The 68,919-nt window shown below is 46.9% G+C and overlaps 7 protein-coding genes, 1 long non-coding RNA gene and 1 pseudogene across 14 annotated transcripts; 5 read left to right on the top strand and 4 right to left on the bottom strand.

Moving 5' to 3' along the window:
* Positions 1-739: 739 nt before the first annotated feature.
* On the top strand, positions 740-4,820 carry LOC100837411 (cysteine-rich receptor-like protein kinase 19). The gene is made up of 9 exons (XM_024455397.1): positions 740-948; positions 1,437-1,967; positions 2,483-2,537; positions 2,749-2,846; positions 3,029-3,094; positions 3,322-3,535; positions 3,617-3,845; positions 3,924-4,071; positions 4,249-4,820. Exons 2-9 carry the CDS (start codon positions 1,503-1,505, stop codon positions 4,486-4,488), a joined length of 1,515 nt encoding a protein of 504 aa, XP_024311165.1. The 5' UTR covers positions 740-948; positions 1,437-1,502; the 3' UTR covers positions 4,489-4,820.
* A 3,028-nt stretch (positions 4,821-7,848) lies between these two features.
* LOC100837716 (putative receptor-like protein kinase At4g00960) lies at positions 7,849-11,387 on the top strand. 2 transcript variants are annotated; one of them, XR_001407625.2, is made up of 8 exons: positions 7,849-8,130; positions 8,232-8,738; positions 9,219-9,273; positions 9,451-9,548; positions 10,004-10,217; positions 10,312-10,537; positions 10,682-10,785; positions 10,900-10,938. XR_001407625.2 is itself a non-coding variant. In XM_010239141.3 (8 exons), exons 2-8 carry the CDS (start codon positions 8,271-8,273, stop codon positions 11,131-11,133), a joined length of 1,443 nt encoding a protein of 480 aa, XP_010237443.1. In that variant the 5' UTR covers positions 7,853-8,130; positions 8,232-8,270; the 3' UTR covers positions 11,134-11,387. The 2 variants fall into 2 exon arrangements, 1 of the variants encoding a protein (XP_010237443.1); XM_010239141.3 differs by having other exon boundaries at positions 7,853-8,130; positions 10,638-10,785; positions 10,900-11,387.
* Positions 11,388-11,625: 238 nt separating this feature from the next.
* On the bottom strand, positions 11,626-14,261 carry LOC100831077 (putative serine/threonine-protein kinase-like protein CCR3). Of its 3 annotated transcripts, none has more exons than XM_024455396.1 (3): positions 13,975-14,261; positions 13,253-13,889; positions 11,626-13,143 (listed from the first exon to the last, which is right to left on the bottom strand). In XM_024455396.1, the coding sequence occupies exons 2-3, from the start codon at positions 13,727-13,729 to the stop codon at positions 12,010-12,012; spliced, it is 1,611 nt and encodes a 536-aa protein (XP_024311164.1). In that variant the 5' UTR covers positions 13,730-13,889; positions 13,975-14,261; the 3' UTR covers positions 11,626-12,009. The 3 variants fall into 3 exon arrangements, with proteins under 3 accessions (XP_024311164.1, XP_003577260.1, XP_024311163.1); XM_003577212.4 differs by having other exon boundaries at positions 13,969-14,261; XM_024455395.1 differs by having other exon boundaries at positions 13,253-14,261.
* Positions 14,262-15,772: 1,511 nt separating this feature from the next.
* LOC100838024 lies at positions 15,773-18,103 on the bottom strand (annotated as a pseudogene).
* Positions 18,104-20,575: 2,472 nt separating this feature from the next.
* Positions 20,576-24,031, bottom strand: LOC100838323 (probable serine/threonine-protein kinase PBL23). Of its 2 annotated transcripts, XM_024462987.1 has the most exons (4): positions 23,636-24,031; positions 22,394-22,875; positions 21,316-22,287; positions 20,576-20,788 (listed from the first exon to the last, which is right to left on the bottom strand). In XM_024462987.1, exons 1-3 carry the CDS (start codon positions 23,646-23,648, stop codon positions 21,325-21,327), a joined length of 1,458 nt encoding a protein of 485 aa, XP_024318755.1. In that variant the 5' UTR covers positions 23,649-24,031; the 3' UTR covers positions 20,576-20,788; positions 21,316-21,324. The 2 variants fall into 2 exon arrangements, with proteins under 2 accessions (XP_024318755.1, XP_014757777.2); XM_014902291.2 differs by lacking the exon at positions 20,576-20,788 and having other exon boundaries at positions 21,030-22,287.
* A 3,137-nt stretch (positions 24,032-27,168) lies between these two features.
* Positions 27,169-29,657, top strand: LOC100839120 (disease resistance protein RPP13-like). Its single transcript, XM_024462766.1, has 2 exons — positions 27,169-28,059; positions 28,700-29,657. The coding sequence occupies exons 1-2, from the start codon at positions 27,239-27,241 to the stop codon at positions 29,628-29,630; spliced, it is 1,752 nt and encodes a 583-aa protein (XP_024318534.1). The 5' UTR covers positions 27,169-27,238; the 3' UTR covers positions 29,631-29,657.
* Positions 29,631-31,305, top strand: LOC112268581 (probable disease resistance protein At1g58390; the record flags this gene model as incomplete). The annotated part of the gene is made up of 2 exons (XM_024454532.1): positions 29,631-30,645; positions 30,778-31,305. Coding segments are annotated over 2 exons (1,041 nt in total), but the record flags the coding sequence as incomplete, so codon positions are not given.
* A 13,896-nt stretch (positions 31,306-45,201) lies between these two features.
* LOC112268883 lies at positions 45,202-46,581 on the bottom strand. Its single transcript, XM_024455125.1, has 2 exons — positions 46,078-46,581; positions 45,202-45,576 (listed from the first exon to the last, which is right to left on the bottom strand). Exons 1-2 carry the CDS (start codon positions 46,474-46,476, stop codon positions 45,295-45,297), a joined length of 681 nt encoding a protein of 226 aa, XP_024310893.1. The 5' UTR covers positions 46,477-46,581; the 3' UTR covers positions 45,202-45,294.
* Positions 46,582-47,173: 592 nt separating this feature from the next.
* On the top strand, positions 47,174-49,060 carry LOC100831586. Of its 3 annotated transcripts, none has more exons than XR_002960409.1 (4): positions 47,174-47,491; positions 47,616-48,123; positions 48,553-48,658; positions 48,751-49,060. It is a non-coding gene; the product is annotated as an uncharacterized LOC100831586 (long non-coding RNA). The 3 variants fall into 3 exon arrangements; XR_002960410.1 differs by having other exon boundaries at positions 47,175-47,461; XR_732154.3 differs by having other exon boundaries at positions 47,176-47,487.
* The last annotated feature ends 19,859 nt before the right edge of the window (positions 49,061-68,919 follow it).

The raw sequence follows: 68,919 nt of genomic DNA on the forward strand, positions 1-68,919 counted from the left end.
GACTTAATTCACAGGTGACGAACAGCATCCAGATAAGCCGAGTCACTTATCACGCACCGTCCATATACCCGGTTCCCCCGCGTGGCCTTTTTCTCCTGCCGCCGCATGATACGGGCGCGCGATAATTTGTCTTGTAGCTGCCCGGCAGGCGTGGACTTATCAGTTGACGGAGAAAACGGCTGCGTACGTACTCTAGTCTGGTTGATTGGGCGGTTGGGTTAATGCTTTTATAACTCCATCCGGAGTATTTTGACGAAGAACCGGCTCGGTTGGTTGCTTTCGTAGGAAGGTCACCACCGGGCCGTACGCACACAAGCTAGCATTATCTTTTCTTCAAATAATTACTCTGTTACTTGAAAAAAAAAAACTCTCTCGATCCACCTTCTGATGATGACCGAGATACGGCCTCCAGCGTTTGATCAGGGTAATTAGCCAGTTTTATATCGCACATGAATAAAAGGAAATGGTATGGAATTTAATGAACGAGCAGCGTCAACTCCGTACTTGCGTGATTCTGGAATGTTCGGACGGAGCACTGTATGCACGGCGCGCGTCCATGTGGAGTCAGGCGAAATCGGCCGCTTCCCCCCAGAAAGCAGCGAGACTGACCGTGCAGCATCACGGAATGAAACCAGCCCACGCACCCACAACCGTCAGTCGGTTGCTGCGCTTGTGGACGGCCGAAGCGAAGGAACTCGAGGCCGTTTCCCCATACTATACGCCGCGTGTACCACCCACATTGACTCTAGACTCGTCGCCTGCCCACGACCGGATATCTCAATTCTTTCTTCTCTTCTTTCTGCGCGCATATATAAAGCCCAGAAAAGCCAAACGAAAACCACCTGCGATTACTTCATCCTCTCCTTCCAGGAAAGAAAGGGAAAAAAGTTCAGGAAAGGGTTCTTCTGCTCGATCTTCGAGGCGACGCACGCACGCCCAAAGCCAAAGGTATTCGTGGATTTGGTTCCGTTTTGTTCCGCGGATTTCTGCCTTTTTCGAGTCTCTCTCGATCGGTAGCGAGTTTCAGAAAAAAGAGTTCCTCCGAAAAAGAAATTGAGAACACATCCACCCTACCTTACCCAATACGACCTCCGCATGTGCCGCCGCCGCCGCCGTCGCTACACGCCCACACGCGCGCTCGCCGGCGGCGGACCACCACTCTATGCAACTCGCTGCGCGCGCCGTCGCATCCGCTTGCCAAGCTCTCGAGCGGCCCCTCTGAACTAAAGCCCGGGTCCCGGAGATGAGGTCTCCCGTCCCGCCGCGGGCGGGATTGAGGAGGGTTTGAGGAGGATTGAAGGGAATTTGATCTATGGATTACGGGGATTTCGGCAATCCCGTTTATCCCCTCGGGGATGGGATGAATCTTACGGAGTAGTAGCTAGATGGAATCGCATGTTAATTGATTGATTCATTCTCCCTGTTTGTTATTGCAGGCAGGGCGCGCGCGCACAGGGAGGATCCAATTGAATCCGACTGAACTTAGTCGACCGGCAATCGACATGGTGGTCGCCGATGTGGCCGTGACTCTGGTGAAGCTCATCTTCAACCTCGTCGTCGCCATCAGGGGCGCGTCGAGGAAGGCGAAGCGCAACAAGAAGGAGTGCGGGGACATCGCGGAGCAAGCCTCCTCGCTCGAGGCCTCCCTGTCCTCGCTCATCGACGACGACGGCGTCGCGGCGCCGAGGCACCCGGCGGTGATCTCCGCGCTCAATAAGCTCCGCGACACGCTCCAGCAGGCACTCCAGGCTGTGACGAAGCTCGAGGTGGACGGCGACAACGCCAGCCGCGTCAAGGCCGGCAACGTGTCGCACGATCTTGCTAAGTTGAGCCAGAGTATCCGGGACCGGAAACAGGACTTGATCCTTGCCACGAATATGCACACCAACAGCATCTTGCTCGGTGCGCAGCAGTCGAAACGTCGTGGAGATGGAGGACTACTGCAATGCCCGCCGCCTCAAATTCAGGTACTAACAACACAAGTAATTGCCAATTAGTACTAGATTAAACTGTCAGTATGTCATGAAGTCTGAATTTTACTACTACTACTAGTATTGATTGTACTGTACTGGTTTTGGAATAAAGTGATTGAAGTCCAAATTGCAGTCAGGAGGCCATCATGGGAATCTGCATATAGGGGGCAAATTAATTGCAGTTTAATTAGGCAATGATGAATTTCCTCTCCTTACCGATCATTTATATCAGTGTGCATTCATATCTCTCCTTGATACATTAAGACCACTCTAAAACCTATGCCTTGTCGGTTTCGCTACATATCTCCTTGATACAGTACATACTAGTAATATATACTCCCTCCGTCCCGTATTAAGTGACTTTCTATTACATGTATCTAGACGCTTTTCGAACATAGATACATCCATATTTGGGTACATTCGAGAGACTTAATATGGGACGGAGGGAGTAGATGCACACTTCCTCTGTGATTAGTTTTGTTCTCTTAACCTGTACGTACTAATCTCAGGAGGGCTGTGTGGCGAACTCTTACAAGGAAGGGGAGCCTGCTGCCACATCATCAGGTATGAATATGACTGTGTATACTGTTATATGAGAGAAACAACACCCGCCCTCTTCACCATCATTGCATTATTCTCTTGTCTGTTATGGGCAGTATGATCTGCGATTCTAAAAAAAGTAGCCTTTGCACAGATGTTATATCCTTTTCCTTGAATTCTCTTATCGCTTATGTGTATGTATGGCGTTGATTACTTGTTTTTACACCGTACGCAGGTATCAAAAAGTTCAGTTTGTCTGAACTGGAGGCCGCTACAAAAAACTTTTCAGAAGAGAACTTGATTGAAGAAAGTGACTCTTGTACCGTATACAAGGTATGCTCCATTTAGTCTCATGGTTTGCTAAAGGAATTTTCTTGTAAATTTCTCTAACTGTATATCATAACTTGTGCTGTACTCATGGTTACCGTGGTTTAGAATGTTCATAAGCCTATGTTGTGTGCCCTAGTTTTAAAGCAACTTCTTGTTTAGATTGTTTTATACCGATTTCTTTTCAGGGCAGCTTATTATGTCACTTGTGCATATGTATGCTTACCGTGGTTTTGGTACGTATGGTAACCAAGGTACTAGTTAACCATGAAGTATTTGTAGTTGTTTTCTGTATGCCAAGGAAAGTCGTATTTTTCTAATCACTCTGTTGGGTCATCTTACTTTAATTATCAGTATGGCGTTCCAGTCAAGTTTACAATTTTTGTAGACTTTTGAACTATTGAATACCTTACCTTAAGTCCTTACCACAGAATACATGTATATCGTTTTAATTATAGTGCAAATGACCTTTTTGTTGCAGGGTGAATTACGTGACGGGTCTAAAGTTGCCATCAAAGCATATGGTGAGATGCAATACGAGGCTTGCAGAAAAGAATGTGAAAATGAGGAGTATATCACGGGAAAGCTTCTACACAAAAACATTTTGGAACTTGTGGGGTCTTGCTCTTCTGGTGGATTGTTTTACCAGGTCTATGAATACATGCACAACAGAAGCTTGTCTGATCACTTGCATGGTATGTTCCCCTTCCAACTAAATCTTTACAATATTCCCTATCTCTCTCTGTCTTGTGTAATCAATTAGTTCAATTTTGCAGGCAGTAAGATACAGTGGCCGAAGATCTTCAATACTATTATCCAAGGGATTGCCCGTGGCGTAGATTATCTGCATGAGCAATGTGGACTCGGCATCGTACATCTTCATTTAAAGCCGAGCAGCATACAGTTGGATCATGACTATACTCCCAAGATTTGTGATTTTGGCATCTCCAAGATGTTAGCTGATTCTGCCAAGGAAAGGATTGTTGATACCATAATCGGCACATGGTATGTAGTGATCACTTAAACAAGTATTTGGGTTTTCCTTTTGCCTGCGAAATGATTTTTGTAATTGGTCCTTTTCAGGGGTTTCATGGCTCCAGAATACATGTTGTCTCGTAGGTTCTCAATCAAAAGTGACGTCTACAGCTTTGGTGTCATCCTCCTCGAGCTCATCAGCGGATGGAGCAGACATGAGGAAGTGAAAAACAGCAAGGACCCGGTAAATGAGTTGGTAAGAACCACTCCATCCTGTTACTAGTTGGTTTCTTGCTTGTAGTAACTCTGATTTCACTGAATCAGGGAGAAATCCAGACTAGTTTTTTTTTTAAAGAATTCGGATTATAGCTGCAGATACTAACTGGTTTCCGTTCTAGCTAGATACATACTTACATGTGTCCCGTTCGTGCAGGTTTGGGGGTACTGGAAAAAGGGGGAGCTGGACGAGTGCGTTGACCCCAGGCTTTCTGGTGCCACTGGCGTAACGGAATCGCAGATTGAGGAGATGAAGCGGTGCATCCACGTGGCATTGCTCTGTGTGGAAGAGGACCCGGAGCTGCGTCCCGACATGTCCGATGTGCTCTGGATGCTCAGAGATAACAGCCCGATCGCCGGCAGGCGTTCCCCGCGGCGCCCAGCTTACACCACCTGACCTGATTAAGGATAGACGGTCGACCGCAAAGCTCTAGTGTACTGTAGCGTAGTGCAGTCTGTCTCTGTTTGGCCTTGCATTTGTCGATTTATCGAGTCGTAAATCAGATGCTGGATTGTATATAAGCCGGCCCGTGGAAATAGAAGTTTTTTGCACCCCTTTCTTCCCCAAGTATAGGTAGTGCCATTGTTTTGTTCACCATACGAATAGGTAGTGCCATTGTTTTTGTTCTCCACACGACATTGTTGTTGGAAAAGTAATGCAATCTGCGCAGACCGTTTGCTGTGTGTTCCTTCTCATGATCAATATACTTTGATGGTTATCTTTCTAAATGTATTATTATTCCTTGGTGTAATTGGTAGATGTATATTTCCCTATGAAATGTTATCGTCATATGAGAAATGCTTAGCTTCTTTACAATGGTATTTTGACACACTTCCAATCTTCCATACACGATATTACTGAACGACAGTCGGTTTGACATCATATTTACTTCGTACGTACATACCTGTGCTAGTACTGTCATAGAGCACGGCTGTTAATTTTACGAAGAACCATGTCTCAGAATATAATCCATCGATGCGGGGCCTTCCTATTCGAGATGGTGTGGGATACTTTCATGGATAGAGAGTTTATACCCTCCTCGCATGGCCCATTCTGTACTATCTTCCACATTCGAACCTGGACATTTGGTGCTCAAATAATCAAGACAACATGATTGACACACAATTTGCACTCTTCACATATAAGATTAACAACAGGAACGCTAACTCAAGCATAATATGAACAAAGAAGCGCAACAATTTTGCACCAGCTGGTACACCATTACACTTAGACCTGGGCATACCCCCGGGCTAGGCTTCGTAAAGCGCGACAGGAAAAAAGGGGTCGAAGAGAATATGCGCTAATTATGCCCCTAACTAATTAAATCCTGTGCGCGGCTGGACACACGTCGAGCAGCGGCCGGGCTGTACTGCTGCAGCGTCACCTCTGCGTGATACGATTCCGGAATGTTCCGTAGTACTCCGCGTCCGTGTCGACGGGTGTATCGCGCGACCCGGACGAGGCAGAGCACAACGTGCGTTTCTCCTGCCGCTCCCTCCTCCCACCGTCACTGCCAGCCCGGGCCCAGAAGCCAGCGCACCAAACCGTTCGTCGATCAGTTAATTAATCCTCAGGTAGTAGTTGCTACTCCTACTTGCTACACCTCGCTGTCCCTTGCCCTGCGAAGCAAAATGTAGTCCGACCAACCTACTCCGTACGTTTTTTTTTGTGTGCACATGAACAAATCCCAAGCAAACCAATATGCTGTCCCCGTACGCGTTTTGGGGAGGTGATCAAGTTGGCCATGGCACATTTCGGGTAAAAATAAGGAACTGCAACGAGACCAACGGGGGGACGACGGGTACAGTGGGTACGATACGTTTTCGGTGTGGCACGTGCGCTAGTTGCTCGCTCGGGCTTCCGGCCGGCTTTTCGTTGGAGCTTAAATACTGTACTCTGGATACGCTGGCGTCCCTCAAGGCGCCGATCGATTTATTATAAGCTGAGTCGCTATAAATCACGCACGTCGACAACACCCGCTCCCCACCACCTACTACCTTTTTGGGCCATGGCCCATTCCGTCTGCACATGACATGGGGGCCCGGGCCCGCATGCATTTTGTCCTGTAGCTGCCCGGCCGGCGGTGGATTGCTCGTCACTTGATGAAGAACCGCCACTCTCTAGACCTCTCTTCGTCACTCCCATGCGTACTGTTCGGTGTGATTAATTAGTCAGTTTGGTCTACTCGTAACTCTTTTTTTGGCAGCAGTGCATGGCCGCGCCCGTGAAGCTCACGGGCAAGCAAGCGAACAAAAACCAACCGCCGGGTCAACGAAGCAGCTGCACCAATTGCGTCGCTGTGAACCCAAATTCGCGACCAGGACAGCCGTATACTAGCTAGAGACCATGCATCTGTGCATGCATGGACGACACTGACAGGAAAGTGCTTGCTTACCTTTTTCTTTTCGAGGAAAAAAACAAAATGATTGCCAAATCTCGAGTAAAACCGTACCTATGTACCAAAACTTCCTCCATCCACTGATGCAAGAAGTATATCATATTGGCCTATATCTAGAAGACAGACAATAATGATCTTTTCGACGTTGTCAGTTCCAAGCTGTACGTACACCTCTGATTTGTATATACTGTCTATATCCAGGACATGTGTTCACGGTAGATGCAACTAAACTACGGAGTACTCACTCCGTGCCGAAAAGATTGGCATGACGCTCGTTTTGCAAAAACGCTCCTGACATTTGTTGAATTAACCCCACCCCCTCGTCTCTTAATCTGCCTCCCCTCCTTCTCGTCTCGCTCTCTCCCCGACTGCCCCCCTCCCGTCCTAGGCCTCGCCGATGCCGCGCTCCACCTTCCCTCCCCTGCCAGTTCGCCTCCACCGTGCTCCTTCTCGCCTCCGCCACGCTTCTTTTCACCTCCGCCTCTCCTCGTCTCCCCCTGTGATGCCCACCATCTTCCCCTCCCCTGTGTTGCACTCCCCTTAGGCGGCAGCGAGGGCAAATCGGGTGGCGGCGAGGGCCAATCTGGCGGCAGGCGACAGAGCCATGCGATGGCATCTTGCAGCGGGCAACGGAGGCGTGCAACGGCATCTTGCGATGATCGATGGCATCTGGCGGCGGGCGACCGCATGGGCCTCTTGGGAATTGATTTGAAATTGCCGATCATGCACATGCCGCCGCCGTAGCCTCCGCCTCCGATGTGATTAGTACGGCGGCCTGAGCATCAACGTTGTTAGTGCCGCTGCAAGCTCTGCGTGTGCTGTAGTAATTGGTGAGGGTGTAACCGTAATAATTTAACATTGTAGGACTTAAGTGTAAAATTTTCCTGTGAATGCGCCCGCGCCAACATTTTCGGCACGGAGGGAGTACTGGTAATTTGGTGTTGTAAACCTTGATAGCACGATTTTTGTATAAAAATTGATCAAACATTACGATAAAATTTGGTGATGTCAAACATTTTAATATAAAAGATGAGAAGTTAGAAAAACTAGAAGGTTGAAAAAAAGTTCAATTGAGGAGGATGAAAATAAAGTACTCCTAAGCAATGAAAAAAGAAGCTCTGTTTCCGAGGATCCCAAGCAAATCAAGCACGCTAGATTCGTGTTCTTCCGGTTCCAGACGCACGCACGCACGCAACAGTGATCAATCGATTCCACGAGGTACTCTCGCCCGTTCTCTCGCTCTCTCTCTCGTCGGTTCGACCCGTTTAATTTGCATTAGGATTTAGGAACGAAATTCGGTTTTTGATCTGCCATGCGTACAGAAATTCCGACGACACGCATTTGTTTACTCCCCCACCCACTATTCTTCTCCCACATGCGCGCTCCACAAACACCAGAGAGCAGAGCTAGCTGCTTCACGGGTTCGCCCGCTCATCAGGAGGCGCCCTTCCCTTCCCTTCCCTTCCCCCCCGCACGCCGCCGCCGCCGCCGCGCTCCACGTACCCTAACCCCAAACTTGCTGCGCGCCCCGCCCCACCTAGTTGCTAGCTCTAGCTACGCTACCGAAGCCCGATTAGCGGGGATGAGGTCTCCCGCACAGGCGGCCCGTGCTGTTAACCGGTGCCTGCGGCGGCTTAAAGGTTTCCGGCCATCTCCTCCCCCTTTTCCGCATCAAACTATCTTGAATTGCGGCCCGCATGGTCTCTCTAATCAATTTCTACTCGATCCCTGGGTACTGCAGGCGCAGGCGCAGACGAGACGAGAGGTTCGGACCAAATCGATGGTCCTCGTCGCGGCGGGGAGCGTGAGCGTGGTGAAGCTGATCTTCAGCCTGGCCGTCGCCATCAACGCCGCGGCCAGCAAGGCGAGGCGGAACAGGGCCGACTGCCTCGACGTCGCCACCCGCGCCAGCACGCTCGACGCGGCCCTCTCCGCGCTCCACGACTCGGCGAAGGCGAAGGCGAAGCACCCGGCGGTGGCCGCCGCGCTCGAGGGCCTCCACCTCGCGCTCCACCGGGCCCTCCAGGCCGTCACGGACTGCCAGGACGACGGCGCCGTGTCCCGCCGCTTCAACGCCGACAGGGTGTCCGCCGAGCTGCGCCGGGCGAACCAGGTCATCACGGAGCGGATGATGGACGTCATCCTCGTCGCCGGAATGCACACCAACATCGTCGTCGTGCTTGACGCGCACCAGTCGAAGCATCGTGGTGACGGCGGATCACAGCTTCGCCCGCTACCGCAGATTCAGGTAACCAATAGTAGTTATGTGTTTGCTTGCACTGTCAGTACTTGCTTGTTTTCTATCTGAGGTCCAAATTCGTGCTTAGGAGGCAATCGAAAACTGAATTGTGGGGCAAATTATGTTTCTTCTAGTATACTAATTGCAGTTTCCTTGCCTACGTTTTTACCCCAAATGCAATTATGTGAAATTAGCTTGCACTGTCGTTATAATCTGAAATCCAAGCCGTCCTAGTTTCGAGCTGAAGTCCAAGTTGTAGCCAGGAGACAATCGAAATCTGAATTTGAGGGGGGAATTATGCTTCTTCTGATATAAATTGCAGTTTAATTAGGAATTGGTGATTTTTCGCTCCTTGTGGATCATTCATGGCAGAAACTGTCCTAAGTCAGAAATACAAATTTTGGTTTCATCATCTTCTTTGATTTCGTTATATATCGGTTATACATGTAAATATGTTTCGTTTTATTAACCTGTGCATGGTCATCTCAGGAGCCCTGTTCGCCGATTTCTCGCAAGGAGGAGGAACTTCCTACCATATCATCAGGTAAGATCATGTAGATTGTTCAACATCAATAGTCTGTATGTACTGTTATTCTAAAAAGCATAGGCTCTACCTATACATACATAGATGCCATTTCCTTTCCTGTTTTCTCGTGTTTGCTTATCGGTCTCATTTCTGTATATGTATATTGTTCATGACTTGTTTCCACCACGTGCACAGGTTTCAATAGTTTTGATTTCTCTGAATTGGAGGTTGCTACAAGTAAATTCTTGGAAGAAAACTTGATTGGAAAAAGTGACTCTTGTACCGTGTACAAGGTATGCTCTATATGCCTGCATGGTTAATTTGCTAGTCTGTTTTAAGTTTTTCTGAATTGCATGCTTCTTGCATATGGTTAATTTGCTAATCCTTGATGTTTGGCCAACATGTCATGTGCACCAATGTTCATATAAACCTAAGTTGTATGGCCTCACTTTATGGATTTAGATCGAACAACTTCTCTCTTTTATATTGATCGTTTTGCTTTTCGCAACAGCTTATTCTATCGCTTATGCCCCCTATGGTTTTCATGACTATGAACCATGAAATTGACATGATATATGAATTCCAAACCATATACTTCGTCTTAATCATGGAATTGACATGTTAGATTTATTTAACTTTCTCCGACCAATTTTGGAATTTTTGTGGGACCTGAAGTTAGTAAATAGTTAACTTTGGCAACGAATATAGTAATAAGATCATATAGTGACGGTTGCTTTTTTTCTTTCAGGGTGCATTACCCAAAGGGTCTGAAGTTGCCATCAAAGAATATAGTAAGAATCAATACAAGGCTTGGAGAAATGAATGTCAGAATGAGGAAAAGTTGGCGGAAAAGCTTCTGCATAAGAATATTATAAAACTTGTGGGCCGTTGCTCTTCTGGTGGACGGTATTACCAGGTTTATGAATACATGCACAATCGAAGCTTGTCCGACCACCTACATGGCATGTTCCCCTTCCCAACTAAATCTAAATCTCTCTAAATAAGATGCCCCTCTATCTCGTGTGATAACTAGTTATCCATTTATTGCTTTTCCAGGCAATGGGCTACAGTGGCCAAAGCTCTTGAATATTATCCGAGGGATTGCCCAAGGTGCAGATTATCTGCATGAGCAATGTGGACTAGGCATCATCCATCTCCATTTAAAGCCCAGCAGCATCCTCTTGGATTATGACTATACTCCAAAGATTTGTTATTTTGGAAGCTCCAAGGTGTTACCTACTTCTGCCAAGGAGGGTGTAGTTGATTTCGTAGTATGCCCATGGTATGTACCTAAGCACAGTGTCATTTCAATAGACTAATCGCTGCTCAATTACTTCCTTTGTGTCCTCATACGACCGATATCTTTGTTTTTTTTTTTCAAGTGGTTTCACGGCTTCATTATACACCAACTCTCTTGTATTCTCAGCAAAGAGTGACGTCTACAGTTTTGGTGTCCTCCTCCTCGATGTTGTCACTGGATGGAGCCGCCATCGGAAAGGGGATGACAGGAAGGAACTTCTCATTGTGTTTGTAAGTATCTTCGTAGTCAGCATCTCTTCATATATGTACTATGCATATGCACACATGCTCAATTATCTGCTCTTATTTTCGTTTCGAGTCGTCATTAATCCCGTGTTTTTGCAGGTGTGGGAGTTTTGGCAGAACGGAAGGGAGGATGACTGTGTTGACCCGATGCTATCCCGTGCCACCGGTGCAACGGCATCACAGTTCCAGGAGATGAAGAGGTGTGTCCACATAGCGTTGCTCTGCCTGGAAGAGGACCCGGTGCTGCGCCCAGACATGGCTGGCATCCTCCGGATGCTGGCCGACAATAATAGCCCGACGCCACGCCCGCAGCACCCAGCTTACACCACCTGATCTTTGTAGATGACCTGATCATAAGACAGATAAAGCTCTAGTGTAGTGTGTCCCTGTTTAGGTTGGTACTCGTTGATCCATCAAACTGTAAACCAAACGCCGGATTGTATATATGCCGGCCTGTGGAAACGTAGCTTTTTTACCTGTTTCTGCCACACGAATAGATAGATAGTGCCATTGTTTTGTTCTCCACATGACATCGTTGTTGGAAATAGTAATGCAATCTGTTAAAGATCGATCGTACATTTGATATCTGGACCATTTGAGGTTGGCCGTCAGAGTTACGTAGCTAGTACCTTTGGATATCTTAAGGATGACTCTGTTCGCTTTAATTTATTTTATAATCTGTAGCTAGTACCTTTGGATATCTTAAACTAAAAATACCATTCCGTAGAAAACTGAATCAATTACACGTGATGACTTGTTATAGATTGAGATGAGTACTTAAAACATTTGAATTTTGGAAGTCGTTGACTGAAGTGCAGCATCACATAATCCAAGAGATTAGGTATGATTATCAAGACTTCAACATCGAAGCATGCCGAAGTATGTATACACATGATTATAAAGACTTTTTAAGATTGAAGAGATGATATACACCACATTACAGGGTTCACACACCTGTAATATTGTCTTCAAAGTTGGAATTTGGAATAGGACAGCAGGATGTATTGAGCATAACAGCCTGATGCATAGCTACTTACAGTGCACTTAGTGAGAGCTGAGGAGATTCATATTACCTCAGCATCATGACTGACCAATCTTGATGAATGACACTCATTCCTGAATGTTTTTTTTTGATTCATCACACTCACACATTTCCAACCTCCACTGATGCTCAAATAGTCGCCTTAATAAATCTTCATGTCTTTTGCACTATCTTGGTTCAGGGATGTCTGAATCTGATAGCACCCCTTCTGACGCTTCCCGTTTATCGCATTGGCTCTCAGCTGGCTCAGGACATAAACGAGGACATGGACGAGAGCTGTGGAAGTGCACAGGCAAGGAAACCACACCAGCCAAAGTGGTGGAAAGGGTGATGTACTCCAGCGCCTTCTCAAGACTGGCAGCGACGTCTGATATGGCTGGCCGGTCCTTCCCCTGCATCTGCACGCAGCATGCTGCTGTCTGCGCCACATGCTCTAGCGCCTTGAGCTGCTGCGGCGTTGGCTCTGGCACAGGGCGTCTGTCCAGCAACTCCCCAAGATCGCCGGCCTCAATGATGGGGAGCGCGAAGGACACCAAGTCCATCCAACCTTCAGTAATTACCTTCTTCCCTGTCAGTACCTCGAGAATCACAAAACCCAAGCCGTAAATGTCGCTCGCCGGCTCCAGATGGCCGTATAGAGCATACTGTGGGTCTAAATACCCTGTTGTGCCTACGACGGTGAAGACCTCATCTTCGTTCGCTGCATGCCAAGTGATGGACAAACCGAAGTCCGTCAGACATGGAACCCAGCTTGAGTCAAGAAGGATGTTTTCTGACTTGATGTCGCGATGGATGACAGGCGGCACGGCATGGCAGTGCAGGTGCTCGATGGCGCGTGACACGCCCAGGAGCACATCGATGCGCATCTTCCAGGATAGCGTCACCGGCGAGGAGGATTGGCGGTGCAGGTGGTCGTGGAGCGTGCCGTTCTCCAAGTACTCATACACGATCAGGTGCTCCTGATCCTGCTTCTTTCTTCGGAACGATAGCAGGTGCTTATCCATCTCCTTCTGTACGCACCAGCCAACGAGGTGGATGATGTGCTTGTGGCGGATACGTGAAAGAATGGCAAGCTCCGTGCGGAATACCTCCTCTATCTTGAAGAATACCTCCTTTTGGTGCTTGCCACGCTTGACAGCCACCCTCCGGCCATCTTGAAGTCTGCCCTTGTACACCACTGCAGAGCTACCTTCACCGATCTTGGTGTCTAGGGCGAAGTTATTGGTGGCCGCTACTATCTCTGGCAACCTGAACTCCTCGGCTTCATGTGGTAGTACCTCCTGGGCTACCTGTTCAGATTGCTGAGGAAAAAACCAAAAATGAGTAGTAAGCTTTCGTTCGTCACGGGAAAACAATCATGGTTCAATTTCATCATCTTCTCAGGGAGCGCTCAATCAATTTTTACTATACCTGCACCAGAGTCGACTGGAAGAGTGGAGACGGTTCACGGTGTGTGGCATGATCTGGAACAAGGACGTTGTAGATTCGGTTGAGTTGCCGGGTTACGCCGATGTAGCTGATCACGGGGAAGAGGATGAGGTAGGAGTCGATCCTGCTCTGGACCTCCCTGAACCTGTCGGCCTGCCTCCCAGACATAATAAGTTGATAAGCCACGCTCTTCCCCTGACAGGACACCACAAGCTCGTGCGCGTCCCGGAGCGTATCGCCCAACCCGGCCAGCGGTCGCACGGCCTCCGGATCCTGCAACTGCAGGTGCGGCATCAGCTCCGCGATCATGAGGACCCGGCGCGCGAGCTGCTCGCACTCCCTCTTGTTCTGGCGAGCCGTCAGCGCAGCCTGCATGATCGTGGAGATGAGCCCGCCGATGTCGGCGCCGACCAGCTGCGCCACCGTTGCCGCCTGACCCAGCCCAGTCCACAGCGCCATGGCAGACACCAGCAAGCCAGCCAGCCAGCCAGCCAGCCAGCCAGTCAAGTAGTACCTGCACAAGTTTCAGCCTTTCGGGGAGAATTGTTGCCTGTAAAATTTCCCTGATAAAGCAGAGAGCAGAGCAACGCGTGGGGATGGGGATGGGGGGCGCCCGTGCCTGCCAGAAACGCGGCAGAGCAAGGAAGGTGAGATGGTCTCCACGAAACTACACGGAAGGTGAGGGGGACTGCTCGTACCTGCACCTTGGATGCGCATGACTTCTTGGACCGAATTCTTGCGTAGTTGACCGTTGCTCCTCCGATGCTCGTCTCATAGAGTAGAGACGAGTACTCAAGTCAAGGCTACAGTGCAGAGAGGAAGAACGAATCTTCCGCCCCATGGCCTTCCATTCCATTTCCACGCCGCAGCGCGTCGGTCTGGCAATTCCGCGAACACCTCGGGCGCACTTCACACGCCGCGCTCCGTCGCCGTCTTGTCGGGGAGCAGGAAGGCGGCACTCGACGGCAAATACGCACCCCGCTCTGCTCTGTTTTATCTCCTTCGGATGAGCCAGGGCGAGAGCGATGGCTGCTTGGCTGGTGCGCGGAAGCTTCCGTCGCGGGTGCTGCGTCTCGTATGGATCGGGCGTTCAACGAACTACACCTGGGTATTGATATAGTTGGGCTACCCTTTTTGGCCCAAAGACAACGAGCTAATTCAAAACGGGCCAGAGGACGGAGGCCCATCGAGATAACTGGGTATTGCTAACAGGAACTGGGTAAAATTTTCCTCTCAAAATAAAAAGGAACTGGGTAAAAAAAATTTAGGGTAGGAACCAGGAACTGGGTATTAAACCGGCCTAAACCTGGAATAAATATTAAAGGACCACAATAACTGGGATTCAATTCTAGAAAACCACAACATACTGTTTTAAGGAGAAATAGTTATTTTGCTAGGAAACAGTCGTCTGAGAAATTTGTTTTCTCAGCCGACCGCTGAAACATGCATAGTGAAGCATGTAACCCACTGAATTAAATCAGCTATAAGTAGTTGTCTGGTGGTCTGTGTACGTTGTGCCGTCCCAGAGGCCCCAGGTTCGAACCTCACCTCGGCCTTGTTTTTTTTTTCTTTTTCTATTTTGGTTTCTAATTTATAACTCGTTTAGTTTTTGTTTTTCATTTTTATTTCTATTTGTTTTCAACTTTCAATATGTGCAATAATGCAAAATAGCAGTATAAAATAATTTGCACATTTATTTTATGTTCTTGTGTTCCGATTTTTGTTGGAAGAGTTGCATATTCCAAAATCCATAACAGCAAAAATATTATATGCGCAAAGTGTGCAACTTCATAGGTTGCAAATTTTGAAAGCCTACATCCGCAAAAAATTTCAGTTGTGCCTGTAATTTTCTATGTTGCATCGTAATTTCTCTAAAAAGGGAGGAAGGAAAAAGGCAAAAAAAGAATAATTATCAATTTTTTTAGAATTGCACGTGGAATTTTAGGTGCAATTTTAAAAATTGTAAGTGAAATTTTATGTGCAATTTAAAAATAGATGGTGAAATTTTATGCGCAATTTAAAATTGCATGTGAAATTTGTATGCAAATTTCCAGACGATTGTTCCCGAACAAAATTGTTATCCTGTTGCATGTTTCTTCCACTCTTTTGTGTTTTATGCAGGTGAAATTTATACGTCATGTACATGCATGATAGCCAGCGCTTGACGGATTAATTCTGCATAAGCATGCACAAGATGGCTCAGCGTGGAGTTTTTTCAGTCGCACGTGCATGCACATGCATGGATTGTTTTCCGTCCAAAGCTAGCTGATGGATTTCAAGCAGACGAGATAATATTTATTTACGCTAGCTAAGGGGTATCGATTGAGATTCTAAAAATCTCAGTCGCCTGATCGTAGCCACTCCCTTATTTTTAAGTCGACAATCATAACCATCCGATTAAGACTTTTTCATCCTTTGTACTCGTTGACTCAGGTGCAGTATCACATAATCCAATAGATGATTATCAAGACTAAAACATTCAAGCATGCCTGAGTATGTATAAGCATGATTATCAAGACTTTAACATTCAAGAGATGGAAGAAAGTCTACATTACAGGGTTCACACATGTATATATTGTCTTCGAAGTTGGAACAGAACATCAGGATGTATCGAGCATAACTGGCTGATGCGCATAGCTACTTACACTTGGTCAGAATTGAGGAGATTCATATTACCTCAGCATTGTGATTGAGCAAATCTTGATGCAGGGCAGAGATTCGCGGGAAAAAAAAACTCATCACACTCACACATTTCCAACCTCCAGTGATGCTCAAATAGTCACCACAATACATTACTTCATGTCTTCTGCACTATCTTGGTTCAAGGATGTCTGAATCTGATAGCACCCCTTCTGACACCTCCTGTGTATCACACCGGCTCTCAGGTGGCTTGGAAGTCGGAGCATAAACGAGGACATGGACGAGAGCCGTGGAAGTGCACAGGCAAATAACACTCACGCACCGCACCAGCCAAAGAGGTGGAAGGGGTGATGAGCTCGAGCGTCATCTCGAGGCTGGCGACGACATCTGATATGGCTGGCCAGTCCTTCTCCTTCATCTGCACGCAGCATGCTGCCGTCTGCGCCACGTGCTCCAGTGCCTTGAGCTGCTGCGGCGTTGGCTCCGGCACAGGGCGCTTGTCCAGCAACTCACCAAGATTGCCGGCCTCAATGATGGGGACTGCAAAGCACACCAAGTCTATAAAGTAACTTGCTGTCACCCACCTCAACCATAGCTGCTTTCTTCCCCGTCGGTACGTACCTCGAGCATCACCACACCCAAGTTGTACACGTCGACTGCCGGCTTCAGGCGGCCTGTGTGAGAGTACTCCGGGTCGAGGTACCCAAACGTGCCGACAACGGAGAAGAGCTCCTCCTCAATCGCTGTGTGCCAGATGATCGATTGGCCAAAGTCGGAAAAGCGCGGAACCCAACTCGAGTCAAATAGAATGTTTCGTGAGTTGATGTTGCGATGGGCCGGTGGCACAATGTGGCAGTGCAAGTGCTCGATGGCGCGCAACACGCCCAAGAGCACTTCGATGCGCTTCTTCCAGGATTGAGTCACAGGCGAGAAGGAGGGCTGGTGGTGTAAATGGTCATAGAGGGTGCCGTTCTCCATGTACTCGTACACGATCAAGTGCTCCTGCTTTTCCTCCTGCTCCTGCTTCTCTTGGGAAGGATAGCAGGCGCTTTTCGTTCTTCATGCACCAGCCAAAGAGGCGGATGACGGTCTTGTGGCGGAGACGGGAGAGGATGGCGAGTTCCGCGCGGAATTCATCCTCAATCTGGACCCTCTGGTGACGATGCTGCTCGGCGCACATGATGGCCACCTCCTGGCTGCCATGAAATCTGTCCCTGTACACCGTTCCATAGCCGCCAAAACCGATATTGGCATCAAAGGCGAAGTTATTGGTGGCCACCATGATCTCCGCCAACGTGAATTCCATTCTATTTGGTAGTATCTCCTCAACAACCTGTGCAGACTCCCGAGGAAGAGACCATAAATGACTATGAGCTTCCCTCCATCATAGAACATGCTCCTTATCAATTTCCATCATCTTTTGAGGAGTAACCGATCAATTTGTATTGTACTTATACATACCTGCAGCTGAGCTGATTGTGACAGTGGAGACGGTTCACTGTTTATGGCATCATCTGGAGCGAGGATGCTGTAGATTCGGTCAAGGCGGCGGGTTATGCCGATGTAGCTGACGACGGGGAAGATGATTAGATAGGAGTCGATTCTGCTCTGGACCTCCCTGAACCTGACTGCCTCCTAGACATAACAAGTCGGTAAGCCGCGCTCCTCCCCTGGCAGGACACGACAAGCTCATGCGCGTCCCGGAGAGTGTCTCCCAGCCCTACCAGCAGCCACACGGCCTCTGGATCATGCAGCTGCAGGTGCGGCAGAAGCTCTGCAATCATGAGGACCCGGCGTGCGAGCTGCTCGCGCTCCCTCCTGTTCTGGCGAGCCGTCAACGCAGCTGCATGATCATGGAGATAAGCCCACCGAAGTCGGCGCCGACCAGCTGCGCCACCGTCGCCGCCTGATCTAGCCCAGTCCACACCGCCATGGCAGCCAGCCCCCTAGTAACCTGCACACAAGATTCAGACTAGCTCGAAAGGATTATTGCCTGCAAAATACCACTAAGAAAGATTCAGACCGCCATGTTCTGTTATTGGTTCATGAAGCAGAGACCAGAGCAATGCGTGGGCGTGTGGGTTGGGGTGGGGGTGGGTGTGCCCTGCTGCTTGAATTTGCTTGACTTGGACCGATTTCTTGGGTAGTTGACCGTAGCACTTTGCAGTTTGCATGCTCATATATCATAGAGAGGACGATGTATTCAAGTCAAGACTCGAGTGCAGATGGGGAGAAACACATATATGGTGCTGAACTTGCCTTTCATTGCCTTCCACGTTGCCTCCCGCCGGCACTATTTCGTGGCGCGGCATTTCCACAAACACCATGCACGCTGCCCCCTTCGCCGCCGTTTTGGAAGCAGGACAGTGACAGTGACAGCGACAGGCACCTTGCTCCACCCAGCGTCGAGAGCGACGGCTGCTCGGCGCGCGGAAGCTTCTGCCGGAGGTGCATGGACGCAACATTTTGTTGGTGGTGGAGCGGAGCCCCCTTGGTCCGTGGACGCGACATTTCGACAAACACTGGTCGTGCCTGAAACGGCTGAACCCTTGAGATCGATGCACCGCTCGCTGCACAGTTCTGTGAAGAAGAAACAGCACCACACTGTAGTTGCCAAACTCTCAAACTCTCTCACGAACTGGCTCTCAACTCTCAAAGCTATCAACTGGAAGAACTCACACTCACGAAGTGGACACAGGGGAATTTTGTGCCGCGTGACCTTCTGCGACTTTTCTGGTTTCTCTCTTTATTCTCAGCCGAAGCTGTTACAACTGAAAGCGAAATAAAAGGCGAGCTTGACCGAGCAATAGCCATGCCATCCCATAGCGTCTCGGCGTGCCAGCCTAGTGCGCCACGACTCCTTCTTTCGTGCCATCCCACGGTAGAATCGGGCGCAACCATCTACTCTACCAACGGGAAGAAGAACTGGGTCAAGACGTGCACAAAACACACGCTGCATGGCCCTACTTATTCGCTAATCAGCGAACAAACTATGGATACAATCGCACCAGGATTACAACGGCTAACACACACCACATCCCGTTGCGGCATTTCTCCGAGCACTTTTGCAGCGCTCGTTTCGTCTTGGGCACAGCCGCACAGGACGCCTCCGCCTGCCTGTCCGCTACTGACGACTGTGCTTTCCGATACTCCGACGGTACCGGCCGAGAGGGTCGCAACTCAATGGCTCAGCGTGGTCATAAGATGAAGTTAACGTCAATCCTATCCATGCCACGCCGACAGCGACGGAGACGACCACCAAGGGCGGGCGGTGGCTGCGGCCGGGCTACTGCTTGGGGCGAGGGTGCCCTTTTTTTTTTGAGAGAGAGGGGGTGACGAGTGCCGTTCCTGGGTAGAGTATAGCCGTATAGGCGTGTATGAGTGGATCAGCCCGCGTTGGTCATTGGCCCAAGTAAGTGGAGTAGCAGGAAAGGAAGCCCATGTCAGGCCCAAACAAATTTGGATTTGTTAGGCTTAGCAGTTTCTAGGTGGGTTCCCCTAAAAAGAAAGTTTCTAGGTGGGTTTTCACGGTTTCTAAAAACTGCACGCCGGTCTACCTGTCATATTTTGTCAAAATTATACTCCCTTTGTCCCACGTCTAAAGATGGACATATCTATATACTAAAATATGTCTAGACATATGTAATATTACAGCATTTAATATGGGACGGTGAGAATAGAAAACATGTAGTAGCTCTATATCTTCGTCTCATTCTTTGTTTCCTTCTGTACAGAAATGTTTATGTCTACCAACCCATGGTTGTGCATATCGAGGGCTAACTCAACTAACCCACATTAGCAATGCAGGACACCTAACCATGGTTGGTAATTTGTGTTTATCAATCCATGGTTGTACAGATAAAGGTTGTGCCTACCTAGCACATTGCTCTAACTGGTTAGTCATGTCTATTATGTTACTTCTTGCTGTTACTGGGATCCAGCAACAGCGACGTTTTAGATATTAAGCAGTTCGTACTGACACTGCATGCATGCCGGCAGAAACGTGTCTTGGTCTCTCGTCGATCAGGACGCGTTTGGTGGCCAGATGATGTCGCACCAGTCATTTTCAATGGTTGAAGAGAAAGAGGAAGGAAGTGACAGATTTCATATTCCGACAAGAATTTATAACTGGGGCCAGGCTTCTTTTCTCCGGAATCACCTTAATTTGAGAGTGCCCCCGGTCATCCCAGTGATTGCTACCTTATGTAAGTAAGGTTAATTGCACCAATCATATAACTGCACTGCATGATGATGGTGATATATAGCTGGCGCTGTAATTCTTGGCCGGCAGACGGCTACTTATTAGTTCCCTAGCCACTATCTGTCCACTCCAAAGTCTTCTCCAAAACAAAATGAATAAACATACGCACTTCTTTGACAAATTCACGGGAAATCGGCCATTGGTCACCAAATTGGGACACTCAAACTTAAACACGAATAGCACGTCATATAAGTATATAGGATTTTACCTATATAGGACGAATTTTTCGTACTAGCGATGTAGTTACTCCCACGTACATGTTTCATACAGAGCAGGAAGTGTATAGCTCAACTGGGAGTACGTAAAATGTAGTTTTTCTTTTGACCAAGTAGTATATATGTTCACCCAAGACATGATCGTCTGAAGGAAAACATCAGATACCATAACGAGTCCAATTGCAAATTTGCTCATATGCCCATCTAAGAATAGCTAATTGGTACTGCAAAGACCAAGAGTTCACCCCGTACAGAGATTTTGACATACCCTGCTGACACGGCAGTAAGATGATCCCAGCTAACTGGACTGGTTCAGACTTGAGAGTCATGCTGGTGCAGTTTCACCAAACAATTACTAATTGACAGGAAATTAAATAGACATCATGAGCGAGGAGTCTCTCCCTGCACATTCAGAATCATAAGATCAAACATTTCCTGTACATTCACATTTATAAGTATTATCTGTACATTGGTACAACAAAACAGCAACTATTGATTCAAAATGATGAAGTTACAATAAAACATCAACCATTCAGTAATGAACTGGGCATCATCTAGGATTGTCCACCAATTCATCAACATAATATTGCACAACTTGTGGACTGCTCGATCCGAAAATTTGTACATCCACAAATTCAATCTGTAAACAACAAAATTGCAAGTTTGCACCGAACAATCCACAGATGTTTACAAATTCACGGCAACACAGTTCAGCAACTACAAACTGTAACTGGCTGGGAGGTTTGTTTAGTTGTTCTGTTATCTTTCAGTAAGGGAATCGGGACGTTAAGCCGCTTGGAAAAAAAAGGGGAGGTTTGTATAGCTCGATACAGTACAAGACCCTGTTACAAGCTCTACAAAGGTACCGGGATTTTAACATAACCATGCTGAGAGAGCTATGGAAAACGAAAACCAAAGTAATTAACTACCTGAGACTTCTATAAGCTGGATCTTGTCGCTATGAATGAGCACAGCGCCGTCTCCAGGTTGGCCACGACGCTTGACATGGCTGGCCGGTGCTCCTGTCTCTGCCACAGACAGCGCGCCGCCGTGTCAGCAACCAGCTGCAGCGCCTCCAGCTGCGGTGGCGTCAGCTCCGTCGCCAGGCGGCTGTCCAGTAGTACATCCTGCAGCTTCCTGTTCTCGATGATCGGGAACGCGCATTCCACCCAGGCCATGGGGTCTTCCCCCTTCTTCACCGGTGGCCACCCCGTCAAAGTCTCCAGCATCACCTTGCCGAAGCTGTAGACGTCGCTTGCAGCACTCACACGATTCGTGCGGCTGTACTCCGGGTCGACGTACCCAAACGTGCCGACAACCTCCGCGACCAGCTGGCCCTCACCCGTTGATGACGGCCCTTCTTGCCAGACTGCCGTGCCGAAGCTAGACAAACGAGGTGTCCAGAATGCGTCCAGGAGGATGCTGGAAGAGCTTACGTTGCGGTGGACGATTGGCTGCTCGGTGACGCAGTGCAGGTGGTTGATGGCACGGGCCGCGCCCAGCAGTGCCTCAATGCGCATCCTCCAGGACAACCCTCCACCACGCAGGTGGTCTCCGAGCGTACCATTGCTGACGTCCTTGTAGTCATAGACGAACATGCGCTTGTCCTCCTCCGCACACCAGCCAATGAGACACACGATGTGGTCATGGTGGAGGGGGAATAGGATCTCGAGCTCAGCCACAAACGCACCCTCCATGCCTTGCCACCCGTTCTCGAGGCGCTTGACAACCACCTCCTGGCCATCGTGAAGACGGCCTTTGTAGTACACTGTTCCGGAACCACGGTCTTCACTGACAATGAGCACATGAGCGAAGTTGTCTGTCACCATTGCGATCTCCGCTGCTGTGAACATCTCGGCAGCTACATGCGATGAACTCACAACAGGTACCTGCGCAGACTCCTGGGGAGGAGGACAAGTAAGCTGGTAAAGACACAGCAAGATGAAACCCCCACTGCTATATTCTGCTCTGCACCAAACCATTATATGCTTACTTTATGTTACTTACCAGCTGCAGGGAGCTGGAGCCTGGCGATGGCACCACCACCGCCGTGACAACTGTTGTTGTCGGTACTCCGACATGGTTGGGAGAAATGATTCGGTCAAGGCGGGCCATGAATGAGATGTGGGTAAGCAAGGCGATGGGGATGAGGCTAGAGTCAATCTTGCGGTTGACTTCCTTGAACTGCTCGGCGCGGCGTCGGGCCCCGAAGAACTGGCGGACAGTCTCCCGTTTCCCCTGACTCTTTGGGCCGCAGGTGACAACAAGGTCGTGTGCCTCATTGAGCGCGTCTCTCAGTCCAACCAGCGATTGCGCCACCTCCGGGTCCTGCTGCTGTAGGCGATGCAGCACCGGGGCAATCACGGAGACACGGCTCGCAAGGTGGACGCACTCCCGCTTGTTTTGCCTTGCTGTCTTCGCCGCTCGCATGATCTTAGTGATGATCCCACCTGCGCACCAGATGAGCTGCGCCAACGTCGCCACATGCGCTGCAGCATCCATGACCGTGAGTGTTACTAGGAAATCAACAAGACGAAGAAGTGGGGGTATAGCCTTGCATATAAAGGAACATCCTGACGTTACCTCATTATTGGTTACATTTTTGTGGGAAACTTTATTTACAGCAAGTTGCTTTTGATGGGGACTTATATATTTGCTAGCGTTTTTCTAGGGAGGACTTAGTGCAAGTCGATTCTGACAGAGACTTATACTGTTAATTGTTGTCCACAGGGGCATCGCATCCAGGATTTTGGTTTTGTTTTATTTCCAATCATGACAAAATGAACAAATTGATTTATTTTTTGAATTACAAACCAAATTTGAATCCTTAGATGAACTTCGAATTTGGAACACAGTGTGATGAAACTTCACCAATACGGGCTTTTCCGGAGGGTCCGAAAACTAACCAAAAAGTTTGATGAATTTTAGAACCCTAATCACGCCCGAAAGTAGGCTACAGACTAGAAACATTCACTACAAACTGTTGAACATCAGTGACAATCAAGTAGGATTTCGTTGGGAAGATATCTGGAAACCTCAGGAAGGTGAAACAGGACGTGTTCTCCCTGCTTAATAGGGCGGTACTAGTGCTCCTGCCTTCTCCAAAGAAAAGAAGAAAAAGAATTGTGTCCTTGTCTCTAATTTACTGCAAACTACTCTTCAGAAATCGTCCAAGCCGTGTGGTTGTGGTGTCGGGAGGGTGGGTAGGAAGAACCATACGCTGTCAATGGAAGGTGATGGGGATCATACCTGTTAACAACATGTAACAATGGATGCGCTTGACCTTTGACGACTTCTTGGAATCATCATCGATTCAAAATAATACTCAAGAGTGCAGTGCAGTGGAGTGCAGAGAGGGGAAAAGACATGTGCTTTGACTTTGACGACATTTCCGCGAACACCTTAGGCGCAGGTCGCCGCCGTATCTCGCTCCACCCCCCGGTGCCTTTGGGGTGCACCGCTCCACCGCTGCGCCCATCTGAGAGGAAACGGCAAACGCCACCCCTCGCAGCGCTGCGGCATTTCTCCGAACATCTTTGTGGGTGCGGGCGCTCGTCTCGGGTTGGGCGCACCGGCGCAGGACGCCACCGCCGAGAGTCACACACAATCGCAACGCCTCAGCGGCAAGTGAACTGGTAAATCCATTCCGCCACCACCCGTGGTCTAGAACACGGGTGATGGCCTCAGGCTGATGGGTGCTGTTCCTGGGCCGCAGTGGTGGCCGGCCTAAGTAAGAGATTGGAAGCTCATGCCAGGCCCAAATGAGGCCCAAATGTTGAACCCAGCTTGAAGAGCGAAAGTTAAGAGCGTGCCTCCCTGCAATTGCTTCAGCAAGCTCGAAGGAAGTGACTCTATCGAAGGGCCGTATAAAGGCAGCAAGACAGTGGCTCTCATGGTCGCGGATCAGAGCACTGGCAAGGGCCAGAAATTGAACTACAGAATCAGCATTTAGCATAAGCAGACCTTCAGGTGGTGGAGTGGAGTCCATTGACGAGCAGCAGACGCTGGGGACTCGCATCTGACACAAGTTCTAGCTAGGTTTAATTGAACACGCTGCATGAGCAGATAAACATAAGCTTCAATCTTCTCTCCGCAATCCAGGTATAGGGTGCATGAACCACTTCACCATTTCGGACACCACTGCATGCGAGCCTCCCAGACGTGACAGCAAAAACAGTGCAGTGCAAATCTAATGCTTCTTTGACTGACTGGTGATTAATTATTTTTTTCGACAAAGGACTCTCTGGTTTGTCTTTCTCAAGACAAAAACACAAATATATATAGTCATTGTCTGAAGAGCGGTACCACGTAATCCAACAGAAGCATGCCTGAGTATGTAGTGCCCATGATTTTGAAGACTTAAACACATTCAGAACAAATTGCCCTAGAAAGAAGAGAAAAATATACTGAACATATTTGCTCGGACCGACTGATAAAGAGAGAAAACACACTATACATAGCAGGGATCATACATCTGTAACCTTCCATTCAAATTAAGTTGGAATTATCACAGCACGACGCCTCCAGGCTATAGGGCAGGGCACTTGGTGAGAAACTGACAGTTACAACCAATTTGCCTCGGTGATGTGATGTACAATCTTCACGTGCATGAAGTTTAGGCTTACACTGAGAAACTAAGTCCTCTCGTAGAGCTAGCAGGTACATTTGATCCAATTACAAAAATAAAATAAAACAAATCGCAAAAGCAAAAGCTAGCGATTTCACGAGCCACGCTGTTCATTTCTCTTCGATAATGCTTGATTCGACCTTCCCAATCATCTGAACCTACCAGCCGACTCTATACACAACAGCAGCCCCGTCCCACCATTGATCTTGATCTGTGCAGGCAATAGTTAGTATGTAACATTTATGTAATCAGTTTTTTCTTCGAGAAAATATCTATTGAATCTGATTCTGCTGGCATACGAATGACCAAGACCTGCTGGAGGAACAGAGGTTCACTGGCTCTCTTTCCACTGCCACAATTCACCATGCAAAAGCATGGATGTGTCAGAAACCAATCGATATCCATGGCGACCAGCTGGTGCATACCTTACTAACTTGTTTGTCATTTTGATTTTGAACCGGCAATCTCGTTGAACTCCGGTATTTTGTTTTGGTTGGAGGTTTGAATACCTAGATGAGTGGGTGGCGCTGGGATACAAATTATTCAACTGTCACATGCATCTATATATTCCCTCACATGGGTCTAGGTAGGTATAAGCGGAAAGCGTGTTTAAAAACAAGCAGTGTGTCAGTGACTCAGTGTAACTGGTGTAATAATTAGTAAAGATGCATGACGGGGATCCAATCAAGCATTAGAAATTTTTAAACACAAAGGATCTTGGGCAGTGGAGACGAGTACAAGGGCATCTCCAATAGCAAAACTTAGCCGTTACTATGCAAGTACACATCAGAAAAAATATGACGTGGCAAGCACAAGCAAAGGAGAAGTGAAGAAACCGGATGTTGCAGAAGAGACGATGTCAGTTCGGGAACCAAGAAAAAGAAAGGCTGAAGAAAACTTGCTCATTGGTTGATGCGGGCCCACCAAAATGAATGGGATCAATTGTGCTGTCTTTTTTTTCTCTCCTCCATCTCACGTCTTCTCTCAGCCACTCTTTTGTCAGATAGAGCTAGGCCACAGAGTTAAACTCCATTATAGATCATCACAAACAATGCAATGGCATTACGGAGTACTGAGCCTAAGAAATCGTTTATTGGAGCGATCGATACTTCGTATGAAATGGTGTATTCTCTCTCTTCTACGTAACAACAGCTTATTGTGGATGCCTTTAGGGCATCCTTACATGTCAACAGGTACTTTTGATGATGTGGAAAGGAAAAGTCATGAAATATGAAGTAGTGGTTACTTGTGTAAGAAACTGCTTTGCCTCTTGTGCCAATACATAAGTAACAACAAAACATTTGTTGGAGAGATCTCTGGTTACTAAAACCTTACTTTGTGGGTCCCACCCTCTCACATTCATCTATTTCTTTTTCAATCTTAGTACTAGATCTTAGTAACCATTTATTGGAGGTGTTGCTACTAGTGCAAAATAAAATATTCACTTTCCTCTTAGTAATGGCCTAAGTATCACCTTGTTAGATGCCCACAACAAGAGAAAATAAGTACCGGTACTTAGCCTTCCCTCTCTCCTACTCATTTTTTTCTCTTTTCAATGCCAAAGCAACCTTTTCAATTTGGACCCACATGGCATACTCTTTTCTCTATTAAATTATCTTTTCTCATTCTTAGTTCTTATGTCAAAGTTGTTACTTCTGCAGCATACCATCACTTCATTTTTTGTTCCACCTCATCCCAAAAAGCAAAAGAGAAAAGATAAGTACCTGCTATGTACCCATGTTGGAGATGCCCGTCCCGGAATCTTGCCGGCATGCCGTGTAAACTAAAAATAGATGCAAAGAGCGTTGGTCATCTTAATCTATTGACTCGTGTCCAAAGATGACACGGTTACCTTTGAGCATCCAAAGGGACGCCATCCACGGCTGATCTAGAAAACTAAATCCGAGAATTTTTTTCTTAATCTATTGACTCAGTGTCAGGTCCCAACGTGATCAGCTAAATCGATGCAGTCGTTCTGCCATGCCAGCCATGTTACAAGTTCGCTTTTTGAGGTATCCTATGGACAACTGGACACTAATCAATGGGGTAAATTAATTTCATGAAGAGAACAGAGAGCATGTACATTGTTTGGACAGCCAGCTCGGTTCTATAAACAGCCACCTGCAGCCTCCACATAGAACACACATCTACAGCAACCACTACTACGCACTGACTTGTCAGCCAAACAAGAAAGCAAACCAGTCAGAGTTAGAGCAAGGAGAGCCATGGACATCACCACGGGAGCCATGGCCTCGCTCCTCCCCAAGCTGTACGAGCTTCTCAAGGAGCAGTACAAGCTTCACAAGGGCGTCAAGAAAGAAGTGCAGTCTCTCTCGAAAGAGCTCTCAAGCATGCACGCTGCCCTCCGCAAGGTGGGGAGGGTGCCGCGGGAGCAACTCGACGAGCAGGTCAAGATCTGGGCAGACGATGTGCGGGAGCTGTCGTACAACATGGAGGATGTTGTCGACACCTTCCTTGTGCGCGTCGAGGGCTCTGAGCCGGCTGCCGACCTGGATGGTTTCAGGTCGCTCATCAAGAAGATGAGCAATCTGTTCAAGAATGGCAAGGCTCGACATCAAATTGCTGATATGATCAAAGACATCAAAGACCAAGTTCATGATGCGGCTGCCCGGCGTGATAGGTATAGGGTCGACAGTGTTGTTGCTAATCCAGATGCAACAGCCGGTACACTCGACCCTCGCCTATCCGCTATGTACAACAAGCTGAGTGACCTAGTTGGCATCGGTGAACCAAGGGACGAGATAATCAAGAGGTTAACAGTGAAGAATGATGGGGTGGAAACAGTCTCCATTGCTGGATTTGGAGGACTGGGCAAGACAGCTCTCGCCAAAGCAGTGTATGATAGCCTCAAAGCCGAATTCCATTGCACAACATTTGTTTCTGTGTCTCAGAATCCTGAAATAACAAGAATCTTCAAGAAGATGCTCCATATGCTCGATGAGGACAAGTATGCCAACATCAACGAAGCATCCTGGGATGAAACACAACTCATCGATGAACTAAGGAAGTTCCTTCAGAACAAGAGGTACTAACATGGGCACTTTGTTTTTCTTTACTTTTACTCATGCATGCTACCGTTATTTATTTTTCTTTTCTCCCAAGTAGATTTAGAAATCAAGCAAGTGATTTGGTACAAATTATAAAAAATATAGGGATGACAAATGCAGCAAAAGAGAGACAATATCATTAGATGTGCAAGCAATTCTTTTATTTTTAGATAAGATTCTCAAAATGTAAGTAAGGCATGCACGTAACTATGTCATTTAAAATGCTTTTGAATGTAAACAAATGATGATCTGATTTTGCTGTCACGTGAATCATACTTCACAACAGTGAGAAATATAGACTTCTTTGTGTCATGAGCCAACCATTTGTATGATATCGTATTTGCTGAGTAACTTATGTTGCACTCTAAAACATGATATTACCTCTGTTCTCCTTTTACTTGCTTGTTTGTTTGATCGATTGATAGCTTATGAATAGTATGTAGAGAAAAGATTATTTTCTCTAGTTCCGTATTTTGCATTACCTCTGTTCTCCTCCTTCCTGTGCACTATGTTACATGGTTAAAAACAATTATTGGGAGCCCTGAGTTCTATAGATGTTTTTCCACTGAGGTAGGGCTTTATTTACTTATATGGTCATTTTTATTGTCATACACATAGGTACCTCATTGTCATTGATGACCTATGGAAAATACAATCTTGGAAAACCATCAAATATGCTCTCGTGGAGAATAGCTGTGGAAGTAGAATAATCACAACCACTCGTGATTTTGATATTGCTGACCAAGTTGGTGGTTCTTATAAATTGAAACCACTGAGCCTAGAGAGCTCTAAAGTATTATTTTATGGAAGAATCTTTGGCTCCGAAGAAAAATGTCCTGAACAATTGGCTGAAGTATCTTTAAAGATTTTGAAGAAATGTGGTGGTGTACCGTTGGCGGTCATTACCATGGCTAGTCTTTTGACCGTAGCCAGTAAAACACCAAACCCAAGGGAGTGGGATCAGGTGTGTGACTCTATTGGTTCTGGTCTTGGAAACAATCCTGATGTGAAGGATATGAGAACGATATTGTCCCTAAGCTATTATAACCTACCTTCCCATCTAAGGACTTGCTTATTGTATCTAGCCATATATCCTGAAGATTATGAGGTCCCAAGAGATTGTTTGATATGGAAATGGATAGCCGAAGGTTTTATCCCAGAAAACATTAAGGATGGCCGAAGCTTATTCGAGGTTGGGGTGAGTTACTATAATGAGCTTATAAGTAGATGCATGATCCAGCCCATTGAGTATCCTGAAGGTTGCCGTTTGCATGACATGATGCTTGAACTCATTTGTTCATTGTCAAGCGAAGAGAACTTTGTTAGTATATTGGATCATATTGAGGATATCACATCCCCTCAAAGAAATTCTAGGCGGACATCACTCCAGAATAAAAGGGAAAATCATCAAACCACAACTCCTTTTTGTATGAGCGTAACACAAGTGAGGTCTGTTACTGTCTTTCGACCAGCTATTGATCTATTACCACCTCTTTTGAGCTATGGAGTTTTACGTGTGCTGGATCTGAGTGGATGTGATTTGGAGTAAAGTGGCCATCTTAGGCTTAAGTATATTGGGAATTTATTGCACCTGAGATACCTAGGTCTTGCAGAGACAAAAATTTGTGAACTCCCATCAAGTATTGGGAAGTTGCAGTATTTGCAGGTGTTGGATGTATGGGGCAACTCCGATCTGCAAGAATTTCCACCGTCTATTATTAAGCTGAAAAGACTGATATGCCTGCGAGCTACCTGTTATAAAATGGTTGTTTTTCCGGATGGGTTTGGGAATCTGACATCTTTGGAAGTGTTGACCGGGATACCTGCATCCCTAAACATTGTGAAAGAGCTGTGTAACCTAGCAAGATTGAGGGTGCTGGAAATTTTCTTTACTTATGATCAGAGCTTGGAGGTGGAGGGAGCTTTCGTAGAATCTGTTTGCAAGCTGCCAAATATCCAAAGTTTAACCGTGCAGGGTTCTTTTGAATCCATGGATCTCTTTAGTGGGCGCTGGGTGCCTTCTCAACATCTGCGCATATTTGACTGGTACAATGCAGGCGTATTCTCCACACTGCCAGCGTGGATAAGGAGATATCCCTCTCATCTTTCTAACCTCTCCGATTTACGCATCAATGTCAAGAACCTGCAGGAGGAGGACCTGCGAGTCCTTGGGATGTTGCCGTCTCTTCGTATTCTCGGCTTATGCAGCACCCACCAAACTGAAAGGCTTCTAGTCATCGGTGCTGATGCATTCCACTGCCTTGCAACATTCATAGTGCATTTGACGCCACCTGCGCAAATAATTTTTGGACAAGGAGTTTTGCCAAGGGCTGAAGAAGTTGGTTTCAGTTTTGGTGTGCGGTTGGCTAAAGATGAAGGCAATGATGATTTTGACAGCGGCCTGGGGAACCTGCTCTCCCTTCAGCGGGCCTTTCTTAGAATCTGTTGTGGTGGAGTGACAGTTGGGGTGGCGAGGAAAGCGGAGGCTGTGCTCAGGCACCAAGTCGACGTCCATCCTAATCACCCTGAAGCTACAATTAGTACCGGGCAGTCCATACCACAAGGTACAAACAGAACAGTCATCCAAATGCATTCCTTTCTCTCGTACATGCTTCGTTTTAGATCCTCTCGTGTACGTTTATCATGATTATTGACATTTTTCTTTCTCGTTCAATTTCATTTTTGGACTTTGTAAGATGCTGATGAAGATCAACTTTTATGAAGAAGAGGGGATGAATTCACAGCTGCTCACCCTCGTCCACCTAAGACTTTCTTTCTTATAATAACCATATGCACCTCTAGTTCTTCCTAGCTATTAGATCCACATGTACATTTTTCTTGATTACTCACAATTTCGTTCTTTCTTTCTCAGACTGAATTTAACCATATGCACCTCTAGTTCTGTCATTTTTCTTTCCCTGGTTGAATTTCGCCCTAGGCAGCCCGTTAGGTTAGAGGGGGCTGTGCGCACACGGGTTCGTGATTTTGAAGCAGGCCCGAATGGCAAAAGGTACAAAACCTCTGCAGCTGCAGAGAAGGCCTGCCAAGCCCATATCTAGCCCAATAATGGGAATGTTGCTTCTTTTTTGACAGCAATAATGAGGATTCCCCTAAAAAAAGCAATAATGGGGATGTATTCTATAAGATAAGACGTGGATTTGTATAGGTCACTTATTTCTGGACGGAGCGAGTATATTATTGTAACATGATAATTGTTTTCTAAACCGTATTTGTTTTACTCCAAGTTAGATTAACCGATCAAACAATCCCACATTTTTTTATCATGTAACCAAAACAAACAAAGTATCATCAGGTAAAATAAACTGAGCTTAATGTTTTCGGTGAAATATCAGGTCTGCGTGTTAATGTTCAAAAAAGTCTCACCATTCCTATCCGATGTGCTGGGATTAATCTTTATTACACTTATAAAGATTTGAATTGGTGGTCGTGAGTTCACTCGAACAAGACAACCGTTTAATCACTACGGAATCATCTAATTGTCACTCATTCTACACGTATCACGATCTCTTGACAATGCTTGATTGGTTTTCATAACTTTCAAGATAACTGTATTTTTCAAAAAGAATATTTTGACATAATTTTTATTTATCAGAATTTTTTAAAATTATGAGCGACACGTATTTAAACAACTCATGCATAACACAAATTCTTAATTCCGTGGCAGAGCATGGACATTTAGCTAGTATTCAAGAAATTACAGAGTCGTTCCCAGCACCGCTTGGATCAATGCCGGTTACTTATTTGGGGTTGCCTCTTTCTCTTCACGAGCCTCGGAAGGTTCTGTTCCAACCCTTGTTAGACAAAATTGAAAGTAAACTGTCAGGGATCAAGTCCAGATTTACGTCTAAAGGTGGCAGGCTGACACTGCTACGTACGGTTCTTTCAGCTGTCCCAACCTTTAATCTCACCGTGTTCAAATTGCCAGCTTGGATACGTAGCCGTGCATGAGAAGCAGGCTGTGGAAGCGTGATTCTCAGGGTGGTGCTGCTTGTTGCCTTGTCCGTTGCCTTGTCCATCATTCTCAGGGTGGACCGAAGGATTTTGTTGGTCTTGGGGTGATCGACATTGATAAATTTGGCCGGGCTCTCTTGGCTTGCATTGGGAATGGCTGAGATGGACGTGTCCACCATTGAAGCTGTGGGCTCTCATAGAAACCCCGTTGGATGAGTAGGACAGGTCCCTTTTCTCCGCCTTAAGAAAGATTTGCGTTAATGATGGCCGCACTGCTTCCTTTTGGTGTGATGCATGGCTCTAGGGCGAAAGACCGAGGGATATTGCGCCTATGCTTTTTCAGGTGGCGAGAAGGAAAAACAGATCGGTTAAGGATGCGATCACTGAGCATAATTGGATTAGAGACATCAGGCAGAATTTTGAGCACCACATGATCCATCAATTCGCTGACTTGTGCATGCGCGTGGTCCAGGTTCACCTGCAGGAGGATGACTCGACACAATTAGTTGGAAATTAACTTCCAAGTGGCAAATATTCGGCTAAATCGGCATACACTGCTCGATTCCAGGGGTTACTCGTCAGCCTTTCAACCTCTTCATTTGGAAGGTTTGGGCCCTAGAAAAATGCAGTTTCTTCGCCTGGCTGCTAGTTCAGGAGCGTATCCCGACTGCTGATATCCTAACCATCAAAGGAATTCCAAACGACAAATGGTGTCCTTGAGTGGACGAAACGGCTATTCATCTCCTCCTTGAGGGCACCTTTGCCAAGCATATCAATCTCTGGAGACAAGTGGCCATTTGGACGGGCGCTAGTTTCTGGAATCCAAACACACCTGGCAGTCTCAAATGTCAGTCAAAGAGTGGTGGCTATATATCTTTGATTCTGCTTGTTTGTCGAGTAAGGCACATGCAAAGGCTGCCTCCACAGCCTCGATCCTTGTCCTATGAGAGACTCGGAAAGAGCGGAACCCTTGTGTTTTCCAAAACAAGTTGAGTTTCCGATGTGGGTCGGGGTGGCCCGATCTTTCGATGAGATTGGTAACTCTCGATTTGGGTAGGAGGTGACGTTGACGATCCGACTACGGCCTAGGAGGCAGCGCCTTAGCAATCGATACACCAACTCCAGAGGGTTATTGATCACGCGGGGGCACGATCAACCTGACCACGGAGGTCTTTGTTCCTGCAAGCAATCGAAGAACAAGTAAGAACAAGATAAATAGCGGATGCAATCTCAAATTACGAATATACTATATCAAACCAATGTCTCAACGAGACGATAAGTTGGAGTCTTGACGACGGTAAAACAGGTGGTCTAACCGACACACGCGATTACACGAAAGAAGCAAAAATGGCTAAACTTTATCTAATCAAAACCCAAGGCTCCTTGGGGGCCTCATGGGGTATATAAATAGGAGGAGTGAGAGATATTTTCGTCCACCTTGAGTAAGGAGGCCGAAATCCAACTCTATCTCTAATTTTCCTAACAAACTACAACTCTTTAGGAAACAGAAAAACAGATCTGTCAGCTTGTTTTGTCCGTCACGGTCAGCACGAGTCGAATCTCTTGATGGGGCCAGATCCGTTGGAAAGGTCTTGTAATTACCTTTCCAACAAGTACTTGTTTGCTTGATTTGGACTCCGGATGCGGCCTGGGTGATTAAAACAAATTCGGGTCTGCTGACAGCTCGGACCCGAATCGGATTCAACTTTAATTCGTGATATTTTTTTCTAGCAACCTCCCAATCATGTGCCGTTTGATTTGTTGGAAAGTACACTTGAAATCCTTCCCTCTCAGTTGTATGAATGCTTGATTCTTGTTGGCCCTCCCGTTCGCCTCCATCATATCTCATCTTGATCTTGGAGTTGAAAAGCTCGACAAGATGCCTACGTAATAAAACGAGACAAAATAGTAGTAGCTCCGCCTCTTCATAAATATGACAATGAAAAACAATTACTACTTAAATTCACCTGATTATAAATCTTATCAAATATTATAAAATTGAGAGTATCAAAGGTCGTATCCATGGTTAACATGTCCATATCAGTTTCTCTTCTCATCTCCTGACAATCATCAAGGAAGAGGCTGCTGCTTGGAAGTGTGCAGGGGCTGATCTCGGAGCGTTGGCATCTGGTTCGGATGACGTGCCGTGATTGTAGGTCTCGATGACCACGTATATTCTGGTTTTTTCTTCATGAAAAATAAAAATAAATACAGACGAAAGCACAACGAAGTTGTTTTCTCCATCTCCACCTTTTAGATGGCAAAGCCAATGTTGTGGGAAAAACCAACCAAACGATGCATAAGATTAAGTAACCACAAAGATGAAAGATCACTCAACCCATTATGTAACAAGTGGTTTACTGGGTCCACCAATTTACGAGCTGAAATCGTGGTGGATCGATATCCACCACTCTTGCTCGTCCTTAATTTGCGACACCGTACGTCACCGGTGACGTCTTGACGGATATGGATTGCTTGTGCTCGTCGACGAAGATGTGCCCGTGCCCGTGGTACCGCCTAAGCGTGACGTTGTTGACGTTGTGCCCGCGCTCTTGCTCGTCAACGAAGATGTGCTCCCCGTCCTTGCCGCACCAGCTGATGAGGTGGAAGCTGACCACATATATCTATCTGGTAGCCCAAACCGGACCGGTTGCACGGTGGGGAACCACGGTGGATGATGTTGAAAAATTAAGCAATTCAAGAATAACAATTTAATAAATAATTTCAGAATATAGATCACGACGACAGTAGCAACTATCAGATGCATCTTGAAAATACTAGAAGTATTAAACAGCCAACGAACAACAATATGAACTCGCAGATCATAAATAAACAACAGATCGAATCACAATGTACGTACTGTTGCGTTGGAGAGGAAGCCGTTGCTGTTACATTCGCTTGACGAAGAAGACGACGGCGCGTCGCGCTCCCGTCGGATCGAGAAGGCAGACGACCCGTGGTTGCAGGGAAGCGAGCAGTCGCGCAGAGCGCTTTCCAAAAACCTTATTTGCCCTCTCCCATACAGGAGGCGAAAGGTTCCGGAGACCTGCTGTCCCGATCGCTGGTGCACGCCGACGCTCGGGAAGGAGTAGACTACAACGACGGCGCAAAAGTGAGAGACGGGCGAAACCCTAGCTCGGTTGTGTTGCGTACAGATCGGAGGGATGGGGCGGCTGTATATATAGTCACGCAGGTATAGGTCGGTTCGGTTTAGGAAACCTGAATAGACTCCACAAAATCTGTACGCTTCCGTAACAGATTCCAAAAATACCTTGCGCGCGTGACAAAAAGATAAGAAGCCCGGCCCCACACCGCACTGACCCGGCACGGCACGGCACGGCTCGAACTCGAAATCGATTCACGAAACGCGGAGCGCGCGCGTCGTGACGAGGCGAGGCGAGCGCAGGAGGAGGAGGAGGAGCACGCGTGGGGATTTCTCTTGCTCACTTGTTCAATAGGTGAGAAGCAACATCTTTTATATGTTGGTCTCACTCACTCTAAACTAGTAAGGTGGGACTATTCCTATTTCCACTCCCCTCATCCCACTTCATGAATGGGCCTTTGAGATTTTCAGAATTCATTAAAACTTGGGCTTTGGCTGATCAGGCCCACCAAATTCTAACAATCCCCCACCAGATCTCAAATACCCATTTAGAGATTTACCTGTTCTCGCTACTTATTTATATACTAGTGTTTCAGCAAAGATTGTTAAGTTGAACTTCTGCCTAGAACTTTAAGTTACAACCATCCACACTCACAATGGACTAAGCCTTGAATTGTAAGATGGCGTGAAATAGATTTCACTCAAAGTCAACCAGTACTGAGCTATCAGTAGTCTACCCCGTGGGTGGAGCATATGTGTCATACTCCGTGGTCTCTTCATGAGTTACTAGAAATCACCCAAATCTCATAGACTGCGACGTTAGACAGTCGAACTCATATAGGTGTGTTATTTCAAGAATACTCTGTAGGACAGCATCTTTCGCTACTCATAGCCGCAATGAACACATTAAGGCATGTCGCCAACCTGCCTTACAGCAATATGAGAGTCGCACATCTTCACATAGAGGGGGTTATAACATACTCTCCTCTGTTATACCAATATATTTGTTCTTCCCAGATTCTACTTCACGGGATCTCCGATCACATAGGTTGAGTTACCACTATGGCACAACATTCATGGGTCTCAACCCCATCTCCCTCGATGCACGCTCTATCACATTACGTGATAGTCCCTTGGTAAAGGGATCTGTCAGGTTTTTCTCTGTTTGAATATATGTAACAGTTATCACTCCGGAGTTTTTCAATTTCCTGACAGACTGCACACGTCTCCTCACGTGTTTTGATGACTTCGCGTTATCATTTGAACTGTTTACTTTAGTAATAACCGTTTGATTATCACAGTTCATCAGAATAGCCGGCACTGGTTTTTCAACCACCGGCAAGTCCATCAAAAGATCTCTCAGCCACTCCGCCTCAAAGGTGGCTGTATCTAAAGCAGCAAGTTCTGCTTCCATAGTTGACCTCGTCAATATGGTTTGTTTGCAAGATCTTCATGATAGTACACCACTGCCAAGTATGAAGGCATACTCGGTTGTGGCGTAGAGATCATCTTCTTTAGAGATCCAGTTCGAATCACAATATCCCTCAAGCACAGATGGATGATCTGAATAATGTATTCCATAACTCATCGTACCTTTTGGATAGCACAATATCCTTTCTAGTGCACGCCAATGATCTATACTCAGGTTTGACATGAACCTACTCAATTTGCTCACAGCAAAAGAGATATCAGGCCTCGTATCGCTAGCTAAGTACATAAGGTAACCGATTATTTAAGAGTATCTCAATTGATCTTTCCCTTCTCCATTGTTCTTTCTGAGTATCACGCTAGGGTCATACGGTGTTGGTGAAAGTTTGCTGTCAGTAAAACCGAAATGACTCAAGACCTTCTCAACATAGTGGGATTGCAACAAAGTAATTCCACTCTCATCTTTAACCAGCTTAATGTTAAGAATAACATCAGCCTCTCCCAGATCTTTCATATCAAAGCAATTTGACAGAAACGACTTGACCTCATTTATCACTTTTACGTTTGTACCAAAAATCAGAATATCATCCACGTACAAACACAAGATAACACCTTCGCCCCCACCATGACTATAGTACACACATTTATCAGCCTCATTAATGACAAATCCTGCAGGAGTTAAAGTTCTGTCAAAATTCTCGTGCCATTGCTTAGGTGTTTGTTTTAGTCCATACAAAGATTTTTTGTAACTTGCACACCTTTCTCTCTTCACCCTTTACCACAAATCCATCTGGCTGTTCCATGTAAATTTCCTCTTCCAACTCTCCGTTAAGAAAAGATGTCTTTACGTCCATTTGATGAACGACAAGACCATAGGAGGCAGCCAGAGATAGTAGTACTCGAATGGTAGTAAGTCTAGCAACGGGTGAATATGTGTCAAAATAATCTTCGCCTTCTTTTTGAGTGTAGCCTTTTGCCACAAGCTTCTTCTTTGAACACCCACTTGCAGCCTACTGGCTTACAACCGTGGGGTCGTTCAGATATCTCCCAAGTCCCATTAGAAAGAATGGAGTACATCTCACTCTGGACAGCTTCTTTCAAGTCATCTGCATCAGGAGATGCATATGCCTCTGCAATGGTTTTGGGAGTATCCTCCACAAGGTACACAATGAAGTCATCACCGAAGGATTTTGCAATCCTTCGTCTCTTACTCCTGGAAGGAGCTTCATTGTCATCCTTCTCAACATCATCCTCAGGATGTTCAGATTCATTATCAGATGTATTAGATTCAGGTATGCTAGACTCAGGTAATATTTCAGAAGAAATTCTAGCAATGCTATGCATATCTTTCATAGGAAAAGTATTCTTAAAAAATGTTGCATCACGAGATTCCATAATAGTATCAACATGCATATCAGGTACCTCAGATTTAACAACTAAGAATCTATAGCCCACGCTCCGCTGAGCATAGCCTAGAAAGCTACAATCCACTGTTTTCGGTCCGAGCTTGCATTTCTTGGGAATTGGAACGTTGACCTTTGCCAAACATCCCCAAGTGCGCAAGTAAGAAAGTGATGGTTTTCTTCCAATCCACTCCTTTCATTCCAGCATCTTCTATCCATCTTAATTTTCTTGTCAGTGTTCATTGGGTTTCCAACACTGTTTGATTAAATAACATACTCAAGCCGTTTGTGACGAGTCGATCCTAAATTAATAAAATAAATAAATTATACAATGATTTGTTTAATTGATAGGTTAGTTAGAGAAAATGTTATATGATAAAAAAACATCCCATGGCCGGCAAACACAATGTTTTTTAGTTGATAGGTTATTTGCACCTAGACCAGGCTCGAGCTCCAGTTTACCGACCGAAGCCCCACCCTAAAGCCCAAAAAAAGAGGTAAATGCACCGCTGGTATACCAACTTGGCACAGATGTGCAGAAGTCACCATACATGGAAAATGCCAAATTATGGTGTTACAACTTGGCACGGTTGAGCGCGCGCGGTCAAAAATACGAATCGCCGCTACCTGAGCCGACGTGGCATGCCAGCGTGGACAGTGCGGGCTCTTTTGTTGGGAAAAATGTTTGGCGGGGGGTAAATTAGAAAATCGTATGTTATAAATACCGAATCCCCACCCAAATCCCTAAATCCCCATCCAAATCCCCCGAATCCACACCAAAATTCTTCCCCTGGCTCTCATGGCGGCTCGACGATTCCTGAAGGAGATTTTCCAGCGCGGCGAGCCCGACCTGCGGCCCGCTCGTGGGCATGTCCTGATGTCTCACGCATGTACTGAACGTGGCCAGCTTCTACGGCCGCGCGCATGTACTGAACCTGGCCAGCTTCTACCTTTTGAATGTTCTATGTGACAAGAATGTACTGAAATGTTGACAGATTGCATAAATCAGCCAGAATGGCATATATAGTTTTGCCAGCAGATGACAGCAGCATGGAACCATGTTGACATATTGCATAAACATCCCATAGAGCATATATAGTTTTGCATCAAATGCCAATGGCATATATAGTTTTTTTTTTACCGAAAACTGTAGGAGAAACCCCTACAGTAACTTTATTGAAAAAACAAAAGAAATACAAGAACTGTATAGCATGGAACAAAACCCAAGAGAAACTAAACCTTACCTACTCATATACAACAAGGACTCAAGCCAAGCAGCAAGCCGAGGGGCCAGCCCCGGCTTAAACCTATGACCTAGCAAAGAAAGATCATGCACAAACGCCGCACGCCACGAACGGAAAGAAGGTATGATTCCTTCGAAAATGAGGCCGTTCCGTTGCTTCCAAATATGCCAACATCCGAAAGCAGTCACCTCCAACAGAAAAGGCTGCCTGAAAGATCTCATCGCTCTCTGCACCACAACATCAACCGAAGGCCCCGAACGCCAATCAATCTGAAGGAAGGACCAGATCCTCCGGTTGAAATTGCAAGTAAAAAACAGATGTTGCCAATCTTCAAGCACCCCCGCACTACAAAGCACACAACCATCATCATCATCCCTTAACCAATGCCTGTGCCGGAGCATGTCGCGAGTGTTTAGTCGGTCCACCAAGAGAAGCCAAGCAAAAACTTTGACCCTGGGAGTGCATCTAGAACGCCAAAGCCAAGTGAAAATCTTGGGAGCAACCACATGCTTAAAACCCAGGGCATAGAACTTAATAGAAGAATACCGTGCTCCCCAAGCAAACCCCCAGCAATCCGACTCCACAGAAAGCTGAATAGAGAGACGCAAAGACTCCAAAAGACCAAGCTACTGAAAAGCTTCCTGGGAAAGAGGTAACCTGAACAGCGAGAGAATGTCAGGGGCAAGGCAAACATCCGCCACCGAGAGGTAACCGTCCACCGCAAAGGAGAAAAGATGCGGCCATTCCACTTTAAGAGCGATCCCATGCCACTTATCATGCCAGAAAAGAGCCGATTGACCAGAACCGACCAACACCGAGGAGATGTCTAGAAACTGATCCACTAACTTCATAATATCCTTCCATCAAAAAGAGCCACATAGCTGCGTCGCATGCGGAACGATCCCATGATAGTACGAAGACCAAATAAGCTGCACCCAAGGAGTGGAGGTTCTGTTATAGAATTTATGTAATTTCTTGAGAAGAAGACCCTCATTTTGTCGTTGAAGATTAACCACGCCCAGCCCTCCTTTAGCCTTGGGCTGACAAACCCTCTCCCAAGTGACCAGCGATTGCCAAGAGGATTCCTTATCATTGCCCCGCCACAAACACTGACATCGAATACAGTCCATCTGCTTGATCACACCAGGAGGAAGAACCAAAGAGCACATATAGTAGGTAGGCAAAGAGGATAACACCGAATTCACCAACTGTAACCGTCCACCATAAGACAAAAACCAGAGCTAGCCGAGAGCCGTCTTTCCATACGGTCAATAAGGGGAGCATATATAGTTTTTCCAGCAAAATAAACATCCCACAGAGCATCTACACCGTTTAGTTTAACATCACCAAAACAAACACGATAGCATCACAGTAGCCATTACAGCATGCATAAATCAGTCAATGGAGAGATCATCAAGACTGAGATCATGCAGAGGTGCCCCTTGGGTGTTGTTCACTTCGTCAGCTTCATCTTCTGCTCCCTCTTGCTATACACCTAGATTAGATGGACCTGCAGCACCATTTTCACCAAACAGATGCCACTCTGCTCTTCCTATTTGTCTTGGTGCCCCATTCTGAATGTCTCCAGCTCTTCCTCTGCCTCTACTTCTTCCTCTAGTCCCTCTACCTGTAGATGTTGCTCTTGTTGCTCTTCCTCTGCCCCTAGTCCCTGTCCCCCCTCTCCCTGCAGCTGTCCATCTAGGTCTACCCCTAGATCTTGTTCTCTCTCTTAGTGCAGCCATGCCTTCAGTGGTTGCAGTGGTTACTCTTGCAGGTGGGATTGAATTTCTGTACTCTCCAACAAATGAAGACTCTTGTGGTATTGGTTCAAACTATTGAGGCATTCTTCTTGGTACCTTGTATGATGAAATTTGTGTCACCTAATGACAGAGAACATGAAAAAAGAAATTTGGCATATATAATTAGGAGACACTAACCTCATTAATCAAATCTGATACAACAGTTTCTTGCACATTTAGTTGGGTCCAGTGTCAGGTCAATCACTGTTGGTTTGATATGCTGTAACAATAAAACAAATGAATTATATACTGACACAATCATGGATAGTAAAAGAGGATGAAAATGAACTCCAAGCCTTACATCAAGTATTGATGGGTCATCTTCATCACCATGCTCATCTATAATGAACTCTCTTGTCACCCTTAGCACATCTTGCATGATTACTTCCTCATTACTTCTTCTTCTCCTCCTCTTGGGTGTAGGTTCAACAGGATCTGGCACTCTTCCTTCTTGGGCAGCCTTTGACTCTTCTTCTCTTCTCACATCCTCTTTGAAAGCAGCACAACCCTTGATGTTGTGACCAGTTTTCCTGCAGTAGCTGCACCTCATCTGCACACCATGCTTGCTAAGTCTAATCCCTTCTTCTAATTCTTCAGGTTGTTTTCTTCTGTACCTTCTTGGTCTGCCAATCTGTTTTGCATAGTAGGGAGGGTTCACATCCACACCATTGGTCCTTGTCCACTCTTCTCTATCTCTCACTGGAAATATGTGGCATCCATATGCCTGCATGTATGTCTTGAGTGTATAGCAACTAGCAACCATCTCATCAGGTCTTATTCTTCATGCATAAAGTAAGCTATGGCATGGTGGCATGGGATGCCTGTGAGCTGCCATCTTCTGCATGTGCATGATCTATGAGTCAGCTCAACAATGTATCTGTTATCCCTATGGGTCACCTCAAACACACCCACACCAGCAGGACTCACAAAACAATTAGCTGCCCAATCAGAAAACTTCCTAAGATTCTCTCTAACCTTGGGACAAAGAGTCCCTTTCTATTCTTCTAAACACTCTTTCTAATTTTCTACCGCATTGACAGAATGGGAAGATCTCTAGCTTCTAAGATGTATCTGTTGAAGACCTCAGAATGGTTGTTAAGCAGTTCATCACACTTAGGAAACTCTGAGAAATAGGCCCTAACCCAAGTGTTTGGAGCATGTTGTTGAAGCCAATCATGTGCACCAGGTCACTCTAACTGCATCTTTGCCATATTTTTCTCAAATAATGGAATGTTGCTAGATTTGGCACATGCAAATACATGCTGCTTCACTGTCTCCCCCTTGTGGACCATGTTAAGATTTTGCCATAGATGTCTAACGCAGAATCTATGCTTAGAATGGGGCCAGACTTCCTTCACGGCATTAATTAGTCCCTTTTGCCTATCACTCATGATTCTGTAAGGAGATGTGTTGGTCACATGTAGATCATTTTTCAGAGTGTTGAGGAACCAAACCCAGCTACTGGTACACTCAATCCCCACTACACCCATTGCAATTGGGAATATACATTCATTAGGGTCAATGCCCACTGCAGTCAATAATACACTCCCAAACTTTGTTTTGATATGTGTACCATCAAGAAAGATAAGTGGCCTGCACCCTTTGATGAAGCCCCTCTTGCATGCATCCAAATAGAAGTGCAAAGTGCTAAATGTGTTGAGCTTTAGCTGAAGATAGAAGGTGTTGCCTGGGTTGGTTGTCCTCAACTCTTGACCATAATCCCATGAAAGCTTATACTGTTTAAGTTCATCACCATATATCTCTTTCAGGGCTGCTCTTCTTGCCCTTCCTAGCTTGAACATGCTTGGTACCATGTTATACTCCCTCTGAACTTTGTTTGCAAATGCTTTTAGTGTCATCTTTTCATCATCCCTGAATGCATCAATGTACTTCCTAGTTAGGAATGGTGCTGTCATTTCCTTCACCTGCCAGACCCTTTCACATGTATGCAGGGACACAATTTTTTTAACTTGGAAACAGTTAAATCTGCTGTCCTTAGATGCACTAAGCTTTCATAAGCAGCCATCTGCACATTGCACATCAACCCTTGTCTTATTGTTTCTTGTCTTCCTCAAAGGGACCCTATTCTTAACAGCATAAGAGCCAATTGCTTTTCTCAGCTCCTCCACAGATGAGAAAACCATGCCCATCTTGAACCTTGGATTTGCCATGACTGTCATAGCATTGAATGTACTAAAATTGAATACTGGTTCATCATTTTCTGCCTTAGGTAAATCTATGTCTTCATCATTCACTTCATCATCCATTTGTGGCCCTTCTTCTTGGTTCTCCACTTCCAATTCATCCACCAACCCCTGTCAACATTATTAGCAAACAAGTCATCATCTCCTTCCTTAGCATCATAGTCACTGTCCACAAAATCAGGATCACTTTCAGAATTTGAACCATGCATTTCTTCAGCCTTCACCGTAATCTGGAGCCACACCGCCGGATTCACGATGACGAGGCTCCATGGCCGCCTCGGCCCGCCGGACGGCAGCTCAAGCTCCGATGGACCCCGCTCAGCTCCTCCGACGCCGACGTCGCCTCCCCTATCGCCACTTCGTTTCTTCTCGGGATTTGGTGGTCGATTGTGAAGAGCGTCTGAGAAGCAGGGGGGTTTCTACAAATATACAATGCCCTTCCTGCGCCGCACTGTCCACGCTGGCATGCCACGTTGGCTCAGGTAGCGGCGACTCGTATTTTTGACCGCACGCACTCATCCGTGCCAAGTTCTAACACCGTAATTTGGCATTTTCCATGTATGGTGACTAATCTGCACATATGTGGCAAGTTGATATACCAGCGGTACATTTACCTCCCGATTGGAAACTGTCAGTGCTTTTTGAAAAAAATAGGTATAAAAACTATATTCATCCCAAAAATGAATGATTGATATAATATATTTTTAATAGGCAAAAGTAGTCTATTTTTCTGGGTTTGGGGCCGGCCCCGGTCTTTGGGTTTTACTGTCAGGATTTGTAATTCCTGGCCTATTTGCACCTAACCAAATACTCCTATGTTGCAAATTAACTCCCGATTGGAAACTGTTAGTGCTTTTTGAAAAAAATAGGTATAAAAACTATATTCATCCCAAAAATGAATGATTGATATAATATATTTTTAATAGGCAAAAAGTAGTCTATTTTTCTGGGTTTGGGGCCGGCCCCGGTCTTTGGGTTTTACTGTCAGGATTTGTAATTCCTGGCCTATTTGCACCTAACCAAATACTCCTATGTTGCAAATTAAGGAGATCAAGAGAAGAGGAGCCATGGCCAACGCTGCCGCACGCCGCCATGCGCCGCTGCCAACTTCGGGAGCTGCCCCCTGCCTGCACGAACTTAACAGTTGTTTGCTATCTCTTGTCTGATTACAAACGGGCGGAAACTGACTGCCATTTCTAATTAAAGCAAACAGCCGTTTTAGCATTTTTCTTTTAGCCCGAATCATATGGTGAGTTATACTCGATATCACTGTCTTCGGTTAGTAGTATAAAAATAGAAAAAAGGATGTAGGGTACGTAGGAAAACACCGAAATGCAAAGAACCCCTGGACACGAGATCTGATTTCATTATATAGTAACAGAAAGAAAGAGAGAGAGAGAGTACACTATCGAGATCAAACAAACGGAAACATTTTTCTGTCCTCTTACAATGCACGTACTTTAAAATTTAAACTTTAACAATCAGTTATTATTAACATGTTTGATGGTCAAATTTGAAATGCATATACACCAACTATATAACTATGTGAAGGATACCGAGGGCAGACAGAACAGAAATTTTTCACCGAGGCCAGGTGTAGAGCTAGGCCCATTGGACGTTTTCACCCACGGTGCGAGCCATAGCGAAGACGGCTTTTAGCTGGGCGTGCCATTACTGATCCATACGTCCTGGTAGACGAATAGGTCCTATAAGATGAAGCGTTATCGTAGATGAGCACACGCTCGTAGGCCGCCGTACCAGCCGACGAGGCGTGTGATGCGGTCATGGCGGAGGTGGACCAGGACTTCCAGCTTTGGCGCCGCGCCACCCTGGCCTGCGTCGGCGGCCCACGTGGCGGCGGCAGCACAATTGGCCGTGGTGGCGGCTTAGCTGGGGCCCACGGGGGCCCAAGCAGCCGCACTGGCATAACGGGGACCCCCGCCGGCACAGGCCGGTAGCCGCCCCACATCGGCATGACGTTGACACGTGTCGGCACCTTCGGCTGTGGCTCACCCGCCTGGCGGCCCGTGCCCGACTGCGTAGGTAGCGGATCGGGGAACCTAGTGCCCGAGCCTGGCTGTGTAGGTAGCGAAGCGAAGCCCACTGGGCCACGAGTCGTAGGGGGAAAACCAAAGCACATTGGATTGGGAACCCAACGGCCCGAGTCTCGTTGCGCAGGCAGCGAAGCGAAGCGCACTGGACCAGGAGCCTAGCGGCCTGACAATGGCGCCACGTCCGGTACAGCTTCGATCCCCTCTCATCTGGCTATCTTCGGCCTTACCGCCTTGCTGCTCACGGTCACCTCGCATCATCCTTGCGTAGCCGCTCGGCTCTAGTGTCAACTTCAAAAGAGGAGATCCATCAGTAAGTATTTAGTAACCGCACCAAATAATATGTGCAAAGAGATCAATTTATAAATAAATTATGTATTATGCATTTGGAGTCAAACCCGGCCATGACATTGACACCCCAATCTACCGGTGGTTGGGTGCCGAGGTCAAACCAGTGTTTTATGCTAACAATATTGTCTATATGGAATTTAAACTAGACATATCTTCTATATAAAATGTTTGGATTCAAAATTTGTTTGAAAATTTCAGACGATAACCAAGCCTAGTGACCACAAATCTCGCTGCCTCCTTCTAAATTTTTCATTTGGTAAGAACCTGGAGTCATGGTTGTTCCTCTATATGATGACACAAAACATTAAACAACTCATACAACGAGGGCTGCTTATTACAATAGCCCTCACAAGAACCGGACCAACATCTACTCTCACGTACAGTAACACCCGGACATCTAGCTTTAGCGAGTAGATATGAATATTTGGAGTAAGGTATTACCGATGGCGATGAGCCGGTTCTTGTGGCTTTGGCGCAGCCGCGGCGTGGACGATCGTGACCGTTAACGCCGGCAGAGACCTGCAGCTGCTTGCCCAGGCCCAGGTCCTGGGCGCAGGCGGCGATGCGCATGTCGATTTCGAGGAACCTGGCGGCCCTCCTGCCTCTGCAGGTCACGCAGCTGGAGAAGCAGCGGCTCTGTCGGCTGCAAGAGTTGATGAGATCGACCGCGTCGTCGAGTGCGGCGATGAGCTTTTTGCACAGTGCGTTCCGCATCATGGCCGCATCGTCTTCGCCGAGGACGACGGACGAGTCGCTGAGGATGTCGCCGACGGTGGTGCGCACGCGGTTGGCAAGGTGACACAAGAAATTAGTAAGGTGAGCACCAGCTGGTTGCCACATTGCGCCGGGCCGTCTTCCCCCCCGTGTCCAGCTCCTGCAACACCCCGAGAAGCGTGCTCACTGCAACCATGATCCCGTTCGATCTCGACGAACGAACTGGCTCAAGAGGACAGGACTAACTAACATTTCAGTTTGAGATCAATCCATGAGAGCAAGTACTATATATTCCCTCGGTCCCAAATTAATTGGTGCCGGAATTTTTGCAAAAATCCAACTGCAAATTCCCGAAATAAACTTGCAGTCCACATTCTATTGGAACTTTTGTGAAAAAACCCTTGTAAATTTTCGAAATTAACGCGCAGTTCACGTTTAATTGAAGATGTGGACTACAGGTTTATTTCAGAAATTTACAGGAGTTTTTTTAAAAAAAACCCAGCGCCAATTAATTAGGAACAGAGGGAGTATATACAAGAAACGTTGTATTGTGACTATTTTGAGAGTAGCCTAAGGAATTTATTGTGATTAAACTTTGGAAGAAAGCTATCGATGTCTCTCACCGGCCAAACTGATGCGAGACGACCTAGCAGCTGGACTAAGACTTGGTAACGGCTAATGGATTTTATTAAACTTGCTCAGTTGCTTGCATGCATCATTCATGCATGCAACCCCCATTTTCTTTTACCTAATAATGGTTAGATGGTGCAGCTGCACTTTTTGCTTGCAGCGAGCATATCGACCGCTCACCACGCCCCGACCAGGTGTTTTCGGAAGCGCGTGGTCTTCCGCTTCCTATCCGTCCTCCCCACGAGGCCACGACACTTTTCCCCTTCCGTCCTGTCCCGTCTAACTCCCGCTCCTCTGCCTCCCTCGTTTCATCCTCCCGGTCCTCCACCTCCCTCGTTTCCTTCTCCCGCTGCAGCCGAGGGGGCGCGGCGCTGGGGAGAGGCGCAGCGGCGCGCCGCCTCCCACCGTGTACTCGGCCTCCTCTCTTGCTCCTCCCTTCCTCCTACCCCCGCTGGCGCTGAGGGGCCGCGCGGCACGCGAGGTATTCCATGACAGAGTCAAAGGCGGGTAGGTACTGCGCTCCCCGATCCGTGACGGATCCGCGGCGATTTCGCGCCCATGGCCGCCGGCCGTGCCAGGCGTGGCAGGCCCATTTTCTCCGCCGATTAACCCTTTCCCCATCCTCTCCCTCGCAGTTACTCGATGCGTGGCTGCACGCGGTTCTGCAACTACCGCCGCTAGACAAACGGAGGAGTCTGGAGTGGTTCGTTCGTCAATCTCCGCATACACGGTTAGGTCAGTGCATCCTCTTCAGGTCTCTTCGATCTTCGATTTGGTGCTCGTTCGGATGTAGGGATTCCAGGGGGTCGTACGGATTTGGGTACGTTCTCCACCGGCTCCGGATCCTGGCGAATCAACTGTGTGGGATGGTTGTTCTCGTCGGTAACGAGCTGAAGATTGAGCATCCATCTGCTCCTTGCTCCCCCGTGACTTGGTGAAATCTCAGGGATGTGTGCTTTGTACTTGTTAACATGCATTGAAGGTGTTGTGTGGATGGGGTATTTTGGCAGAGTTTTGCTCCATTTTTTTTTGGGTCAAGAGAGTGATGTTGTGTGGATGGATTCTTGGTGCAGCTTATTTTGGCTGATTTTTGGGGGCTGATGTGTGGACGGGGGTTGCAGCGGCCATGTGTTTGTGCAAACTGTAGGTACTCTACTCTATGTACTGTAGGTAAATAGTTGCTAAATCATACTCCCTCCGTCCCATATTAAGTGACTCAAATAAGTGACTCAAATTTGTCTAAAATTTGACGTATCTATATACTAAAATACGTCTAGATACATGTAATATGTCAATACTTAATATGGGATGGAGGGAGTACAATACTATCTACTTGCTTACTTTTCACAGGAAGTTGCTGCTCAGCTTCCATATCAAATTCCAGCAAAGTTGCAAAACCCCCAATTTGTAGATGCTTTGTTTCAATTAAAAGGTTGCTTCAAAAGGTCTAATTAGGTGCCACGAGAGGGAAACATATCATGCTTCTTTTTTGTGCACATTGGTGCTACGTGTATATTTTTGTAGATAAAATAGTTTGCTAAATCATACAATGTACTTGCTTAATTTTTACAGAAAGTTGCTATTCAGCTTCCATATCAAAGTTGCCACGGAGTTAGAAAGTTTTGCATGTGTTTGGGTGTATCATCGGAGAGACACAGTGGCTGCAAACACAGATGGAGTATGGCCCTTTTTGCCGCCATTTTTATGTGTTTTTTCGCTTTCCAAGGGGAGGCTTTGAACCAAATACTTATTTTCGTCGTAATGTTTCAGGCACAGGTGGCACCTAATAAATCCAGTCCTTCAACAACTCGCTTCCCAAGAAACTGAAGTCGCACAAGAAGATGCATAAGGAGCTGTAAAAAAGTACAGGCCCTCGATTTAGAGATACCGACCCTAAATGTAATACTGCCAAAATTTGCTTTAAGCACAAACCTCAACATGTAGTTGTTTAATTCAAAGCAAAAGTTGTTGGAAATATTTCTGGGGGATATGGAGATTTTGGTTACTGTGTTTCCAGCTACTTTGTATATATAATTCTAGCAAGATTTCCTTAATGAGTCTAGCAAGTTTTATGATTCCAGCCAGTTTTCGTCACACGTATATACGTCAGCAAATTTTCTATATGATTCCAACAAGTTTTAGTCATTGTCCAGCAACTTTCTTTTATGATTCTAGCAAGATTTTATTCACTGCCAAGCAACTTTCTCTATGATTGCAACATGTTTTTATTCATTGCCCATCAACTTTCTATATGATTCCAACATGTTTTTATTCATTGCCCAGCAACTTTTTCTACGATTCCAGCATGTTTTTATTCATTGCCCAGCTATTTTCTATATGATTCCAGCATGTTTATATTCGTTGCCCATCAACTTTCTATATGATTCTATCACGTTTTCAGTCATTGCCTAACAACTATTTTCTACAGTTCTAGCAAGTTTTATTCATTGCCCTGCAATTTTTTTGTATGATTCCAGCAAGTTTGAGCCATTGGCCAGGAACTTTCTTCTATGATTCCATCTACTATTATTCATTACCCATCAACTTTTTATATGATTCCAGCAAGTCTTAGTTATTGCCCAATGACTTGAACTTAATTTTTTATCTGTGTCATGTCTATTGCGTGCTAATATGGGGGCGATAGTTGCTAGCACGAGTGTCAATGTTGATAGTATGAGAGTCAACGTTGCTAGTATGTGAGTGAAGTTGTCGATATAGCAGCCAAAGTTGCTAGTCTGTGAGTGAAAGTTGTCGGTATAGGAGCCAAAGTTGCTAATATATGAGTGAAAGTTGTTGGTATGAAGCCAAGTTGTTAGTATACGAGCGAAAGTATGAGAGTCAACGTTGCTAGTACATGAGTGAAAGTTGTCAGTATAACAGCCAAAGTTGCTAGTATATGAGTGGAAGTTACTGGTATAGAAGCCAAAGTTGTTACTATATGAGTATATTGCAACAAAAGTTGACAATATGAGTGTCAAAGTTGTCGATATAAAAACCAAAATTGCAAATATGAGAGTCAAATTTGCAGTGTTAGAGCCAAAGTTGGTAGTATGTTTAAAGTTACATGTATAGAATCCAAAGTTGCTAGTAGGGCATGGAAGTTGTCGGTATAACATTCAAAGTTGCTAGTATGTGATTGAAAATTGTCGGTATAAGCAGCAAAAGTTGCTAGTCTTGTATATAAGTGGAAGTTGTCAGTATAGCAGCGAATTAAATTTGATAGTATGATATTCAAAGTTGCTAATATGTGAGTCAAATTTGCCAGTATAGCAGCAAAAACTGCTAGTATGTAAAAGTTGCTAGAGTGGACAAAAAACTTTGCTACCATGAGAGTCAAAATTGTTGGTATATAAGACAACGTTGCTACTATGAGAGTCGTAGTTGCTAATATGATAATCCAATGTCTTGAAATAGGAGCCAAAGTTGCTACTATAATAGCCTTGCCGGTATGGGAGCCAAAATTGCGAGAGTCAAATGTTACGAGAGTCAAATGTTATGGTGTAGAATTCAAAGTTTATAGTATGAGAGATAAAGTTGCCGATACGGGATATAAAGTTGTTGCTACGGGAGTTCAAAGTTGCCAACGCAAAAAGAGTTGAGCAAGAGTTGCTACCTGTATAGGAGCCAAAGTTGTCGTATATGAGTCAGACTTGCTAATATGGATGTCAAAGTTGCTAACTCAAATGACAAAGTTGTCCGTATAGGAGACAAAGTTGCCGGCAAAGGAGACAAAAATGCTACGGAGACACATCAAAAGTTGTTTGTGATGTAGAAGAAGTTGCCAATACAAAAGATAAAGTGACAATCACATTATCAAAAGTTGCCACCTAATCAAGGTTGTCTGCCAAGGAGAAAAATTTGCTAGAAGACAACAAAACTACCACATCTATGGGACACAAAGTTGTGAGTGTACGATGCAAAGTTACTAGCCAAAGTTGGCTACTATGAAAGTCAACGTTGCGAGTATGAGCTAAGGTTGCTAGTATTTATGGTCAAAGTTACCGGTTTAGGCGTTGCAAGTATCTGAATCAGAGTTGCAATTTTGAGTGTACTATAAGTAATTTTGACTAATTTTGTTGGCAACATTATTTTCTCTATAGCAATTTTCGCTTGAACACAGCGCTACAGGCAAAGTTGCAAAAAAGTACGAAAAGTTGCACTGTTTTAAAAAACAGTTGCTTCTTTAGAAAAATTGGTCAAAATATACCCAATTGGGATCTAGTTTTGAAGATCTCATCGCGGTAGAGCCAAGGGTGAAAACGGATCATAATTACGATGCTCCGATTGAAAGTTATGAATTTTGAATAAAAAACCAAATTGAAAGCAAGGCATTCAGCTAGGTGCTCCATGGGCGGCAGCTTCACACGCGAGATTCACGGGCGGGCATCGACCACGTATCCTTTTCTTTCCTTTTTTGCTTCGATCTAGTATTCGGTTGTTTCCAAACTAGGCGTTGGCTCGTGGCGCTTATCAGCCGCCGGCCGCTCACTAGTCGCCTTCCCAATGGATAAAACGTGCAGCTGCACTTTGTGCGATTAGCGAGCGCACGTTGTGTGCAGAGCCACGCAGGCAGCCGAGCGAGCCTTTCCAACCAAGTGAATTTTTTTTCCCATCGTGGTGTGTCGTCCTCGGCAGATCGCAGAGAGGGTCCTCAGGCTGGTTTTCACCTGCACGTGCCGGTCGCCTGCCGCCGCTGCTCGCGCTCTCCAGGTCGCTCCGGTCGCCACTTCCTTGCCTCCGACCTCCAGGCTCACTCTCCCTCGCCGCCCTCCTGCTCCTCCTCGTAGACTCTGCGGCCCTACTCCTTCTCCTCGCGGCCGCCATGGCTTTCCTCCACCTCTTTCTCCTTGCAGCCTTCAATTACGAATTGGGGAAGATTAAGGAGATGAAACGGAGAGCTAAATGGCAGAATCGGTTTGTGAGATGGAGGGGAATAACTTCCATACTTCAATTGGGGGAGAAACATATGGGAGAGAGAGAATTGAAAGAGAGTTCACACACTAGAGTTTCTTCTGTCCTTCTGGAGGTGGAACGCAAGGAGGAGGAAGATGAAGTGTTGGGCAGCAGATACAGTCATGGGCCAGGAGGGGGAGATGTGGCCCAGGACGGAAAGAAAAGAAAGGAGAGAGAGAGAGAGAGAGAGAGAGGTGGGCTGCGGCTTGGGAAAAATAAGCCCAAAAGGTTTCTTTGATTAGTCCGATTTTTAACATAAGGTTGCTAAACATATGTAGTTAGATGCTAAATACTACCTCTCCAAAATAAGTGTCACAATTTTGTCTAAGTACGTGTGTATCTAGGCACATTTCATTGTGTGGATTTACTTATTTTGAGAAGAAATGCGACACTTATTTTGGGACGAATGAAAATATGAGTAATTAGTTGATAAAATACTCATCATAGTTACTTTTGATTGAAAATTGTTGCATCCGTCCAAAGTAGCAAGAATATAAGACAAAGTTGATAGCTTCAGAAAAAAAATTTGCCAACACATTAGCGAACGTTGCCATTATATGTAAGTCAAAGTTGTTAATATAAAAGTTAAAGTTGCCAGCACATAAGACAAAGTTGTCAAAACACTAGCGAAAGTTGCAACGGGAGACACTAAAGCTTTTTGTGAGTTACTAGAGTGGAGAAAAAACTACTAGCGCTTTGGGCATCAAATTTGCTAGTATTGAAGCTAAAGTTGGTAGTATTGGAGCTAAAGTTGCTAGTATTAAAGACAAAGTTACTAGCCAAGAATGCAAAGTTGGTAGTATTAAAGAAAAAGTTGCTAGTATTAGAGATAATTGCTAGCAAACAATACAAAATTGTCAACACATTGCGAAATTTGCCATCAGGACAAGCCAAAGTTGTTTGTGATGGAGTGAAAGTTGCTAGAGCGGAACAATAATTGTCGCTAGGATGAGAGCCAAAGTTTTGAGTGTGGGAGCTAAACTAGTATGGGAGTTAAAGTTGCTAGCGCGGAGGACAAAGTTACTACTCTTTTTTTCTGCGAAAGTTGCTAGTATCGGAGATGTAGTTGCTAACAAAGAAGGCAAAGTTGCTAGTATCAGAGATAAAGTTGCTAGTATTAGAGACAGTTGCTAGCAAAGAAGACAAAGTCGTCAACACATTAGCGAAATTTTCCATCAGGACACGCCAAAGTTGTTTGTGATGGAGTGGAAGTTGCTAGGGTGAAGCAAAAACTTTCACCGTGATGAGAGGCAAAGTTTTTAGTGTGGGAGCTAAACTTACCAATATGAGAGTTAAAGTTGGTAGCGTAAAAGACAAAGTTACTACTATTCCTGCCAAAGTTGCTAGTACTAGAGTTAAAGTTGCCATGATTGAAGCAGCAATTGCTACTATGTGAGTTGTAATTGCTATTATGTAAGCAATAGTTGCTACATTGATATTATGAGAGCAATGATTGCTCGTATGAGAGTCAAAGTTGCTAAAGTGAAGTAAAAACTACTGCCGGGCGTGACTCAAAGTTGCCAGTATAATACCGAGAGTTGCTACTATACGAATCAAAATTGCATGTATATGTGCGAGTATGAGAGTAAAAGTTGTCGACATAGGAGCCAATGTTGATAGTATGTGAGTGAAAGTTCCTGATATAAGAGCTAAAATTGCTAGTATTCGAGTCAAAATTGCCAGCACAAAACAAAATTTCCAACAAATTAACAAAGTTGCGACCGAACATACTACATTTGTGTGATGGAGTGTAAGTTGCTACAGGGGAGCAAAATCGCCATTGGTATGTGAGGCACAGTTACTAGTATGGGAGTGATAGTTGTTAGTATGACTGCTAAAGTTGCTACGGTGAAGCAAAAATTGTACGGAGTGGGAGCAAAAGTTGTCGGGTATAGTAGCCAAAGTTGCAGGTATGCGAGTCAAAATTGCTAGTATAGATACTAAAGTTTTTAGTATGAGAGTCAAAGTTGTGGATGTAGAAAAAACAAAGTTGCCAGTATACGAATCAAAGTTGCATCACAAAATACAAATTTGCCGACGCATTAGTGAAAGTTGATCCGAAACATTGAATTTGTCCACGCTGGACTGAAACAGGGTAGAGCAGAGCAAAACGCCATCACTGATATGGGAGACAAAGTTGTTGCTAGCGTAGAAGGTAAATTTGCCGACACAGGACAAAGTTTTCAGCACATTAGCGGAAATTGTCACTATAGGAGGCAACCTTGTATTCGAAGATGCAGCATGTGAGTGAAAGTTACATTTTTTTATTACAAAAGTTGCTTTTCGTAAAATGTTGGTCCGAACATATCCAACATGGATCTAGTTTTGAAGATCTCATCGCGATGGAACCAACGGTGAAAACCGATTGCATTTTTGATGCTCGATTTGAAAGTTATTTTGAATTTGTTATAATGAAAAATAAACTCAATTGCTATCACGTAGACTACCTGAGTTTGGTTGTAGCACTGGTCTCCGTGCGCGCACTCTGCATGCAGCGAGGGAGATGTGGTTAGCAGAATTTACGGACATTCTTTTGGCCAGAGGAACTTTCCATTTTAGGAGGCCGCTCGGTAATCCATCGAACCAACGTTTGCTCGCTAGTAGCGTCCTTTTTTTTTCCAGTTCCGGTGACGTTTTATTTGGGCCTGTCATGAGCTTTCTGCATCTTACTTGGGCCGGTCAACACTATGGCCCGATCAACTTACACAGGCCTTATTACCCACCCAGGAAGGGAACCCACGATGTTCTCAAAATTGAAAGAAAAAAGGAAGAGGAAACCACCAGCATGTACCACGGCCGCGGCCACCGCCCTTGGCCTCGTTGCCGGCGGCGGGCCGGCGGCGGCGTGTCGTGGATCTACCATTCACGCTCGAGGCCGGCATTGAGATTGCGACCCGCTCGGTCGGTCGGGACCGCCGGAAGTATCGGAAAGCCCCGCCGTCAGGAGCCATCGACGACGGGGCTCCGCCAACAAAATGGGGCACGCTATGGCGACGGACCGACGGTGCTCCCGCGCGAAGAATGAGCGGGCCAGAGCTCTCTCGCAGCAAAGGTGTTCGGAGGCACCCAGCTACCAAGCCGACGTGAATGTCACAAAGGTGTTCGGAGAAATGCCGCGGCAAGGGAGGCGGGGTCTACTGTTTGTTTTATGTGCGCAGGATGGGGTGACTGATGCACCTCAAGGTTCAGGTACGATGTGTGTTTGACAAAATGCCACCCATTTTCCCCGAAAGGATCCATGAGGTTCCACACGTCGCCATGGGGTGGCACTGGTGTTCAGTAAATGTTAATTGGACTCGCAGGGTTCCTGGTGGTAGTTTCATATTTCTCATTCGTGGGTCAGCAGGGTTGGTTGGACTGCTGAGACTTGGGAGTGAGTTTCCTGGAAGATGATCCATGAGTTTCGTGACACATGTGTTGTCTCCACGCGTTGGGCATATTCTGCATGTGCACACAGCACACACAAAAACTATATGAAAAGTAGATGACGACAAGCTAAGGTTAGTGATTAAAATTTGTCGTTTGTTTTCAATTGAATCAAACCAAGCAACTAAGCATTTTTGATTGAGAAATGGGAAGCAACCCAGTAATCATCGTCCATGCATATTCTGTACACAGGTACCAGCTGTGTTGGTCAAGCAAGCAACATTTGCTCTGTGGAACAGCCTGGGGCACGTTGCCACTGGTTGGAGTGGACAATTCACTGGAAGGAGCACCAGCAGCTTGGGTTCCGCCTGACGATAATCCTTCTACAGCAGGTAATCAGCTTGTTTAATCTTAGGATTCTACAACTCCATTTGTTGCAACACTTCATACCTCAAGCCCTCAAGGACACCACTTTCTGGTAAATGAAGTACTTACTACAGTAAGGAAAAACCCGCATATTCCAGATTACTGAAGCAATTTTTATTGAACGCTGGGAATACAGTCTAGATAAATTTCAAAGAAAAAATAACCCCTGAACATTTTTAGGGGTTTATATGGAAGCACAGCTCCACCACATTAAAGTCATTAACATATCCACACCGGCACCAGGATCGATTCCCGCGTAGCGGAAGCAAGGTATCACCGCTCTCGGCTGTGGCCTGTGGGCCTCCCTGTGAGCTCTGCTCAAGGTATTCGTAGAAACGCGCTCGAGCTGTTCGTGGAAATGCCACGCCGGCAAAAGAAGAGAAACCGTGCGTCCGTGCCTCCCTGGCAGTGGAATGGACGAATATATGTGCGGCACAGAAACCATATGAAAAATAGACGCTGAGAAGTTAAGGTCAGTGATTAAAATGGGTTGTTCATTTTCTGTTGGATGAAATCATGAAACCTGAGCTACTAAGCATTTTCGACTGGAAGCAACTTGCTAATTATCATCCATGCATATTCCGTACGCAGGTACTCAGCTGTGTTGCAAGCAAGCAACATTTACTCTCTGGAATGGCCTGGCAGGTTGCCACTGCGGCACAGCTGCCTGGAGTGGACAGTACACTGGAAGGAGGAGCGCCAGCAGCTTGTCTCGCTGCTTGATCACGATCATTGGTCATCTTCTACAGCAGGTAATCAGCTTGTTTAATCTTATGATTCTACAGATCCATTTGTGCAACACGTGATGCATCGAGCCTTTAGGGCACTACATTCTGGTAAATGAAGGACCTTATCAAAAGAAAAATCACTTATATACCAGATTAGTGAAGCAGATTTTACTCAACATAAAGCAGACAGTACATATTTGTTTGATAAAAACAAATTTGACCCTGAACAATTTTACGGGTGTACATGGAAGCACAGCAACACATTGAGTCATTGACATGTCCACCGGCACCAGGGAAATTTTGCAAAAATTAGAAGAAATGCAACTCCATGCGGTGACTAGGATGATGTGCTGTTGGATTCCCCATGGATAAGGATATGCTTGTCAGGAGAAGAGGCTGCTGGCAGAGTCAAGGTAGCTCCCCACGTCAGCAGCTGGTAACGGCGCAACCATGCATACTGTATGCAGCAGCAAGGGAGCTCCAAAGATCCTTGCCACTGATAGATTCAGGCATGCCTCCCCCTACGACCTCGTTGTCAGCCTCCTGAAGTGAGTGCTCTGGCCAAGCTGCGCTCTCAGGTCACATGAGTTGAGGGGCCAGGCCGTCTGATCCGGCTTTCATTCCTCTTTACCATAGGTGTTGTAATTCTGACTCAGAAATTAAGAATGAAATGATGAGTATTAAAAAATATGTACATGAGGATCTAATAGCTAGGAAGAACTAGATGGCACAGATGATTATTGTACGAAAGAAAGCCTTAGGTGGACGAGCATACGCAGCTGTGAATTCGTCCCCTCTTCATCATAAAAGTTGATCTTTGTCAGCATCTTACGAAGTCCAGAAATGAATTGAACAAGAAGAAATATTAATAATCAGGATAAACGTACAAGAGAGATCTAAAATGAAGCATGTACGAAAGAAAGGAAATCATTAGGATGAAGTCATACCTTGTGGTATAGACGAGTAGATATCAATGTGAGTTTTGGGGTGATTCGGATGAACCTGGAGTTGGTGCCTGAGCGCAGCCTCCGTTTTCCTCGCCACCCAGAATTGTAAGAGGTTCATTTTTAGAGAACTCCACCACAAGAGATTGTAAGAGGTTCCCCAGGCCACTGTCAAAATCATCATTGCCTTCATCTTTAGCCAACTGCACACCAAATCTGAAATGAACTTCTTCAGCCCTTGGCAAAACTCCTCCCCCAAACATTATTTGCGCAGGTGGCGTCAAATACACTGCGAATGTTGTACGGCAGTGGAATGCATCAGCACCGATGACTAGAAGCCTTTCAGTTTGGTGGGTGCTGCGTAAGTAAAGAACACGAAGAGATGGCAACCTCCCAAGGACTTGCAAGTCCTCCTCCTGCAGGTTCTTGACTCTGATGCGTAACTCGGAGAGGTTAGAAAGATGCGAGGAATATCTTCTTATCCATGCTGGCAGTGTGGAGAATACGCCCACATCGAACCAGTTAAATATGCGGAGATGTTGAGAAGGTACCCAGCGCCCACCAAAGAGATCTGTGGATTGAAAAGAACCCCACAAAGTTAAACTTTGGATATTTGTCAGCTTGCAAACAGACTCTACAAAAGCTCCCTCCACGTCCAAGCTAAGATCATCATAAAAGCCAATTGTTAGCACCCTCAATCTTGTTAGGTTACACAGCTCTATCAAAATGTTTAGGGATGCAAGTATCTCGTTCAGCACTTCCAGAGATGTCAGATTCCCAAACCCATCCGGAATAACGGTCATGTCATAACTGTCAAATTGCAGGCATATCAGTCTTTTCAGCTTAATAATAGACGGCGGTAATTCTTGCAGATGAGAGTTGCTCCTTATATCCAACACCTGCAAAAACTGCAATTTCCCAATACTTGATGGGAGTTCACAAATTTGTATATCTCGCAGACCTAGGTATCTCAGGTGATATAAATTCCCAATATACTTGAGCCTAGTATGGCCACTTTCCCCTAGATTACATCCCCTCAGGTCCAATACACGTAAAACCCCATAGCTCAAGGGGTGGCATTGGCACCCGAGTTTTTTTTTTCTCAAAAAAACAATGCATGGCACCCGAGTTGAGTTCCTGCATTGTCCATTTTGCGCGGCCCCACTCCCCTCCTCCGCAGCTCCACCACATCCTCTCTCCTTCTTATTGACAGCTCGATCCACATGAGGGTAGAATTCAAACATACGGAAGAGCAGAGTTGTTTATACAATCTGCATACATTTGATCGATTTAATTTAAAATAACATTTAAACCTAAAATTATTGTATGAAGCGGCGTCGCGTGCGAGCTCACCGGCTCAATCGGACTCCGAGTCAGAAATCACAATCAGCCATTGGAAATCCCCCTCCAAGAGCCACGCTGCCATCCTCCTTGCGTGCTCTAAGGAGGCTCGAGCTCCTCCTCATCGAACTTGATGCAAAAGGTGTCCTTGATCCTTGGCGGCGGTATCCCGCAAGATCCGGCGGGCGTAGTGGCACGAGAGTTCTCCCGGCGCCTCGCGGCGGGCGGCCAACCAGGCTACCTCTGACTTGTATATTAGGAACCTTCACCGTTCGCAGACGGTGTCTTATTACAAGGACACTCAAAGTATCTCCAAGTCTTACTACGACAAGAGATACTTTTAATCTAGACATTATTAGGTCATCTTGAACTACCCTCATGGTGTTCTACGCAACATCAAGGAGAGGCCTGTGTAAGAGGGCCGCATGTTGTTTCCCTTGGCTGTCGTGTGGCCGATCGGAATTCCTGGCCCATCTGTCACTGCCATGCAAGCAAACTTGACGGCCCAAAGATGCAACCAGGCCGGAGGAGCGCGGATCCGAGGCCCATGATGCTCGTGGCTCCAAACCACCTGAAAGAGCCTGTTGCGCCAGCCAGAACAGCAGCCGCGGGGCTGTCTGAAAGGAGTAAATTGCGCAGAACCACCACATTTGAGGCAGTTGTTGCGAAAACCACCGTTTTTGCTAATTTTCGCGCAAAACCACCGCGATTTAGTGAAGTTGTTGCACATAGCACTGATTCTGTCGATTGCAGTTTATAAACACATTTCTGACCGACTGGGCCCACATGTCGGGTTGACCAGTTTGGCCTGGCGTTAGCGTCGTCTGTCAGCGCCACTCTCTCTGTTTATCTCCTCGTGCTCTTCTTCTTCTTCTTGCTCGTTGCCAAGCTCATGAGGAACAAGGAGACTCGCGAGCTCGTCGCCATGAAGCTCTCTCTTCCCTCCTTTTCTATTCTTTGACTCCGGCGAGCAGCCGCTCCCTCGAGCTCCGCAGCACCGCCCCGCTCCACCCGTTCTAGACCGTGCACGCGCCCCGAGCAGGAGCACCGCATCGCGACCTTGCGAAGCCCCCGCGCCCATGACCTCGCCCTCCACGCCCTCCAGACCCCGTCCCCTTCCTGAATCTGGGCCGGTGAGCACTCTGCCGCTGGCATGAGAGGGCGCCGCCGACGCCACGATTTTCTGCTGCCGCCGGAATTGGCCATCACCCGCCTCAATTCGCCGACGCCCTGCAGTGGAGAAGGCCCTCCGTGACCTCCTGCACCTCCCGCGAAATTACCAGACGGCCCTCCCGCGGCCTGGACCACTACTCCGGATGGAGCTCCAACGGGACGTCCGCCGGTGTTGTGGGCACCGCCTCCGCCACATCGTCCCCTCCTCGGCCCAACTCGGCTTCCCAGTCTGCCTCCTCAACCAGAATCCAGCCGGAATTAGGCGCGGGCGAGCAGCAGTTCATTGTGACGGACGGGCAGGCGCAGGGCGGCGTGAGGGCACGCTGGGGCGTTGGATCGAGGGGAGGCGGGGGAGATGCGCGCGCTCAGCGAGCAGCAGGTGCCAAAGCAGCAGTAAATAGCAAAGCAGCATCAGTAGAGGAGCAAGCAGCAGTGGCCAGCGGCCGGCAAGTAGCAGCACTGCAGCAGCACAGCGAGCAGCAGGTGCCAAAGCAGCAGCACAACAAGCAAGCAGGCAAGCAGCAGCACATCAAAGCTCGAAGTAATGGCCAGCAAGCAGCAGCGCATCAAGCTCCAAGTAGTGGCCCGCCGAGCTTGCAAAGGAAGCACACGCTGCCGGAGACGCGCGAGAAGATGAGTTCGGCTCGGTCTAAGCGGCTCTAACGGATGATGCTAACGGCAGGCCAGACTGGTCAATCCGACATGTGGGCCTGAGATGTCAGAAACACGTTTATACGTCCCAAACGACAGAATCGGTGCTATGTACAACAACTTCACTGAATCGCGGTGGTTCTGCGCAAAAATTAGTAAAACCAGTGGTTTTCGTAACAACGGTTTCAAATGTGGTGGTTCTGTGCAATTTACTCGTCTGAAAGAGAAGACCGGTCAGAGCGTGAAGAAGGCGCGAAGCCATAGCCACACAATATAAACTCTCAAGGATGGCTGTTGAGATGAAACTTTGACTCGATCCACTTCATGCCGGGAGAGTGTAGAGCAACATGTGGTTGTTTGTTTCATACATACATGTACGTGCGATCGAGGGTATCATGTACTCCCACCGTGCAGGAATTTCAAGAAAATTAGCAAGTGGGGTAGAAAATGCATTGGGAATGTGTCAATCACCATCTTTCTCCTCTTTAATTCTCCCACCCCCAATGAGCTAAGTGCATGAAGAAATGTTATTGGGTTTGATTTCCATGTAATGAGAGAGAAGCAATTTTTCTAGTGTAAAGTGCTTTGGAAAAAGAGAATTACTCTCTTTTGTGGACAAATTTTAAACCCAAACGACTGGGGGAGTACGAGCCTTATTAATTGGTTGTTATCTGTAGCCCGTGTACTGCGTGTGCTAGAATCATCTAGTCTCTCCTCCTCATCCTCCAAAGCCGGCCCCCAACGATTCACGTCAAGATGCCCATCGAAACGATCATCGCCTTGGGGACCGCGTGCGTGAGGGCGTTGGAGCTCGCGGCAAGGCTGGAGAGGGCGTCGAGAGATGTGAAGGACAAGTGCCAGGAGCTCGCCGAGCGCGTCAAGATCCTTTTGGCAATCCTGCCTCGGTACTACTCGGCCGCGGCCAACGACAGTGGAACCGCGGCCACGCTGGGCCGGCTCGAAGAGGCCCTCCGCGACGCGCGACGCGCCGCCGACTCCTGTGACCGGCATGTCCAGAGCGGCGTCGTGGGCGTCGTCTTGGCCGCCGTCTCCGACTTCAACGGCCAGGATCTCGACAGGCTCGAGGCCGCCGAGGAGAAGATAAACACATGCATCGGGGACCTTGGACTCGCCGTCGGAGCTCCTGCAGCCCCGGTGGTAGCAAGGCCGCAGCAGCGGACGACAGCGAGGACGACGACGGCCATCCAGAATACTACTAATATATTTTTTGGGGACGTGTACGTGGGCCGACAAGCTGCGGCCTCAAGCAGCAGCAGCAGCAGCCGGAGGACACATCCGCAGATGCAGCTGCAGCAGCTGGGTTCGAGGAGTCCAGGCCCAGTCGTCAGCGGGGTGCCCTCCAGCTCCAACCAGCGGCGCCTAACAGCTCCTACGACGACAAGAACCACCCACGCTGCTGCTATTTCTTCTGCTTTGGCTTCGTCTTCCCGTAGCCGTCCAGCAGAGCATGGTGGGGCCAGTTGCCGTCCAACTGATCATCGTGGGGCGCCGGGGCCGGCGACAACAAAAACCGTCGCTGCTGCTATTGCAGCTGCTTTTGCTTCTTCCCGTAGCCGTCCAACTGATCATCGTGGGGCACCGGGGCCGGCGACAAGAACCACCCACGCTCCTCCTCCTCCGGTGCCGCCGTCCGTTCGCCGTTCGAGTAGTACATCGTCATCGCGTGCACGTCCTCCCACAGAGCCACGAGGTGCGCCTCGGGGGCTTGGTGGCGGCGGACTCCCACAACAACGCGCTGCTGCAACAACAAGACCAGCGCATGCGACGACAGTCGTGCCGCGACATCCGGCGCGCTGAGATCATACTTTACATACGCGCGCAGGTCCGAGGCGCATACAGCATAATCCATATGAAGGTACTTGGCCTCTTGTTTTTTTCCCCCCGACAAAAAGCACTTCTTATCTCAATGTAATACAAGGTGTTGTATTTCTACGATTTTGTTATTAAAGAGTCGCCTGATTTTTAATAAAAGATCAGTCGACGTGCTTGACCGTCAGATTTTAATCCGACGATAGCACGTGAGAAATGGCAGTGTGGAGATGAATCTCAGTTCTCAGATCTTAATCCAAAATGGCCATATTACGTTAACGGAGATTTAACACAATTTGCTTAAATCAGGCAACTGAAAAATAGACAACCCTTATTTCTATTTTAGTATATGTATCTCCAACATACATGCAGCATGTTTGCTTTGTTTTACATTTCATGCAGTGGTGAAATAGATTTGAACTAGAACGACCAGTTTCACCGTGAGGAGGAGGTTTATGTTTTCATTACACGTACGTGTCCAAATGGAATTGGGCTTCTCAAAGGGCCCACATGTCAATGGAGTAAATAGGAAAAATCAGAAAAAATGGAAACAAAAAATGGGAAGTGGAAAAAAAGGAAATAAACAGAAGATGAAGGAAATAAACAGCTGCGCCATTGCTTTTCATGCCGGGCTACTCTTCTTTTCATTGTTTATAACTTATTTTTAAGGTGACTGAAAAATAATTATTCCTAAATCGACGAACATCTGATATGAGAAATAACTATTTCTAAGTCGAAATAGAACTCGATCCCTTAAGAAAAAAATATCAAATTCAGCACAAGAACAAAAGAGAGCCTAACGCCCTGCACGTTGTCAATTAACCGCTAGCTAGAGGACGAAAAATTACTATCGCTCACAGTCCAAATAAGCTGCCGGATCTGCTTTCAAACGGTACATGCATTGTCCTTGTCCCGTTTTGTGCGTATCTGAGGGATTGATCTTGGTCGTCGTTCCATGGACAAAATCAACCCCTCAGTTGTCCACTTGCAAGAGGTAAAAATATCGTGAAAACTCATCAGGATATCGATCGAACACTGTGGCCGTGCAAAATGGACAAACTCAGACCATTCTACGGTAGCGTAAATTACAGAAAACCACCACGTTATGGGATAGGGTTTCAAATAGGTACCGGTTTTCATTTTAGTTTAAAAAACCCACCGGATTAGCATAACCCCTCCCTTTCTAGCGTCTAAACCTGTTTCTAATGAGGCAGGTCCCACTACTACAGAAAACCTCATCCGTGACCCCCCTCCAGTGACCTTCCCTGAACCTCTTAAGCACCGCCCGATCATTCGTTTAGTACTCAACCGAAACGGGGAACGCACTGAGCACTGGGTAGTAACCACCGGTAAGTGGGGCGGCGGAATCCTTTTTATGCTGGTCGGAACTCATGTAAACTAGCGAGGTGGGACTAAAGAGGGGAAACTGGTGGGAGAGCACCAGTGGCGGGCCTCAGGTTACCCGCCACTGCTGAGGCCTCCAGTGGCGGTTTATTTTTTCGCCCGCCGCTGGAGGTCACCAGTGGCGGTTTATCCGTACACCCGCCACTGGTGACCTTCCTATATATAAGTATTGTGCGAGCCCGTAGCTGTTCGAGCTCGCGCGTCTGTCTTGGACCAGCTGCGGCTCTACTTCTCACCGGCGGCGAAGCCCTGCCAAAATTGATGGCGGCGGCTTGAAGGTAGCTCTCCCCCCCATCTCCTTCTTCTTTCTCTCCCTTCTTCCTCCGCTTCTTCTTCTCCAATTTGGCTAAATCGCCATTAATGGCGCTGTGGCCGTCGGCGGGAAATTCGGCCCCGATCTCTCTCCGGCGGCTCTCCCGGGCTGCCCCTACTGTCTCTGGAGCTCCCCCTCACCCTAGTGAGGGCCCTCCCTCCCGGATCCCTCTCTCTCTCACTTTAATTTTGCTCCAATGAGCTCCCTCTCTCTCTAGCTCTCTCTCTGCAGCTCTCTCTCTCTAGCTCTCTCTCTCTGCAGCTCTCTCTCTAGCTGCTTATGGGGGAGCTTAGCCCCTAGGGGTTAGCCCTAGGGTTAAGCTTAACCTCGGGACCGGTGTACGTGCATGTTAAGCATATTAAATGTGTGTTGACACCGGCCTTCGTGCCGTGTATTTCTTATGTGATGTGATACCGGCCGTCGTGCCGATGTTGGTGAGGGTAATTTGTTTTTGATGCAGGCATCGAATTTCGTAGTGCAAAATGCTATTTTTTTTAGCAAAGGTTATGTCAAAATTTTCCATTTTTGTCGATTAAGCTTATTTGTTTATTTTTTTGAAAAATTGTGTTGTATCTCGATGGGCCGTGCTTGAAGGGGCGCGTAGAGATAAACAAAAACTTTTCCTACGCAAACTCCTAAGATCTAGCCGAGGTAGAAGGCCACGAGGATTACCACTAGACGCGCAGTTGCGGATTATCGATGCGGCGCCTTGATGCAGTGCAGTTCCTCGATCCGATCTAGCCGATCCAATCTCTCGATCGTCGAAGTGCTGAACGTACAGCACCTCTGCCGGTATCCACACGTGCGAGGAGGAGCTCCGGCGGCAGACTGCTAGGTCCGGTGTGACGGTTGGACTGAATAGGGCTAGGGTTCTCAACGCATGAGAGTGGAAAAAACCGTGCCCCTTAGGCATCCTACGCCCCTGCTTATATACCGAGTAGAAGTGGGCTCCAGCACTTGTGGCCCATCCACTCTGCGAGTCCAACTCGCATTGTCAGCCCAATTCCAGTTCGGGTCCAACCCGACCAAATACTTGCTCCTGCTCTTAAGTGTGTGACCCCGCAGGCTCATGGCGACTTGGACACGATTGGAGTCCGACTCTCAATCGATCAATCGGTAGCGGCTCCTAGCAGAACGTGCCGACTCCCAAGTACCATCGAGTCATGACGACGTACCTTCCAATGTGACATACGTTTTAGTCCCTTTTGGCTCACGATATACCTTGTCAAACTATAGGCGATTAATCGTCATCCCTTTAATAGTTCAACTCTCTTCTCAATCTGTGATATACGATTCATCCGACTAACTCTTAGTCGATCGACCCGGTTAACAGTTAACCAAGTCGCGCATGGTCATGCTTCCCGAATCATATCACTCGAGAGGGCCCAGAGAATATCTCTCCAGTCGGAGGGGCAAAATCCCATCTTGGTTATCCACATCACACAGCTTGATTCTCAGTCAACCCGAACTCTGCCTTTATAACTGCCCTGTTACGGAACAACGTTTGACAGAACCTAAGTTGGTGATCCACAACTCGGATTGTGCGATAACCTTAGGTCTAAGGATTACATTGATTGAGACATGCAAATGATGACCTACTCGTTGCATCTCAATATGGGTCAGTCCGACTCGCTAAACTCTTTAGCCGAGTCCGTGTAAGCTGGAATGACATCACCATGCCCATGACAAGTGGAACCGAGTCATCAGCCAACTTTCACATTAGTCTAGGTTATGTGTCCAGCACAACCTCAATGACTAAGGACAATTTAGTATGAACAACATGAATACATAGTTCCACAATCAAATCACATATTCAATGATACATATCAGATGTTCAAACAAGGACAACTTAATAATATTTATGAATACTTTGGGAATTACATCATACATGATTGTCTCTAGGACATATTCCCAACAGTCTCCCACTTGCACTAGAGTCAATCATCTTGACATCATATGTCTAGACATCTAATGCCCATACCTCTCATGTGCTTTAACTCAGATCAACCAAGGTCCAAACTTGATTTTCATCCATGGACTTTAACTCAGATCTCATGGCTCCAAGCCATGACTCAGAATCAGATCCCACCATCGCTTCCGAATAAGTTGTCGGCTGATCACTGTCTAACAGTAATACTTCACGAGCACTTTGGAATCTAGCAGATCTCTGTGGTTCTGGTGCTTTTACCGGCATAGATACCACGATCGGCTCAGCCTCTAGGACTGTAGCCGACTCGCCTCTAGCAGGTTCCTCCCAAATTTCTTCGAGTTGCACTGTGCTCCCACTGACTCCCCGACTGAGAAACTCTTTCTCAAGGAAGACACCGTTCCGAGCGACAAACACTTTGCCCTCTTCTCGGTTGTAGAAGTAGTACCCTAATGTTTCCCTTGGATACCCCACGAAAATACACTTATCCGACTTGGCCGTGAGCTTGTCCGACTGAAGTCGCTTGATGAATGCTTCACAGCCCCAAATCTTGAGAAAAGACAAACTCGGCCTTTTGCCCGTCCACATCTCATGCGGTGTCTTCTCTACCGATTTCGATGGTACTCTGTTTAGTGTGAACGCTGCAGTTTCTAAACAATATCCCCAAAATGACAAAGGTAGATCTGTTCGACTCATCATTGATCGTACCATGTCCAACAAGGTCCGATTCCGCCGTTCTGATACATCGTTCCTCTGCGGCGTACCCGGTGGAGTGAGCTGAGGAACTATTCCACAACTCTTTAGATGGTCATCAAACTCATGGCTCATGTACTCGCCTCCACGGTCCGACCGTACGGTACTTCCTCCGGGCAACAAGTTGCCTAAGAGCACGTACGAGGCGAAGAAAGTTACATGCCCCCTCGGGTTAGAGGTCATCAGATACCATGCTTGTCTGCTGGACTGCATCCTATATAACGGCGGTTACAAAGACATGCACAGCTGTCCAGTATGCAAAACATCCCGATACAGGAAGAAAGACCCCAATCCTGACGGCGACGAGGAGGAAGAATTGAAGCGTGGTGCGGCGGCAAAGACGGTCTGGTACCTCCCGTGTGGCACCAGGCTAGAGCGTTGGTTCCAGAACGAGAAGGAGGTCAGGTGGTTCATCTACCACGATGCAACTCAGGCGGATATCGATCTTGAGGGCGTGTACCGCAACGATGATGGAGTCCTCAGACACCCCGCAGATGCGGCTCAATGGAGGACTATGTACGACGAATTCCTTGAGTTCGGCGCAGAGCCCAAGAACATCAGGTTCGGGATGAGTACGGACGGGATCAATCCGTTCGGAAACTTGAGCAGCAAACACAGCACATGGCCGGTGATCCTGTTCATATACAACCTCCCCCTGTGGCTTGTCATGAAGAGGAAGTACATCCACCTATCAATGCTCATACGGGGCCCTAAGCAGCCTGGAGCTGATCTGAACGTGTACCTGGAGCTGCTGAAGGATGAGCTCAAGGAGCTTTGGGAGAAGGGTCGAAAGGTTTGTGACGCTCATAAGAAGGAGTTTACCCTTCGAGCAGCTCTCCTGACATGTGTGCATGACTACCCGGCGAACGGGAACTCATCGTGCCAGTCAACACATGGGTACAAAGCGTGCACAAAGTGCGGGGACGAGATCGAAGGGTTGTTCCTGCCAGAATCAAAAAAGATTGTGTACATGGGACACCGTAAGTGGCTGGAGATGAAGGACCCGTGGAGGGATGATAAGAAAAACTTCAACGGGAGGGCAGAGAGGCGGCACAAACCGAGGGAACTGACTGGACACGAAGTATACGAAATTGTCAGGGACCTCGAAGTCATGGCCGGGAAAGCAAAGCCGGCTGCTGGTCCAGATGGCGGCCTTACGTACAAGAGGAGGTCCGTGTTCTGGGACCTGCCTTACCGGAGGTTCTTACAGAGCCGTCACACCATAGACGTCATGCATGTCGAGAAGAACGTGTGCGACAGTCTGTTGGGCTTGATGATGCACCATGCGGACAAGTCAAAAGATGGACCAAAGGCACGGAAGGACCTGCAGTGGATGGGGATAAAGGAGAAGCTGTGGCCGATAGAGGAAGAGGCGCCGCAGGAAAACAAGGATGGTGAACGCACGATATATACGCGATGCAAACCTGCGTGTTACAGTCTGAGCAAAGCCGAGCTGCATAGAATGTGCGAGTGTCTCCATGGCATCAAAGTTCCATCGAACTACTCATCCAGCATCAAGAAACTCGTTGACATGAAGAGCCACAAGCTACTTCCGGTTGCAATAAGAGGCTGCATGGAGCCATGGGTGAGAGAGACGGTCATGAAGCTCTGTGACTTCTTCGACACGATCGGCCAGAAGTCCATCACGGTCGACCGTTGCCTGTAACTGAGGGACGCAATGATATAGATATTGTGCTAATGTGAGATGTTCTTTCCCCCAACGTTCTTCGACATTATGGTCAATCTGATGGTCCACGTCGCCGATGAGATCTTGTGGTTAGGGCCATCGTTCCTGCACAACATGTTTGGGCCTAAACGAGACAACGGGGTGTTGAAGCGATATGTTCGTAACAGAGGGCGTCCCGAAGGAAGCATCATGGAAGGCTATCATGCAGAAGAGTGCGTTGAGTTCTGCACTGATTGGTTGGCGGACCGCAAACCCATAGGGGTCCCCGAATCACGACATATGGGGAAGCCAGAAGGTGAAGGTGGGCTTGGCCGGAAGGATCTTGATGTGCATGCCCGCCAAAGAATGGACGACTTTATAAGAGCACACACAATGGTGTTGCAACTCACGCCAGAGGTCGAGCCGTTCATCGACATGCACATCGAAGAACTTCGAAACCTCAA

The sequence above is a fragment of the Brachypodium distachyon genome, chromosome 4, assembly GCF_000005505.3.
Source record: "Brachypodium distachyon strain Bd21 chromosome 4, Brachypodium_distachyon_v3.0, whole genome shotgun sequence".
Classification (NCBI taxonomy): Eukaryota; Viridiplantae; Streptophyta; class Magnoliopsida; order Poales; family Poaceae; genus Brachypodium; species Brachypodium distachyon.

What these genes read in the sequence shown, in the direction of transcription:
- LOC100837411 (XM_024455397.1), top strand. Translation starts at nt 1,503, where the DNA reads ATGGTGGTCGCCGATGTGGCCGTGACTCTGGTGAAGCTCATCTTCAAC. An exon ending in GCCTGCTGCCACATCATCAG is followed by an intron (nt 2,538 to 2,748) that starts GTATGAATATGA and finishes CACCGTACGCAG; the next exon opens with GTATCAAAAAGTTCAGTTTG. An exon ending in ACTCTTGTACCGTATACAAG is followed by an intron (nt 2,847 to 3,028) that starts GTATGCTCCATT and finishes ATTTCTTTTCAG; the next exon opens with GGCAGCTTATTATGTCACTT.
- LOC100837716 (XM_010239141.3), top strand. Translation starts at nt 8,271, where the DNA reads ATGGTCCTCGTCGCGGCGGGGAGCGTGAGCGTGGTGAAGCTGATCTTC. An exon ending in GATTTCGTAGTATGCCCATG is followed by an intron (nt 10,538 to 10,637) that starts GTATGTACCTAA and finishes TTTTTTTTCAAG; the next exon opens with TGGTTTCACGGCTTCATTAT. An exon ending in AGGAACTTCTCATTGTGTTT is followed by an intron (nt 10,786 to 10,899) that starts GTAAGTATCTTC and finishes GTGTTTTTGCAG; the next exon opens with GTGTGGGAGTTTTGGCAGAA.
- LOC100831077 (XM_024455396.1), bottom strand. Translation starts at nt 13,729, where the DNA reads ATGGCGCTGTGGACTGGGCTGGGTCAGGCGGCAACGGTGGCGCAGCTG. An exon ending in TCCAGTCGACTCTGGTGCAG is followed by an intron (nt 13,144 to 13,252) that starts GTATAGTAAAAA and finishes TTTTTTCCTCAG; the next exon opens with CAATCTGAACAGGTAGCCCA.
- LOC100838323 (XM_024462987.1), bottom strand. An exon ending in GCTCCAGCTCCCTGCAGCTG is followed by an intron (nt 22,288 to 22,393) that starts GTAAGTAACATA and finishes CCTCCTCCCCAG; the next exon opens with GAGTCTGCGCAGGTACCTGT.
- LOC100839120 (XM_024462766.1), top strand. Translation starts at nt 27,239, where the DNA reads ATGGACATCACCACGGGAGCCATGGCCTCGCTCCTCCCCAAGCTGTAC. An exon ending in AAGTTCCTTCAGAACAAGAG is followed by an intron (nt 28,060 to 28,699) that starts GTACTAACATGG and finishes TCATACACATAG; the next exon opens with GTACCTCATTGTCATTGATG.
- LOC112268883 (XM_024455125.1), bottom strand. Translation starts at nt 46,476, where the DNA reads ATGTGGCAACCAGCTGGTGCTCACCTTACTAATTTCTTGTGTCACCTT. An exon ending in GAACCGGCTCATCGCCATCG is followed by an intron (nt 45,577 to 46,077) that starts GTAATACCTTAC and finishes CCTCTTTTGAAG; the next exon opens with TTGACACTAGAGCCGAGCGG.